At 48.4% G+C, this 70,675-nt stretch overlaps 1 protein-coding gene across 6 annotated transcripts; it reads left to right on the top strand.

Annotated features, from left to right (window-relative positions):
• The first annotated feature begins 13,992 nt into the window (after positions 1-13,992).
• ZNF496 (zinc finger protein 496) lies at positions 13,993-49,083 on the top strand. 6 transcript variants are annotated; one of them, XM_060636535.3, is made up of 10 exons: positions 13,993-14,101; positions 15,919-16,023; positions 16,378-16,804; positions 17,079-17,262; positions 21,054-21,130; positions 22,016-22,078; positions 40,635-40,767; positions 41,395-41,502; positions 42,490-42,603; positions 48,136-49,083. In XM_060636535.3, the coding sequence occupies exons 3-10, from the start codon at positions 16,415-16,417 to the stop codon at positions 48,870-48,872; spliced, it is 1,806 nt and encodes a 601-aa protein (XP_060492518.1). In that variant the 5' UTR covers positions 13,993-14,101; positions 15,919-16,023; positions 16,378-16,414; the 3' UTR covers positions 48,873-49,083. The 6 variants fall into 6 exon arrangements, with proteins under 6 accessions (XP_060492518.1, XP_078308658.1, XP_060492516.1 ...); XM_078452532.2 differs by lacking the exon at positions 13,993-14,101 and adding an exon at positions 14,620-14,733 and having other exon boundaries at positions 40,656-40,767; XM_060636533.3 differs by lacking the exon at positions 13,993-14,101 and adding an exon at positions 14,620-14,733.
• Positions 49,084-70,675: the final 21,592 nt, after the last annotated feature.

Genomic DNA, 70,675 nt, shown 5'->3' with positions numbered 1-70,675 from the left:
GCTCTTACATTAAAGCTCACTCCATTACTGTGGGTACCAGCGTGTACATCTGCCTTCCCTTCTTCCCCAGCGAGGGGGTACAGCATCCCGCAACTCCTAAATCCCAGGAGGAGGTTCTGCCAGAGAATGATGCTTCAGGCTTCATAGTCCCTCCCAGCCTGGGGAACTTGCCTTTTGTTCCATATTAAAATACAATGGGGGGGGGGGGTGAAATGGGGGAATGTGGCCTAAAGCTACAAAACTCCAGCTACAAAATAAGTAAGTCCTTGGGGATATATGCACACTGCATTTTAAGAAATACTGATGGTATGGTGCTAAAATGTAGGTGGGAAGGCCCTCTCCCAGTACTTCCTATTGGGAAGGTTTGAGGAGGCATCAGGAATCAGCATTTTCATTTTCATTATACAGGATACCAGTGTCTCAAAAACAAAAACAAAAAAAACTCAGGGTCTCATATGGTTACTGTCTTTCACACTTTTTTAAAAACATTCTGGTGTGGATTTTTTTTTAAGTTTATTTATTTATTTTGAGAGAGTACACAAGTAGGGGAGGGGCAGAGAGAAAGAGAGAATCCCAAGCAGACCCCTACTGTCACCACAGAGCCCAGTGTGGGGGCTCAAACTCATGAACCCCTGAGATCATGACAAAGTCAGACACGTAACAACTGAGACACCCAGGAGCCCCCCTTTCATGCTTTCTTAAATGGAAAGCCAAAGAAACACATTTAACATTGCATTTGTATGTATGTGTAAAACAAGAACAAATTTCAGAGAATACCCTGACACAGAGTTCTATCATCAGCACTGTGCTTGTCCTAAAAGTTGAAACACACAAGAAAATTCCTTACATTTTCTTCCCTCCACAGTCCTGCTTCTTTTTGCTGGTTCTGAATAAAACCCAGACTCCTCTAACTCCTCTTTCAAATGTATATTTGCCTGGCTTTTTAAATGCGTATTCCACCTTAACTGTGGTTGCTTGAGATTGGGTTTCAAAATGGGTACCTCAATAGCTTTTACAAAGTACTTTGTGTGTATTCTTTTGAGGACTTCCCCAGATAGGCAGGCGATCCCCAAACTATTTCTGGTGGGGAAGTGTCTCCTTTTCTTCTCTGAAACAATCCATGAAATTGCGGAGATAAGAACAGTGGTGAAGTAACCAGTGATTTCTGGCTGCTGGACGCTCCCCTCATTCTTCCTTCTTGCAGAGTTTGAGAAAACAAAAACCCTATCTCAGAAATACCATAGTCTTATTTCCAAAACTAGGGCAATGACATCTAATCTCCACTAGTTTTTTCAGTTAAAAAAAAAAAAAAAAAAAAAAAAAAAAATATATATATATATATATATATATATATATATATATATATATATATATACAGTAACACTGGCGTTGACCCGCTACTGTAAGCCACGCACAACTCATAAAGGAAACACCAGTCTAAGACCAGTTGGGAGGATTTTTTGCGAGGCTCCAGGTGTAGAAAAAGGCTCTTCGACATTCAGCGGGCCGGCAGTACCCGCCCCTCCCCCCCGTCAAACTCATGGATCCTTCCAAAAGTCCCCCAGTAAGAAGGAAGATTCCAAAAAGTCTTAGTACAGGGTTTGGGGACGTTTCTGGAAGAGGAAGGAAAGGGAAAGCCGCATTGCTCCAAATCAAATAGAACCCGGTGAGGAGTTGCAGTAAATGGAGACGTAAGTTCATACCCGGAGGCGATCCCCCTCTGGCGGTGGTTCTGCACTCGTGAGTTTACTAGCTTTTCACTCGCGAGGGTGCTGCATCTGCTGGGCGCGCACCTGCCGCCGCGCACGAGCCCGCGCATGAGGCCTGCTTCCGCTCTGGCTGTTACTACTGTAATTCGTCGTCAACCGTAGGTGGGAACAATCCAGAGGCGGGGGGCAGTCTAGCTTCCTTTTCAAAGGACATGTCCTAGGACAATTATTCGCTGTTAACGTTTGTTTATTTATTTTTTACATTATTTATTTTTGAGAGAGAGAGAGAGAGCGCACAAGTGGTGGAGGGGCAGAGAGAGAAGGAGACACAGAATCTGAATCCAAAGCAGGTTCCAGGCTGAGAGCCTTCAGCACAGAGCCCAGGCGGGGCTCGAACTCACAAACTGTGAGATCATGACCTGAGCCAAAGTCAACGCTTAACCCACTGAGCCACCCAGGCGCCCCGATGTTAACATTTATTTAAACAACCTCCCGCCCTAGAAATGGCAGGACTGAAATGGTTCCTTTCGGGTTTCAAACACCCGCCTGACCATCTGGATATAAATACGGATCCCGTAGCCTCTCCCTCTCATCTGTCTGGGGTGGCGGGCAGGAGCTGCTGAGACTCCCAATTCTGCCCGTTGGAGGGCGCGAGAGCCTGAGCGAGCCCTTCTTACCAAAGTTGGTGACTGATGACGACAGATGGTGGCAGGAGGCTGCAGGGTCCAGCCATGTGCCAGAATCACCCGCGCGGGCCCCACAGACTTGGCGGGTGCTCCCACCTCCCGGACCCTTGCCTTCCCAGACAAGGTGCACCGACCCTGCCCTGGGCCAGCCCACCCGGTGTTCCGCAGCAGAGGCCCTGGAAAGTCAGAGAGGCGCGTGGCCTTGCGCCAAAGTGCTGACCACAGGAGACTCCCAGAGCCCCGGAGGGGGCCACCGGCTTTGATGGGGGTGGTGGAGAATACGAGGAACTCCGCGAGGCCAGACGTCCAGTTGGAGAGGGCACAGGAGAAGGTCATAGCAGGTCCAGCTGGAAACCAGGGAAAGGTTCTGGAATTCTAGACAGACCAGGCAGCGGTCCCATAAAATAGCCCGGAAATTGAAATTTTCGTCCCCAGAAATTCCTCGAATGCCCTTGGGGAGAGAGGGGGAGATCCTTAACTTTTCTAGGCCTCAGTTTCAACAATTCAGACGTTTGATACTTGGATAATGTATAAGCATTTATCATAGTATTAACTCAGTAAAAGTAACAAATTAAAAAAAAAAATAACTTTTTAAAAGAAATATTAAACAGTCGGAGTAAATAATAACTGGTTATGAGACATGCAGGTCTGTGTGTGTGAAAGAGAGATGCTAAGGATACGAGTAATTTGGGGTTTTTTTTAAATGTTTTTATTTATTTCTGAGAGACACAGACAGAGCATGAGCAGGGGAGGGGCAGAGAGAGGAGACAAATCGAAAGCAGACTCCAGGCTCTGAGCTGTCACCACAGAACCCGACCTGGGGCTCATCATGACCTGAGCTGAAGTTCAAGTGAAAGTTGAAGCTGGCCACCCAACCCACTGAATCACCTAGGCATCCCAGGATACAAGTAAATTCTAACCTTCCACATGAGAATTTGTAAAGTAAGAAACATTTAAACTACCTACTTCCAGAGCTAGAAACCTGGATCATGGAAGCCATACAGGAAGGCAGCACTTCACATCTAGTTACACGTGGTGCACCTGTCCCATTTGTTAAGACCCACTAGTGTCCCTCCTGCCACGGCTGGGGAGTCCCCGTGAAGGCCAGTGGTGTGATCAGATCTGGGACCTACCTACCTCACAGGTTTAGAATTCTAGCTCCTATTCTGGGTGAGATTTAGGAGACAGACCTTCCCAATTTCCAAAGCTCACAATGCAGGCTTTAGGATGCTCTTTCTCAAGCAAAATATTACTACAAGCTAAAGAGTTTTTGGTTCCCAGACATCCCACAGATCTGGGAGAGAACTTTTACCTGACACTGTCTTTCCACAACCTGTTGGTGGCTGAGGCATACAAGGGCCCTCTTCAGTGAATGCTGGATTCAGTAACCGTTATGGGGCAGAGGTCTTTCCAGCCTTCAATTCCTGTACTGACAATTATCTACTTTCTTGCCATGCCAGAGAGCCAGCAACCCACACTTCTCTTTCCAGGGCTTTGCCAAAATGCTAACTGAAGTCTGATATCTGTCAAGATCCTCTTAGCCTTATGAGAACCCTTCATCAACACCCCGTTATATTAAAAGACCCATTACAGCTTGTGCCAGTGTTTAAAGAAAAAAAAAAAATCATGACGCTTGTTAAAACACCGTAAGGCAATCTATTCAAGGGACTATTGGGATACATGTAGGGAGGCAGTGGGGTCTTGCAGTGGGGCAGAGAAATTGGGCTCCACTCTGAATACAACAAGGAAAAGTGGGAATTTATAGCCAAGGAGCACGGTGGGAGTGAGCGGATAGAAAATTACTAAGAGGAAACATTAGGAGCAAAGGGGGATTCTGGCTAAGCCAACATGACCTAAAGGGACTCCTGCAGAAGGCAAGCCAGGGTGATCTGACAGCACCTGAAGGATATCTGATCAGGCATCTCCAGGGCCACCAGACTCAGCATGATAGTTGTTAAAACTGGACAGTACAGATGAACATGGACCCCCAAAGCCAGGTCTAAGTTGAAAAAATGCTCAGAGAAGCCTGAGAGGAGTTGGGTCGAGGGGAAAATCTTTGCCTACAACAGCTCATCCTTCTTCTAGCAACATGGAATAGATATTATCAGCGTGATTCATGAGGCATGTGCCTTCTCTAGAATGCAGGCAAAAAGAAGCATGAGAAACACTGACCGGCAGTGATACCCACCATGTGTGAGCCTGGTGGTTGCCTGGTGGTTGTGGACGTCTGACCTCACCTCCAGGTTTGTCATGCGGTTCTACCCAAACAGCAAGTGTTTTCAAGACCCCTCACCTTTGTGTTAGCCTCCCAGGTACCCTTCCCTCCTACGTTTCAGCTCAGGTCATGATCTCAAGGTTCGTGGGTTTGGGCCCCATGTCAGGTTCTGTGCTGATAGCTCAGAGCCTGGAGCCTGCTTCAGGTTCTGTGTCTTCCTCTCTCTCTGCCCCTCCCCCCTAACGTTCTCTCATTCTCTCTCTCTCTCTCAAAAGTAAATAAACAAAAAAATTTAGGGGTGCCTGGGTGGCTCAGTCAGTTAAGCATCCGAATTCGGTTCAGGTCATGATCTCATGATTCGTGAGTTCCACCCCTGCACTGGGCTCTGTGTGGGCAGCTCAGAGCCTGGAGCCTGCTTCAGATTCTGTGTCTCCCTCTCTCTCTGCCCCTCCCCTGTTTGCACTCCATCTTTTTCACTTGGAAATAAATAAACTTTAAAAAATAACAATAATAAATTGGGTGCCCTGAAACAGCAAGAGTCCTAGAGGCCAGCCTGAAATCAAGGCACCAGCCAGGCCATGCTCTCTATGAACGGAGGGATAGTTCCTTGTCTTCTCACTTCTGGTGATTACCAACAATCAATGCTGTTCCTCGCCTTGTAGACACATCACTCCAACCTCTGCCCCTGGTGTCACATGGCTTTCTTTCTGTGTGTCTGTCTTCACATGGCCTTACTTACTTTTTTCCTAAGACTTTTTTAACTTTTTTTTTTTTTGACAGAGGGACAAAGAGACAGAGTGTGAGCGGGGGAGGGGCAGAGAGAAATGGAGACACAGAATCAGAAGCAGGCTCCAGGCTCTGAGCTGACAGAACAGAGCCCAATGTAGGGCTCAAACCCACAAACTGTGAGATCATGACCTGAGCTGAAGTCGGACGCTTAACCGAGAGCCACCCAGGCACCCTTTTAAGACTTTAAGTAATTTCTACACCTGACATGGGGCTTGAATGCACAATCTTGAGATCAAGAGTCACGTGCTCTACCGACTGAGCCAGCCAGGCACCCCACATGGCCTACTTACAAGGCATCATGACATTTCGGGCTCACTCTAGTTCAATATAACTGTGTGAACTTGATTACATCTTTGAAGACCCTATTTCCCAATAAGGTCACATTCACAGGAATCAAAGGTTACAACTTAAACATATCTTGCTGGGGGACACATTTCCACCCATTCTGCCCTCGGTTTCACCCCTACCTGCACACTAAGCACATTGAGCATGAGGGAATGGGGTAGAGAGAGGCTGGCAAAGTGGAGGGGCCTCTAGAGTATCAGGAAATACCCGAAATACTTGGAGTACAAAATTCATGTCTGGGGCAAAAATATGTAGATGGATCCAGGTGTTTAACAGCAGAAAAGTAAACTGGTACACACTGAAATGTCAAACTTGAAAACAGTTGAAAGGTTCCCATGCAACTAATGGCAGAGGATGAATTAGAAGGACCTATTCAGGGGCACCTGGACGGCTCAGTTCATGACCTCACGGTTCGTGGTTTCGAGCCCTGCATCAGGCTCTGTGCTGACAGTGTGGAGCCTGCTCGGGTTTCTCTCTCTGTATTTCTCTCTCAAAATAAACTTTTCAGTATCTCTGGCTGTGTGCTGGAGAACTTATATAAAATAATTTGTGTCTGATCCCTGTGAGGCAGGAGTAGAATCACCAGCTCTTGCATGGAGAAACTTATCTATGCCTCCCAGCATTTAAGTAATTATAGGGCAAGGAGGCAGATACTGGACTTCTGTGTGCCTGGGACTGAGAGAAAATACCCAAGGTAAGGACACCAGGGTTTTAGAACTTAAACTATAACCCTGAACCTCAGGGTTCAGGCTGTATAAAGATGGAGGGAACAGGACAGGGTCTGTGCTCTGAGAGGGGATCAGGACACACACGTGGTGGGATGCATCGGAATGTGGGATCCAGCATGCAGTGAGCCCTTCTTTTCTGCTGGACAGACTTCAAACTCTTTATGTGGTGTTTAGGGCTCAGGCTTCCTGGGACTCCAGTGAGCATGGTGATAAACGCAGGTGGTAAGCCTAGCAGATGCCAAATGTAACCTGTGTAATGTCTCTTTTCTTCTTTCTCCTTCTCTTTCTATCTCTCTCTTTCACACACAACGTAATATGGGCTCCTTGACCAGTTTCCTCTCCCTGAGCCTCAGTGGCCATCGGGACTTGAGCATGCAGAAAGGAAGGTCAGAAAGCACAAATACGCATAAATGGAAACATCCAAAGAACTGCAGTGACCAGTGTTTACCTGCTGAAAAAGTCAAAACCTGTCTAGGAGGAAAAGCATGAAGATCAGTGAGGACTAAAAAGCAGACAGGCAGGGACACCTGGGGGGCTTAGTCGGTTAACCATCTGACTTCGTCTCAGGTCATGATCTCGAGGCTTGTGGGTTTGAGCCCCGCATCAGGCTCTGTGCTGACAGCTCTGAGCCTGGAGCCTGCTTTGGATTCTGTCTCCTTCTCTCTGCCCTTCCCCCACTCACACTCTGTCTCTCAAAAATGAATAAACATTAAAAGAAAAAAAAGTTTAAAAAAAAAAAGAAAGAAGGAGATGGGCAGGGAAGACGGATGCACCAGAGAAGCTATGTGTCCCCAGGAAACACGGACTCACAGGTCCCCAGGGTCTTACAGCGGCTGGGAAATGCCACAATGCACCTGTCTCGGTGTGACTTACTTCCTTACCTGAGACATCCCAGATCTACTTGCTATACTTAGCTGTGACTCCACCGTTAAGCAATCCTCTTCTCCTAAGAGCCCAGGACCCTTAGCTACCCCCACTCTCCTGAGCCCACCTCTAAATGGCATCCACACTGCAGTGTCCCTGATACCCTTCTCTTCCTCCTTCCTTCAGCTGGAACCAAACCTTACAAAAGACTTTTCTCCTCCCCCTTTTTTTTTGTCTTTTTTTTTTTTATTATATGAAATTTATTGTCAAATTAGTTTCCATACAACACCCAGTGCTCATCCCAAAAGATGCCCTTTTCAATGCCCATCACCTACTCTCTTCCCCTTTTTTATCAAGCCTCACTCTAGCCTCCTCTGGGCATCATCCCTCAAGACACAAGCCCAGAAATCTGGTTGTTTCAGCTAATCTGAATTTGTCAAACTACAGGCTGGCTCCTGGTGACCTGGCTATGTTGGCATTAACATCCCGAGGCTCACAAACAGCTCCCAAAAGCTAATGTTTGAGGTCTCATTTTTTTTTTTTTTTTTTTTTTACATTTATTCATTTTTGAGAGACAGACAGAGCGTGAGCGGGGGGAGGGCAGAGAGAGATTGAGAGACAAAGAATCCGAAGCAGGTTCCAGGCTCTGAGCTGTCAGCACAGAGCCCAATGCTGGGCTCGAACTCATGAACCATGAGATCATGATCCGAGCCAAAATGGATGGTTAACCGACAGAGCCACCCAGGCACCCCATGAGAGTTCTATTTCTAACAAGCTTCCAGGGAATGTGGATGCGGCTGGTGTAGGACTACATGGGAGGCAGCATACATACCTGTATTTGTTACAGGTCCACAAGCATATTTTGTGCAATCATGACCCGAACCCCAAGGGAAGGCATAATTGTTGCCTTTCTTTTTCTCTCTTTATTTTCAATGTTATTTATTTGGGGGAGGGGGAGAGAGAGAGAGAGAGAGAGAGAGAAAGAGAGGCAGGGGAGAGAGACAGGGACTGTGAGATCATGACCTGAGGCGAATTTAACTGGCTGAGCCCCCCCGGGTGCCCTTAAGTGTTGCCCTTCTGTGTGCAGACCCTGGGTTTTTAGGAGAGCCGTATACATCACACTTCACCGTGCACAGTTCACTTCCTGCGTTTGGCAACATCTGTCAAGTCTTTTGCTATATCCCATTCGCTGTCCCAGTCTGCAACACAAGCATGAAATACCAAGTCCTCCCTGCTCTCAGGCATCCACACCCTCCTTCTCCTCCCCGTCAGCAGTGGGGTGGGGTGGGGAGGGGCAGTTCTCCAAAGGCAGGGACCAATGGCATTTGCATTGGGGTGGGGGGTGGGGAGAATGAAAACAGAGAGACGGATTTAGGATATGTATGGATTTAGGATATGTCGGGTATGTACACAGAGAGACATTTAGGGTATGTATGTATAAAGATATTTAGGAGATATATTAGATAGAGAGCACGCACACACGAATGGGGGAGAAGGGGAGAGGGAAAAGTGAGACAGAATCCCAGGCAGTCTCCACACCCAGCACGGGCCCTCGAGGCAGCTGGATCCCAGGACCCTGGAATCCTGACCTGAGCTGAAATCAAGAGTGGGCAGCCCAAAGGACAGGGACACCCAGGGGCCCCAGGGCAGAGAAAGAGATTTAACATATGTATACATGTAGAGAGCTATTTACGATAAGTGTACAGATTGACAGATTTAGAGATAAGGGATTGGCTCTGGAGCCTCTGGAGGCTGGATGAGGTTCAACCACATTATGGAGGGACACTAACCAGGTTTACTCAAAGCTTCCTGATTTCAAGGTTAATCTCATCTAGAAATACCTTCACAGCAAATGTAAACCAGTGTTTGATCAAAATCTGGGCACCTTGGCCCAGCCAAGTGGACACATAAAATATACCATCACACCCTGCTTCTCATCTTACTGGACAGTGTCCACCATGGACTCCCAGACAGCCACACATTCTCACTCTGTCACCAGAGGCCACCTTCCCTATCCTCCTCCCTTCGCAGCTCCCCTGGGCCCTGGACCCCAGCCCCCTCCCTGCTGCTGGAGATTGCTCCCACACAGCCCCTGGCTCCTGCCCAGCCCCTCTACCCAGTCCTAGGAGGGTGTTAGTTCCTCATGGGGTGTGATCTGCCAGCAGCAATTACCCCATTCCTCAGTCACCTATGGGGGATTCCAAGGCTCAGCACTGCCCAATTTCCCTCCACCTCAGGGCAGCTGCTCCCCCTCCTCCCCCCTCCCTTTCCCTCCTCCAGCCCCTCCCCTCCTCCCCCTCCTCCTCACCTTCTCCCTTTCCCCCTCTCCCTCCCCTTCCTCCTCCCCCACCTTTCCTCTTCTCCCTTCTCCCCTCTCCCTTTCTTCCTCCTCTCCTCCCTTCCTCCTCCCCCCCTCCTCCTCCCCTTTCTCCTCCCCCTCCTCCTCCCCTTCCTCCTCCTTCCTCTCTCCTCCTCCATTCCTTCCACTCCTTCCTTTCCTTCTCCTCCCCCCTCCCTTCCTCCTCCCCCTCCTCCTCCCTTTCCTTCTCTCCCTCCTCTCTCTCCTCTTTCCCCTCCCTTCTTCCTCCCCTTCCTCCTCCCCTTCTCCCTTTCCTTCTCTCCCTCCTCCCTCTCCTTCTTCCCCTCCCTCCTCCTCCCCCTCCTTCTCCCCTCTCTCCTCCTTCCCCTCTCCTCCTCCATCTCCTCCCCTCCTCCCTTTCCTCCTCCCCCTCCTCCTCCCCCTCCTCCTCCCCTTCTCCCTTCTCCCTCTCCTCCTTCCCTTCCCTCCTCCTCCTCCCCTTCCTCCTCCTTCCCTTCTCCTCCTCCATTTCCTCCCCTCCCTCCTCCTTCCCTTCTCCTCCTCCATCTCCTCCCTCCCTCCTCCTTCCCCTCTCCTCATCCATCTCCTCCCCTCCTCCCTTTCCTCCTCCTCCCCCTCCTCCTTCCCCTCCCTTCTTCCTTCTCTCCCTCCTCCCTTTCCTTCTCTCCCTCCTCCCTCTCCTCCTTCCCCTCCCTTCTTCTTCCCCCACCTTCTCCCCTTCTCTCTTTCCTTCTCTCCCTCCTCCCTCTCCTGCTTCCCCTCCCTCCTCCCCCTCCCCTCCCTCCTCCTTCCCCTCTCCTCCTCCATCTCCTCCCCTCCCTCCTCCTTCCCCTCTCCTCCTCCATCTCCTCCCCCTCTCTTTCCTCTTCCCCCTCCTCCTCCCTTTCCTACTCCTCCCTTTCTTCCTCCCTTCCTCCCTTTCCTGCTCCCCTCCACCTCTCCTCCTACTCCTCCCTCTTCCTCTCCTCTTCCCACCCCCTCCCCCTTCCTCCCTCTCCTCCTCCCTCCCCCCTCCTCTTCCCCTCCCTTCCTCTCCCTCCCTCTCCCCCTCCCCCTCTGCATCTCCCCACTCTCTTCCTGATCTGGAAGCTGCCCTGGCCCAGTTCTACCTGCTCTTCCCAGAGGCAGCATCTGCACCCACTCATACTTGTCTATCCCAGGGTCACTGCTGTTGTGATTCCACATTTCCACCTCCAGCCTCCATGTTCTCCCCCAAGGGTCATCACTACTTGTCTCTTGGGCATTTCACACCCAGCAAGTACAAAATTCCACAACTGCCTCCCAAGCCCCTTCCAGAAACCTGCTTCACTGTTTCCTAGACAAACCCTTCAGCTGCCCAATTCAGGTCCAAACCACACCGTTCCTCATTCCTCTAACATCCACAGCACATCAGGGGGATCCCAGCCACAGCTTGCCAGATCAACCATCTACTGCCTGTTTCCCCTGCGGCTTCTAACTCAGCCCCTGCTCTCTGTGTCCTCCAATCTGTTGCATACAGTGATCACAGTAGGAAAGTCCCATCAGGCCATGCCCCTTCCTGAAAACTTCTGAAGGTAAAATCCAGTCACTGTTCCAGCTCCTTGTTCTCTCACCATGCGTGCACAGAGGGAAACAAACTCCTGCTTCACAGCCTTTGCATGCAGTTCTCTCTGCTGCAGTGCTCTTCCCCACACACCTCTGTTCTGCTTGTTCAGAGCACCTGCTGAAACTTCCATACTCTCTCTGTTCAAATGTCACCTCATGGAGGTCCTTCTAGACTGCCCCGGCAGGCTCCTCCTTACCTGGGTTTTATTTTATTTTGTTTCATTTTATTTTATTTTTATTTTCATGGCATCTATCACCAATAGTGTTATATCACAGAGGCATTTATTTATTATCTGATTTCCCTTCAAGATTCCAGAAACCAGGATTTTCCATCCACCACAAGAATGGAAGAACTAGTGGCAGATGGAAAGTATTTCAATCAATCAGCAACAGTAACATAAACAGAATAAACATACACACTGATGCAAGATGGCCAATGGTCCTTGAGCAGAGTCTATGTGCAGGGTTCATACCATGGTGCTTCACGCTGTGGTCCCCGACACAGTCCTGTATGGTGCAGAAAAAAAAAAAAAGACATTTCCATGGCTTCCAGGCCTATGCACCTACCTGCTCACTCTCTAACACCCCACTCCTTTAGCTCACCGTGGTGACGGTGGCCTCCACGGGGGACCCTGTTCTCACCCCTGCTGGAGCTTGATTGACTCTCTCAGATATCACAGTCACGATGGAGCCTCGACACTGCTCCACTTCTGCAACACGGATCCAACATAGCAGCCACGTTACTGATTGCACCAAGTGCTTGCCTGCACCCTACCCCCATGAGCTGGTTGTGTGCATGGATGTGCCTGAGTGCTGGAAGTGCCTAGTAGGTGCTCAGTAAGTTTGCTAAATGCCTGAACGATCCCAAACATGCACCCAATGAGGTAGGCAGCTTCATCTGTTTCCTGGATGAAGAAACTGAGGCATAGAAAGGTTAAGCATGCCTGAGATCACCTGGTCAGGAACTGATGAAGCAGGATTTACCCCAGAGGCTGGCTCTAACCCTGGGGCTGAGTGAAATGTAGAGTGAGGGCATATTCTAAGCTGTGAAGGGCAGACAGGTGACAGGGAGGTGTCAGTTTGGGGGAGGGAAATGGAGTAGGCAGCAGGGAATGATCTGAAGCTGTACACAGTCATCTCTAGGCTCTGCATTTCATCTGCCGCAGGGCCACTGGCCCTAGGCAGAATTGTGAGCACAGATTCCCAGCACTCCACAGCAGCATCTCCGGCCAGTCACAGGGCTAGGAGCTCCAGCAGAGGGTGTGGGCGTGGGCTGCTGGCTAGACCACCTCAACCCAAACTACCTGGGCTAGCCTTGGTCCAGGCCAAGCTGCTGGCTGGTGCTTCTGAAATTGAGTATGCCTGATTCCTGCTAACCGTGAGTCCAGGGAAAACCTGAAGGGGGTGGCTGCACATAAGATACCTGGGTGGCCCTGCATGTATCTGTCATTTGGGGGAACACTCACTGTTCACAAAGAACTTCACTGCTTCACTTTGGTGCATCTCCTGTTAAAGTCGAATCCAGGTATTTGACAAATGGTGGATCCCAGTAACTGCACTAGTCAGGAGTGATGATTTACAGTCTATAGGAAACAGGAGGTGCCCAGGCCCTGAAGTGCGACCAACACAGCTAAGGGATCCAGGTTTCTCCTCAGTCCATCCACTTTCTACCCATTTGTTCTGCCAGGCCACTTTCTTCAGGGGAACTGATTTCATTTCTGCTTGGCCTTCAAACAGGATCTGAGGCAAATGGGTTCTGTGTCGTCAGGCGCCGCTCTGGTAGATGGAACCTTGTCTTTGCCTTCTCTTCTGTGGGAAAGTCCAACTTCGGTATGGAGCAGACGATGCAGAGGGCTGGTGGGAATCGGGTCTGCTCAGGGATCCTGGACATGCCTTCTCCCAGGCTCCAGAGCCTGGAAGATTAGGGATGGGCGCAGGAAGACCCCTTTGAGCCACCAGACTATGTTCAGCATAGGGTTGTGGCAAGTGGCCCTGTCTGGGCGTCCGACGGCCCTAATTCCTGCTCGCCCCTGTTACCTGACTTCAAATACCCTTCGCCTCTCTCCCCAGCACAGTATGCACATCTAGCCGTACCCTTCGCTGAAGCGAGGAATGAGCTTCCCGATCAGCCACTCGTGGCCGGGATTCCCCACAGCCCCTTTGCGCATCCCCCAGGGTTGTCCTAATGCTCAGAAGGGCCTTAGCGGGCAGCCGTATCTCAAACTGTGAATCATCCCTGGAAAGCGCGGGCTGCAGCGGGCTGCGACGGGGAGGAGGGGTCTCCGTCTCTGCAGCCCTGGCGTCCCCTGCGGCCGCGAGCTAGGCGTGAGGGAGGGGTTCCGGTTGCAGGGGGGTTGGGTCGGGAGGGTCCCAGGAGGACTCCGGGAATGCAGTGGCCCAGGGCGCGCGGGAGCGTCCTCCTTCCGCTGCCCCCTCCCAGTACCAACATTCCGGTGCGGCTCCGGGATCGGGATCGGCCCTTCCCGGCGTCCCCGGGCCCCCGGCCAGCCCCCGGTCCGCCCCCAGGCGCGTCCCCAGCGCGACACCTGGGTGGTCCAGGCCGCAGCCGAGCGGTGGGCCCCACAACGCCCCCGGCCGGACGCCCGTGTCCCGGCGGGCGCGCGCGCGCGCGCGCGGAGCGGGGCGGGGCGCGCGGGCCGGGCCCGGCCGGGGGGTGTCGGATGTCACCCCCCGCGCACACCTCGACCACTGAGATGCGGAGACCTCCCCAGTCCTAGAGCGGAGCAGGAAGTGTCCCAGGGGAGGGAGCCGGAGGGCTCCGGCCTTTCCTTTCCTGCGCGTCCGGCGGGCTCCGCGGCGGCCAGGCTAGCGCGGCCCGCCAAAGGGGACGCGCCGCGGCGGTGAGTGCGGCCCGGAGCTCGGCGGGGCCCGCGCGCTCTGCCCGGTGCCTTCCCGAGTGCCCTGGCCTCCCCGCGCCCTGCTCCCGGCCCCGGCCTCCCCGCGCCCCGCTCCCGGCCTCCGCGCGCGCCCCGGCCTCCCCGCTCCCGGCCCCGGGCTCCCCGCGCCCCCGCCTCCTAGCCCGCAGCCCCGTCCTCCGCCTCCGCCCTGACCTCCCGCGCGCTCCCCGCTACCGGCCCCTCAAGCCCGGGCCTCCCCGCCTGCAGTCGCGGTCTCCCCGCGCGCCCGGGTCTCCCCGCTCGCAGCCCAGGTCTCTCCGCGCGCCCCGGCCTCACCACGCGCCCGGGTCTCCCCGCCCGCAGCCCAGGTCTCTCCGCGCCAGGGACTCCGCGGGCGGGGCTGTAAGGCTGCACGAATGCTGTTTTGCAGGCGCCTCCATTTGCTCGCACTAGTTCAGCCGCGTTTTCGTGTATGAGCGGGAGAAGGGGGCTCGACCAACCAAGGAGAGAGCCCCTCGGCCTCAGGAAGGACGCCCGGGAGGCCGGGCTGGAAGGATGAGGAGCTGCTGCCGGAGACTTCCGCAGCAGCAAGAGGGATTGGAGTTAGACTCGGGGAAGGAGGTCCGGGCTGCGAGGTGAGGAGCCTGGAGCGGATTACGCTGGAGGCGCGCCTGGGGTAGGCGGGGAACGAGGACAGCCTGCCTCTCTGTCTGGCCTAGCGTGCCCTCCTCCTTCCTTTCTGCTGATGGGGCTCTGTCCTCCGAGAGCTGCTACAGGCATGCCCCGCCCCCTTCGGGAAGGCCCCCGGGACTTAAGTTAGCTCATTCATCAGGCATCCTTCTGCGCCGCCTGCGTGCCAGGTGCCAGGTCCCGGGGTGACAAAGGCAGACCCGGCTGTCTGCTTAGGATGATCCGCACAGACCCCGAGCGGGATGCCCCGCTGCGAACAGAGTGTAGAAGGTGGGGCCCGAGCCCCCGCCCAAGCGTAGGGGCAGGTCTGAGCAATATAGAAGCCCGGCAGGTGTGCGCTGGCTGAACTCAAGGAACGTGGGGGCAGGTGGAGGAGAGATTGTATTCCAGGTGCTGGAGGCGGGAGGACACCCAGACACACTTGGAATACTTTGGTGTCATTCTGTATTGGTTTCTATGTTGCAGAGCAAGGGGGCCCAGAGACTGGAGTGTTTCTGATTGCCACTCAGTGGCCTTTGTTCTCTCTCCTGGCCTCACTGGTCTTCCTGTGAAATGGGAGTGAGCTGGAGCCTTATGCAGACTGGAGTCCAAGGCCCTCATGTTTCCCTATTCGCCCTTCCCTTGAGTCCCACAGTGCAGAGTCAGGGCTACTGCTCCCTGATGTCGCCCTGTGTGTGTTCACTGGGGAGGTGCAGGTGTGACTGCGCCAGAGCAGTACGCGGTTGCCTTCATCATGGTTTGAAGAGGACAAGGGGGTGGGTTAGAGGCTTGATGGAAGGCCAGTGCATCTTTAAACACATCCTAAAGTTTGCCATCCAGACTTGGGGGCAAATTGGGTGGAGGCTGATCTGAAAGCACTGATGTTTTTACATACGTAGTTACCTTCTGCTCTACACTCAGGATGTACCTGCCTCTTTTGACTCTTCCCATCTTATGCATGGGCATCATCTGGGCTGTGTGCTTTATCCCCCTGGATTCTGCTGGGTGCCATTAATTCTTGCTCTGTGTGAGTCCAGCAGATCCAGCACCGATGGCTGGCCCTGGGCACCAGCATGGCTGATTTCTGGTCCTGGATCCTCTTTGAAGGCTCCTCCCAGGCACCCCAGGCATGTCTGTTTGTGTCTTTCCAGCTCTTTTTGTAAAGGTCTCAAGGGCAAGAACGGGGACTTTGGCTGCGAAGCCTCAAGATAGCGGCCTATTCGCTTGTCCTGTCCAGGAGGACCTGGCCACGGAAGGTACCACAGAGTCTCATTTCAATCTCTGCCCTGCATGTGGCCCTGTCGGGCTCCCTGGATGCCTGAAATGCCCGTGACGTGTTGATATGCTAGTGCTTCTCTCCCAGATCCTCCGCCTCATTTGGCTGCCCCGTTAGGGAAATCCTGTCATGATGCTGTTGTGTTGGGGGGGGGGGGGGGGTCTTCCCTATCTCCCCTTGTGCAAGGGCCAGCCACAGTGACCCTTGTCCCATGTCCGAGGACTTGTCCTATGGGCTGGTCTCTGCGGGTTTTGTCACTTTCCCCATCATTGCCCCCAAAAAACTGCCACAGGAGACCAGAACATTAAAGCCAGTGATTTCTGTTTGGAAATAGGGTCGTCCTCTGCTGCTGACCCCCATCAAATCCCATCATGCCCACAGCCCTGTGCCCCCGAGTCTTGGCTCCGAAAGAAAGCGAGGAGCCCAGGAAAATGAGGAGCCCACCAGGAGAGAACCCTAGCCCCCAGAGCGAGCTTCCCAGCCCCGAGTCCTCCCGCCGCCTCTTCCGCCGTTTTCGCTACCAGGAGGCGGCGGGCCCCCGGGAGGCCCTGCGCCGCCTCTGGGACCTGTGCCAGGGCTGGCTGAGGCCCGACAGACACACCAAGGAACAGATCCTGGAGCGACTGGTGCTGGAGCAGTTCCTGGCCATCCTGCCCCGTGAGATCCAGGGCTGGGTGCGGGCCCAGGAGCCCGAGAGTGGTGATCAGGCTGTGGCGGCCGTGGAGGCGCTGGAGCGGGAGCCTGGGCGGCCCTGGCAGTGGGTGAGCAGGGGAACACAGCGGGGCTGGGCAGCACTGGTGGGGAGGGTGCCTCGTGGCCCCTGGCTGCGGAGAAGTTCTGTGTAGAGCCCCACGCTTCAGCAAGGCTCATACTGGAGTTTGGTTTCCCAAGAAAGCAGGTTCCATTCCTTGAAGGTCCTGCTTTGGGGCATGGTTCTGTCCTATGCGGGGCCCTGGCGGAGCCTATGGCGGTCACTGTGCAGATGGTCAGCAGGACCTCTCCACCTCGCCCTGAGCACCCTCTCTGGGATTGCAGCTCAAGCACTGTGAAGACCCCGTGGTGATTGATGATGGCGAAGGCCCTCCAGACCGAGAGCCGGAGCGGCTGCCGGCAGAAGCCCAGAGCGACCTTGCAAAGAGCCAGGACAGCCAGCCCACGGCCGTAGCACAGGGCCCTGGGCTCCCGAGCAGAACCCCGGGCCAGCCCGGTGGGGATCCAGGTACTCAGTGGGGTTACCCCTCCCTGTGCCTCTGGCTCTGGGCTTGGGTTTTTCTTGCTCATCCCCTGAAGAGCCGTGAACTGTTTCCATGGTCTGGGTCCTTCTATAGAGCAATTCAGTCAGGATCTCCTGAGGATGTGTGCCCCCTTCACTGTGGTAAATCCACACAGAGTGACCAGGGCTGTGGGTGGGTGTCTGAGGCCGCACCATCTCCTCTTCTTGAGGGTGCATCTCCAGGCTCGGTCGGTTTGGGGAGACGCCTGTGTGGGTGGCTGAGCACAGCCACATCTTGTGTTTCTGAACCTCCTTCCCCAGCGAAGAAATAGCTGCTCTCCAGATTTGTTAGGAAGCTGCAAGGAAATCTACAAGTGCTTCAGAGGGAACAGGGTGGGTTTTTCAGGCCTGAATGTCGCCTGGACCTATTTGGCTATCTGTACAAAGAGTGCCAGTGGTGGCTTGAGGCAGGTGGCTTTGACTCCTCTAGCTATGACCAAGAGCACTCTCCAAGTCCTGGTTTCCTTGCCCACCCTTTGGGGATAATCATCTTCCATATGGGTCTTTTGAGAATTAAAGGACTTTACCCACAGAATGCTGAGAGGGGAGACCCTGAGCCCCTCTTGACTTTTGGTCACGGTAACCACCATGGGAAGTTGTGGTTGAGAGGAGTGACCCCTGTGGGGTGCAGGTTGGCGTGGGCAGACTCCCCACGTTGTACTATAGTTACATATGCCGTAGGAAGCCGGGAGTGCACTCCTGTGACTCACAGAAGTGATCCTTTATAAGCTTTTCAGTAAAAAAAAAAAAAAAAAATATTAAGTTTCTTTTTGGGTGGAATTAATCTGACTTTAGTACAGATGTCCAGGCACGCTGGCCTTGTGTTAGTTTGCTAGGGATTGCTTGGCAAAGCATTGTACTGGGCAGGCCCAACAATGCAGGTTTACATCCTCAGAGTTCTGCGGGATAGATGTTCTAAACCAAGGTGCAGGCAGGCTCGCTTTCCCGTGAGGCTCCTTCCTTGGCTTGTTGATCACCGTGGTCTCCCTGCATCTCCACACGGTTGTCCTAATCTCTATTTATAAGGACACGAGTCGTTGGAGCAGGGCCCACCCTTGTGACCTCACGTTAACTCATTACCTCTTCAGAGACCTCTCTAAATGCAGTCATATTCTGAGGTACTAGGGTTGGGACACAACTCAGCCCAGAACTCATTCTCCCAGATAAACCTTGTGTGTGTACACAGCCTGGGTCGTGCCCTGGGAGGGTCTTCAGGAGGGCGGATAGGAGATCCAGGCGCTGCACCAGCCCAGGCAGGTGAGCCGGGTGCTGCAAGGGGCTTTGGGTCAGATAGGTCAGCTCCAGTATTTCCCCGGGCAACAGTAAATGGATAGAGTAGGCATGATGCGAGTTAGTTATCAGGAAGACCTTAAAATTCATCATTGACTTGTGGGGATGAGCCTCCAGTAGCAGCTATATAGTTCCTATGTTGTTGTTTTTTTTTGTTTTTTTTTTCTAAGTTTATTTATTTATTTAGAGAGTGAGAATGGGATAGCATGAGCAGGGGAGGGGCAGAGAGAGGGTGAGAGAGAGAATGCCAGATAGCCTCAGCACAGTTAGCACGGAGCTTGACTCAGAGCTTAAACTCCCAACCGTGAGCTCATGACCTGAGCAGAAATCCAGAGTTTGACACATGACCACCTGAGCCACCCAGGCACCCCAGTGTAGTTGCTAATCTTGAAGGTCTTCCTCAAAAGCTAGATTTTGTTTGGAGACAGCTCTGCAGAGGGATGTGCGTAGTGTCCCTGCACTCATTTCTTCTGGGGACATGTAAGGCAGGGCTGTAGTCCCTCCCTCAGAAGGCAGCAGGTAAGAGAGCATATTAAATCACCCCCTACTCGAATCCTGAGCTTCCACAGCTGGGGCAGCCAGACGTCACCACAGGCTAAACTGGCTCCCCTCCCGGTGTCTTGCCTGTGCCATGACGAAAGCTTCGTGTCCCAGGTCCGAAAGGTGAGGGACACTGGCTTCCAATGTTAGCTTTGGCAGTGATTTAACACATGACCTAGGGTCAGCCTCTGGGATTTCCTCTCAACCAGGAGATGGTAGTACAGCTTTCCAAGTCTCACTCTGTAAAAGGAGCATATTGTTTTTTTAAAGTTTACTTATTTTTCGGAGAGAGAGAGAGAATCTCAAACAGGCTCCACACCATCAGTGCGGAGCCCGATGTGAGGCTCAAACTCATAAACTGCGAGATCGTGACCCGAGCCAAAATCGAGAGTTGGAGACTTAATCGACTAAGCCACCCAGACGCCCCAAAAGGAGCGCATTCTAAAACACAGCTCGGGTTCACACAGCAACTCCCTGCCAGGTACATGGCTCCCCCCCTGCTAGCAGAAGCCTGAGGCAGGCGATGAGTCCCAGCCAGAGGAGGGACGTCATAGGAGAATACAGCAGAGGTCCCAGCAGCTCAAGTTGAGGGCAGGTGAGATGACTCTAATCACACACTCTGCACTTTCATGTGACAGTAGCTCTTCCAAGAGTACCTCACAGCTGCTTCCTCATGCAGCTTTGCAATTTATGAACTTAAAAATCTATAGATGATAGCGGAGTCTACAATCATGTTCATTACTAGCAGCTCTTACTGGCACCACAGCCCCGTAGAGCTTTAACCTTTATTTTCCCCCATATCGCGGTTGAAGCTGAGATCCCTGCACCCGTGGAAAGTTGCAGAGCTACCTGATGGCAGCATACAGTTATCCTGATGAGCTGAGTAAATACACAGATTTGCTAAACTACTGTATTGTCCACCTGAAACTAATATAACGCTGTATGTGTACTATACTGGAATTAAAATTTAAAAAAATAAAATAATAGTGGCACCTGGGTAGCTCAGTCAGCTGAGCATCTGACTCTTGATTTCAGTTCAGGTCATGATCGCAGGGTCATGGGTTTGAGCCCCATATTGGACTCTACACTGAGCGTGGAGCCTCCTTGGGATTTTCTCTGTCTCCTCTGCCCCTCCCTGTTCATACTCTTTCTCTTAAAAAAAAATTAAAAAACGGGCACCTGGGTGGCTCAGTCAGTTAGGCGTCTGACTCCGACTCAGGTCATGATCTCATGGTTTGTGACTTCAAGCCCTGCATTGGGCTCTGTGCTGACTGCTCAGAACCTGGAGCCTGGTTTGGATTTTGTGTCTCCCCCTCTCTCTGCCCCTCCCCCGCTCATTCTCTCTCTCTCTCTCTCTCTCTCTCTCTCTCTCTTTCTCTCTCTCTCTCTCTCTCTCTCTCTTTCTCTCTCTCTCTCTCTCTCTCTCTCCCTCCCTCCCTCTCTCCCTCTCCCTCTCCCTCTCTCTGCCAAAAACAAACATTAAAAAATTGTTTAAAAATTGGGGGCACTTGGGTGGCTCAGTTGGTCAGGCGTCCAACTTTGGCTCAGGTCATGATCTCATGGTTTGTGGGTTTGAGCCCCGCATTGGGCTCTGTGCTGACAGCTCAGAGCCTAGAGCCTGCTTCAGATTCTATATCTCCCTCTCTCTGTCCCTCTCCTGCTGACACTGTGCAACTCTCAAAAATAAATAAGCATTAAAAAAATTTTATTAAAAAACATCACATATACACAAAAACCTCCCTAGTGACCTAGTGCACATGACCCAGGCATTCCCCGCTGAAGCCTTCTCATTGGTCACATAAATTCTTGTGGTTCACAAGTGCTTTACCCCTTTGACGTCTTGCAGCCCTCCTCTTGCAGATGAGAAGAGACCTGAGATTTATGAATCCACGTTTCTTCTCTTTCAGTTCTGCAAGAGCCTGCCCTTCTTCAGGAGGCAAGTCTGAGGGACACACAGCAGGTAACTGCCCTGCAGCTGCCCCCGGTGAGTGATGTGTGGACAGCCCTTGAAGAACCCCATCTCTGCCTGCCAGCTGTGATGGTGGGAGACAGATGTCCTCCCCCTGTGTGTTAGGGTTTCCCCCTTGTGAAAAAAGGGAGACCTCTCTTTTCATACTTCACAGGGTACTGTCTTACGCAGTGATAACCACAGTGATTATATTTAGGAAATGGAGGAAAAACAGATTATGTCAGTGCTGTACGCAAGCGGGCATGTTGTTGGGGAGTTTCCTGGGCGTTTTTCCCTGTTGTGATTCTGCACAAGGCCATGCAAGGCTTCCCTTGTTGGGCGTCCCTGTGGAATGGAAAGCTGATCCGATAGGGGGTCTCACGCACTTCCTTCCAGCCTCATTGCCTCTGGCCACGGTTTCTCATCACACCCCCTTTGTTTCTCTCTAATGATGTCTGCTGGCTGGCACGCGACTTGGGTATTACAGCCTGGTCTGGTTGTACGAGAAAGTGCATGACAAGAAGGTGTGGACCTTGTCTGGTTATTGTTCCTTACAGATGGAGGGCCATCTGAAGGCTGGTAGACACACAGTAATCACGTCCCAAGGTTGCTCTCAGCAATCCTAAGCACAATGCATCCCGCATAACCTGAAGCCTGGGTACGTGGTACCGGGCACATGGGGTGGGGCACCTCCTTTCCCCAAGAGCTGCGTTCGTGGGCTCTGTTCACATGTGTCAGCATCTCCCATGTAGTGTGGTGGCTGCTGAGCACAAATGTGAGCCCAAGGAGGGAAAACTCAGGTTTCTTATTAAAGATTGAGACTTTTGGCCAGTATGACACACAGAGATGCTGTGATCTTAGTATCTAATGAGCCTTGGTATTCGTCTTTGAATTTCTCTGCGTTCCTATACCCCAACCAAGGTATTCGTCTTTGAATTTCTCTGCGTTCCTGTAAAGGCCCCAGTAAACAGGAGACAGATTTTGGTAAGTCAGTGCTGTTTCATCACTCTGCTGAAGATCGTTTCTGCTCAGTGGAGTGAAAGTCTTCATCACGAAGGTTTTTGTTTCTCAGTCTTTCTAACATTTTTTTTAAGTTTATTTATTTTGAGAGAGAGAGAGAGTGAAGGAGGGAGTGGCAGAGTGAGAGAAAGAGAATCCCAAGTAGGCTCTGTGCTGTCAGCACAGAGCCCAACATGTGGCTTGAACTCACAATCTGAGATCATGACCTGAGTGGAAATTAAGAATCAGACACTTAACCGACTGAGCCCCCCCCAGGCGCCCCTTAGTTTCAATTGTAGTAAAATACATGTTACATAAAATTTACCATCTTAACTATTTTTATGTACTGTAGTGTTTTTAAGTGTTTAGTAATACACATATTCACACTGTCATGCAGCCCATCTCCAGAACTTTCTCATCTTTCCAAACTGAAACTCCTCACTGGTTCCAGGAATAGCTCGCCGTGTCCCCAGAGAGATGACCGTTCTATTTTATGAACTCAGCTACCCTAACTAGCTTGCATAAGAATTACACCTTTGTGACTGGCTTGTTTCACGTAGTATAGGGACTTCAGGGTCCGTCCATACCGTATCCTGTGACAGGACTTCCTTTCTGAGGCTGGATAATATCCCATAGTGTGTGTATAATGCATGTTGTTTATTCATTTTTGGTGGACCCTTGGTTTGTGTCCAGCTGTCGTGAATAATGCTGCTGTGAACGTGGGTACATGTAATGTTTATCTTTTTTCTTTGAGTAACTACCTTCGCATGCAGTTGTGAGAAATATCAGAGATCCCTTGTACTCTTTACACTAAATGGTAACGTCTTGTGAAAACACAGCCCGAGGCTACAGCCAGCGCACTGGTGTTGATACACACACGATACAGAACATTTGTGTCACCACGACCATCCCTCCTGTTGCTTTTTATAGTGAAATCCATGGCTCCTTCACGCCGTCCTCTCGTTGGCCACACTAACCACAGATGTTGTCAACTTCACGGACATTGTATAGACAGACCCCTGCCTTTGGGGGTTGACTGTTCAGTCGGCACGGTCTGAGGAGCTGTTTATTTCTGAGTGGAATTCCATGGTCCAGATACACCACATTTTTTTGCCCATGCACCTGTTGAACAACCTCTGGGTTGTTTTCTAGTTTGGGCCATTCTGCCTAATGCTGTTGTAAATATTTATAAGGTTTTTATGTGAGCGTCACTTTGTGTCTCTGGGGTAAATGCCCAGGTATATAGTCCCTGGGTTGTGTGCTAAGTGCAAATTTAGTTTTGTCTTCTGGAGGGACTCTACGCCATCCCATTCCCATGAGCAGTGTGTGAGTAATCTACATTCTCACTGCCACCATTTACTGTTTGCACTGTTTTTTTTTTGTTTTTTTTTTTTAAGCTGTTCTGATGGGTGTGCTGTGATGTCTCATTATGGTTTACATTTTCATTCCATGAGGGCTAATAATGTCGGGCATCTTTTCCTGTGCGGATCTGACCTGTGAATATCCTGTCATCTTCTATGGAATATTTCATCACGACTTTTGCTCATGTTCTAGTGGGACCATTTGCATTTTTCTCTTACTTTGAGAGTTCCTTATATGTCCCAGATATTTGACCTTCGTTGGATATGTGTTTTATAAATGTTTCCTCTCATTCTGGAGCTTGACTTTCCTTCCCTTTGACAGGGTCTTCCCACCCCCTCCCCCCTGCCCCCAACCAAGGTTTCATCCATTTTCTTTTACTGTATTTAATTTTTATTTTATTTTTTTTTATTAAAGTATAGTTGAAGCACAAAAGTTTTTAGTGTTCGTTTACTCCAAATTGTGAGTTTTTCCTTTTAAGGATCGTGCTTTTGGTGTAAAGTCTAAGAACTCTTTGCCTGGTCTTCAATCTCAAAAACTTCATCCTATATTTTTGCCTAAAAGTTATATAGTTAAACATTTTCCATTTTAAGTCTATGATTGGTTTAATCCATGATCTGTGATCCAGTTGGATTTGAGTCCATGATCTGTAGCTTATTTATTTATGTATGTATGTATGTATGTATGTAAGTTTCTTTATTTTGAGAGAGAGAGAGAGAGAGAGAGAAAGCAGGGGAGGGGCAGAGAGAGAGAGGAAGAGAGAATCCCAAGCAGTTTCCACACTGTGGAGCCCAATGTGGTGCTCCATCCCACAAACCCACGAGATCATGACCTGAGCTGGACACTCAATCGCCTGAGCCATCCAGGCGCCCCCGTGATCTCTAACTTATAAATGAGGTGTGACACATTAGTTGTGGCTTATTTGTTTGTGCCAGTGGATGTCTGGTTCCAGCCCCATCTGTTGGAAAGGTTTTCGGGGCTCCTGGGTAGCTCAGTGGGTTTAGGGTCTCACTCTTGACTCTGGCTCAGGTCATGATCTCACAATTCGTGAGATTGAGCCCTCCATCAGGTCTGTGCTGTCAGCATGGAGCCTGCTTGGAATTCTGTCTCTCCCTCTCTCTCTCTGCCCTCCTCTGTGCTCTCTCAAAATAAAGAAGTAAACATTTAAAAAAAAAAAAAAAAAGGAAGATTTTCTTCCCTCCATTGAATTGCTTTTGCTCCTTCGTCAAACATCACTCGAGGGGCGCCTGGGTGGCTCAATTGGTTGAGCGTCCGACTTTTGATTGTGGCTCAGGTCATGATCCCAGGGCCTGAGATCTATCCCCACATCCATGCTGGGTGTGGAGCCTGCTTAAGATTCTCTGTCTCTCTTTCCGCCCCAGCCCTTTCGTGCACACACTCACGCTTTCTCTCTCTGTAAAAAAAGCAAAAACTCTGTTGAGCATATTTCTATAGGTCTGTTCCTGGGTTCTTTACTCTGTTTCATCGACCTAGGTCTGTCTCTACTAATACTGCACAGCTTTGATTACTGCGGCTATTTTCTAAGTCTTGGAAGTGGCGGCCTTGATTCCTCCCATTGTATTGTTTTCAGAAATTACTTCAGCTGTTTTAGTCCCTTTGCCTTTCTTTGTAAATTTTAGAATAATCTTGTCCATGTCTACAAAGAGTCTTACAGAGATTTCGATAGGAATTTTGTTTAGCCTGTATATCCGTTTGGGGAGCATTGACATTTTCACCCATCTGAGTCATTCTGTCTGTGAATGTGGGATGCCTCTCCATTTACTTATTTCTTTCTCTCTTTTTTTTTTAAGATTTTTTTATTTTTATTTTTTTTGAGTAATCTCTGTAGCCAGTGTGGGACTAGAACTCACGACCTCGAGATCAAGAGGTGCACACTTCCCCAACTGAGCCAGTGGGCACCCCTCCATTTACTTACTTCTTCTTTGATTTCTTTCATTAGCACTGTGTACTCCTTAGCTTGTAAGTAGCTGTACACGTTTTGTTAAATTCATACCTAAGTACTTCATTTTTTGAGCAATTATAAATGATACTATTTTTTTTTTTTTTTTAATTTTGATTTCTAGTATAAGACATGCAGTGGAAGGGAGCCTGGGTGGCTCAGACAGTTAAGTGTCTTGATTTTGGGTCAGGTCATGATCACAGGGTAATGAGTTTAAGCCCTGTATCAGGCTCGGCACTGACATTGTGGAGCCTGCTTGGGATTCTCTCTCCCTCTCTCTGCCACTCTCCCCTGCTCATGCGCACAGGCTTTCTCTGTCCCAAAATAAATAAATAAACTTAACAACAACAACAAAAAGGAATGCAGTTGGTTTTTTTGTATGTTGATTTTGTATTCTGTGACCTTGCTGGATTGACACATTGTTTAAGGAGGGATTTTTGTTGGTTTGTTTTTAAATAGAGTCCTCTAGATTTTCTATGTAAACCATCATGCTATCTGCAAATAAAAACTGTTTTATTTCTTTCCAATTATATGCCTTTATATCCTTTTCTTGCTTCATTCAGCTGGTGAGGACTCTTATCATGTTGTTGAAAAGCACTGATGAGAGCAGATGTCCTTGTTCCCAATCTTAGAGAGAAAGCATTCAGTCTTTCACCATTTGGTATGTTAGCTGTAGGATTTTTGTAAATTCTCTTTATCCACTTGAGAAACCTCCTCAATTCCTGTTTCTCTGGAGTTTTTATCATGGGTGGTTATTGAATTTTGTCCAATGTTACGTGTTTTTGTTTCCATTGATCACATGAATTTTCTTGCGACTCTTAATATTGTGGGTTATGTTTATTGATTTTTGAATATTGAACCGGCCTTGCCTCCCTGGAATAAACGTCTTCTTGCCATGGAATAAACGCCTTCTTCTGTTGATATATTACTGGATTTTATTTGCACTTACAGTTGAACATTGAACACATGAATTTGAACTGTTTGTCCACTTATACAAAGATTTCCTTTTGACAAATGCAGTACTTTAATGTATTTTCCTTGCGATTTTCTTAATAATGATCTCTTTTGTCACTTTATTGTAAGAATGCAGTGTATAATACATATAACATACAAAATATGGGTTAACTGTTTATATCATCGGTAAGTTTTCCTTATGGTAAAGAGCAGGTGATTAGTAAAGTTTTGGGGAAGTCAAAAGGTATACATGGATTTTCTGTTGTAGTGGGGGAGGGTCGGTGCCCCTAATCCCTGACTTGTTCAAGGGTCACCTGCATTTTAAGAATTTCTGTACCTATACTCATGGGTGAGTATGGTGAATCAGAAAGTGTCCCCTTTTATTTTCTAAAAGAGATTGTTTAGAATTGGTTTTATTTATTTGTTTGTTATTTTTTAAATGTTATTTTAGAGAGAGAGAAAGAGAGTGCACATGAGGTGGTGAGGGACAGAGAGAGAGAATCCCAATCTGGGGGTCCATGCTCAGTGCAGAGCCCGACCTGGTGCTCAATCTCACGACCCTGGGGTTGTGACCTGACCTGAAAACCAAGAGCCAGAAACTCAACCCTGGGCCACCCAGGCACCCCTAGACTTGGTTTTGATTCTTCAACATTTGGTAGAATACGATAGTGGAACCATATGAATGGGAGATTTTGTCGGGGTGGGGGGGAAGTGGTATTTTAATTATAGAGCCAACTTCCTTAATGGTTACAGAGCTGTTCATGTGATCTGATAGTGGTTGAGTTTTGGTAGTACGCGCTTCTCAAGCAGTTGGCTCATTTCATTGAAATTGTCAAATGTATTGCATGTAGACTTTCTTGTGGTGTTCCTTTATCGTTTTGGTATGGGCATGGTCTGTGATATTCCGGTTTCATTTCTGATACTGGAAATTTGTGTTTTCTCTCTCTCTCTTTTTTTTTCTGTTTAAGTCTTGTTAGAGGTTTTCACTTTCACTGACCTTTTCAAAGAACTAGTTCATTGTTTCATTGGTTTTTCTTTGTTATTTTCCTGTTTTCAGTTTCATTGATTTCTGCTCTCATCTTGACTCTTTTCTTCTTCCTACATGCTTTGGGTTTATTTTACTGTTTGCCTTCTAGGTTCCTGAGGTGGGAGCTTCAATTATTGATTTGAGACTTTCCCTCAAATGTAAGCATTTTTTTTTAATTTACATCCAAGTTAGCATACAGTACAATAATGATTTCAGGAGTCAAATCCAATGATTCATCCCCTGTGTATAACACCCAGTGCTCATCCCAGCAAGTGTCTTCCTTAATGCCCCTTGCCCATTTAGCCCATCTCCCCTCCCACAACCCCTCCAGTAACCCTGTTTGTTCTCCATATTTAAGAGTCTCTTATGTTGTGTCCCCCTCCCTGTTTTTATATTATTTTTGCTTCCCTTCCCTTATGTTCATCTGTTTTGTATCTTAAAGTCCTCATATGAGTGAAGTCATATGATATTTGTCTTTCTCTGACTAATTCCACTTAGCATAATACCCTCTAGTTCCATCCATGTCGTTGCAAATGCCAAGATTTCATTCTTTTTAATTGCCAAGTAACACTCCATTGTGTGTGTGTGTGCATGTGTGTATACATACCATGTCTTCTTTATCCATTCATCCATCAATGGACATTTGGGCTCTTTCCATGCTTTGCCTTTGTTAATAAATGTAAGCATTTTTTAATATAAGCATTTTAGTGCTGTAGATATCCCTCTGAGAACCACTTTGGCTGTATCCTACAAGTTACAGTATGATGTGGTTTTACCTTCATTTATTTCAGTGTATTTTTTAATTTCTCTTGAGCCTTCTTTGACCCAAGGATTATTTTAAAATGTGGTATTTCATTTCCAAAGGCTTGAAGGTTTTCCCTTTATTTTCTTTTATAGATTTCTGGTTTAGTTCCATTATGATCCAAGAATATACTCTGTATTTCTTTCAAATTTGTTGGGAGTTTCTCCTCTCCCTCCAGGATTTTGATGACCCAGTGTATGGTCTGTCTTGGTATAGTCCTGTGCACACGTAAAAACAGGATATATATTCTGCTGGTGTTGGGTGAAGTGTTTTATAGAAGTTGATCAGAACCTCTTGTTTGGTGGTGCTATCAAGTTACTTCTTATTTTCTGTCAGTTGAGAGCAGGATATGGAAGTCAATAGTAATTGATTTGTCTGTTTTCCTTTGAGTTCTGTCAGTTTTTGCCTTGTATATTTTTCAGCTTTGTTGTTTGGTACATACACATTTAGGATTGCTATGCCTTCACGGACTACCCTTTTATTATATAACATCTCTAGTAATTTTCTTTGCTGTATCTCATTTGGTATTAATATACCTACTCTTGTTCCTTTTGATTAATGGTTGTGTAATGTATACTTTCCATCTTTTTACTTCCAACCTGCCAAATCATCATGTTTGAGGTGAGTTTCTTTTAGATAGCATATAGTTAGGGGCACCTGGGTGGCTCAGTCGGTTAAGCGTCTGACTCTTGGTTTCAGCTCATGGTCACGATAGCATGGTTTGTGAGACTGAGCCCCACGTGGGGCTCTGCGCTCACTTGAGAGCCTGCTTTGGGTCTTCTGTCTCCCCCTTTCTGGGCCTCTCCCACTTGTGCGCTCGCTCTCTCTCTCTCTCTCTCTCCCTCTCAAAAATAAATAAACATAAAAAAATTTAGATAGCCTATATTTGGGTCAGGTTTTTTGTTTTTTATTAATTTTAAATATATATTTTAAATTTTTTAAAAATTTACTTTATTATTTATTTGGAGAGATAAAGCACTGGTGGGGGAGGGGCAGAGTGGGAAGGAGAGAGCGAATCCCAAGCAGGCTCCATGCTGTCAGCACAGAGCCCAACTCAGGGCTCCATCTCACAAATCATGACCTGAGCCAATACCAATGACTGGCTCAGTTGTTAGAGCATCAGTTCTTGATCTCAGGGTCTTGAGTTCCAACCCCATGTGTGGTATAGAGTTTACTTTAAAAAAAAAAAAAGGTCTTATTTAGACCATTTATATTTTTAAAAATTTTTTTTTTAATTTACATCCAAATTAGCATATGGTACAACAATGATTTCAGGAGTAGATTCCTTAATGCCCCTTACCCATTTAGCCCATCCCCCCTCCCCCAACCCCTCCAGTAACCCTCTATTTGTTCTCCATATTTATGAGTCTCTTATGTTTTGTCCCCCTCCCTGTTTTTATATTATTTTTGCTTCCCTTCCTTTATGTTCATCTGTTTTGTCTCTTAAAGTCCTCATATGAGTGAAGTCATATGATATTTGTCTTTCTCTGACTAATTTCACTTAGCATAATGCTCTCCAGTTCCATCCACGTAGTTACAAATGACAAGATTTCATTCTTTTTGATTTCCGAGTAATACTCCATTGTGTGTGTGTGTGTGTGTGTGTGTGTGTGTGTGTGTGTGTGTGTGTGTATCTTTATCATCTTCTTTATCCATTCATCCATCGATGGACATTTGGGCTCTTTCCATACTTTGGCTATTGTTGATAGTGCTGCTATAAACATGGGGGTGTACATGTCCCTTAGAAACAACACACCTGTATCCCGTGGATAAATGCCTAGTAGTGCAATTGCTGGGTCGTAGGGTAGTTCTATTTTTATTTTTGGGGGGGAACCTCTATACTGTTTTCCAGAGTGGCTGCACCAGTTTGCATTCCCATAGACCATTTATATTTTAATGTAATTATTGACATGCCTTTTTTCCCATTTGTTCTGTTTTTCATTTCTCTTTTTTTTTTTTTTCTTGCCTTGCTCTGGGTTACCTGAACATTCTGTAGCTTTCCATCTTGACTTACCTAGTGTGTTGTCAAGTATATGTCTTTATATTGTTAAAATATTCAGTGACACTTGTTACAGATGATAAGGCAGACTTTATTCAGGACCACATAGGGAACATGACAGGAATCGTGCAGTGGAGGAGAGAGCTGGGGCTCACCTCCAAATACAGCAATGGCAAGTGGGAGTTTACGGCCGGGGAGCATGGGGTAGGGAGGTCTGTGGACAGAACATTACTAGGAGGAAACATCAGGGATAAGATGGGGTTCCAGCTAAACTGACCTAACAGGATTCTCACCAAAGGCAGGCCACAGAGATCAGACTTCACCTAGGGATGATGGACAATAAGGAACCTAATCAGGTATCAAGGGTTGGGGTTCTGGTTAAACTGACTTATCAGCGTTCTTACTAAACATGCGTTTTGTTTTATATTCTACAATTTTAAAAAGCTTTTAAAGGAGTTTTTATTTTTTTTAATATGTATTTATTTTGAGAGAGAGAGCATGCGTGTGCGTGAGCTCAGGAGGGACAGAGAGGGAGGAAGACAGAGACTCCCAAGCAGGATCCATGCCACCAGTGCAGAGCCCAACATGGGGCTCGAACCCACGAACCATGACCTGCGCTGAAATTGAAGAGTCGGACACTCAACCGACTGAACCACCCAGGTGTCCAAAAATGTGTGTTTTATAAGGAGGTGCCTTATAGGAGGGCCACAGATGGCCCCAGGAGAAGATTCGGGAGCCTGACTAAAGTTTGGTCAATCAAAGAATCTGTCATGCAGCTTTTCTAGTGATTGCTGTGGGTATTAAATTATGTATGTATGTATGTATGTATCTATCTATCTATATATATATATGTATATATCTGTGTGCATATAGATGTATACAGATGTATATGTATTGATTTTATTGATTCAAACCAGAAATCAATATATCCATATCCAGATATACCTCTATATTATACATATAGATATATAGAGAGATATTTATCTTATCACAGCCCTTAACATCCCTTCATCCCCCCCCCCCCCTTTTGTATTAAAAGTGATTAGGGGTTGCCTGGGTGGCTCAGTTGATTGGGTGTCTTGAGTCTTGATTTTGGCTCAGGTCATGATCTCAGAGTCATGGGGTTGAGTCCCATGTCGGGCTCTGTGCTGAGTGAGCATAGAGCCTGCTTGAGATTCTCCCCCATTTGTGCTCTCTCTCCAAAATAAAAAAATAAAGTTTCTTTAAAAGGTGATTTAACTAGTTCCTGTAGACACTTTTTTTTTTTGGACAGAAAGAGAAAGAGTGTGCACACGAGCAGGGGAGGAGCAGAGAGAGACACACACACACACAGAATCTGAAGCAGGTTCCAGGCTCTGAGCTATCACTATAGAGCCTGACGTGGGGCTTGAACTCATGAACCGTAAGATCATGACCTGAACCAAAGTCAGGTGCTCAACCGACTGAGCCCCCAAGTGCGCCTCCCAAGATACATTTAGAACTACATCAGACTGTCAGTTATTGAGAAAACTTAAATGGAGAAGGAAAGCCTAGTGCATCTCCTATTTTTGCTTACCATTTTCTTCCTTTTGGTTCCTTCTCTGGCTTCCTTTCCACTTAGATAATTTCCTTCAGCCTTTCCTACAGGGCGAGTCTGCTGGTCAAGATGGACTTGGTTGTGATCCATCTGAGAATGCCTGGATCCCTCCATTCCTGCAGGTGTTTTCTCCCGACATGGGCCCCACACTGCCCCGATTCCTGTCAGTACTTGAAGCATATGGCCCCCCTCTGCCTGCCCTCCGTGGTTTCTCATCAGAGACGGGGATTTTCTTCCCTCATGTGGGGAAGCTGTCATTTTCCTCTAGCCACTTTTCAGATTCTGTTTTTGGAAGTTTAATTAGGATGTGTTTTGGTGTGGATTTCCTTGGATTACCTGTTTGGGGTTGGCTCTGCTTCCTGAATGAGCTGGTCTAACGTCTTTTTCCAGAGAAGGGAATTATTGAGGCCTGGTTTCTTGGAGGCGTTTTTCGGCCCTACGCTGTGTGCCCATCTGGGACATGTTCTTGCAGTCCCACAGGCACCGGAGACTGTTAGAGCATCTCCGCCACAGTTGGCTTTTCCTGTCTTCACAGGTTGACAGACTGTCCTGTGCCCTTCATTCTGCTGTTGAGCTCATCCCTGAGCTCTCAGGTTCTCGGTTCTTGTATTTCCATTTACTTGCTCTTTATATCTTCCGTTTTCACTCACTTTGAGATCGTTCTGGTTCTTGGTGTTGCCAGTGATTTTCTTGCTTTCTTTCTTCCTTTCTTTCTTCTTTTCTTTCTTTTTTAATGTTTATTTAGTTTTGAGACTGAGAGAGAGAGAGAGAGCGAGCACGGGGATGGGGGAAGGGGCAGAGAGAGAGAGAGGCAGACAAAGAATCCGCAGCAGGCTCCAGGCTCTGAGCTGTCAGCTCAGAGCCCGACGTGGGACTCGAACTCAGGAGCCTTGAGATCATGACCTGAGCTAAAGTCAGATGCTTAACCAACTGAGCCACCCAGGTGCCCTTGACTTTCTATGTTATGTTATGACACTCTGGGTCCCCTTGAAACCTGTTCAGGTGGGTTTTCACTCTGACCCCTGCTTAAGCAGAAGACCCTCAGGGTGGGCTGTCCTGTCCTGTTCCTGCCAGGGAGGGAAGGAGTCCAGCCCCCTCCTCAGTCTCCATGGGCACCAGGGAGGGGGGCTCCTGACTGGGGCAGAGCTCCAACTGACCACGTGGTCTCCCTAGATGACCACAGGTGTGGGGGCGGGCGGGGAGGGGTGAACTGTTCCAGCCAGCAGGACAGGAGCCCTGGCTTCTGCTCAGCCCTCTCGGAGGCCACTACACCCAGCAGTGGGGTGTCAGGATGCCTGGCATCAGCCTCATGAGGGTGTTTGTTCTCTGCCACAGGAGCAGGCTGGGGGCTGTGGTGTTTTCTGCGGTGCTGGGTAGAGGAGAACAGTAATGCTGGCTGGCTCAGCTGCTCCTTTCCTGGTCTTGTGGCTGAGACCACAAGCTTTGTTCGGGTTTGTTTTTCTCTGCACCTGGGGTGGGGAGAGGGGGGGTGTCTCTGGCTTGCCAGCTTCTCTGCGTTCACTTCAAGTTGGGATGCATGAGACATAAAGAATGAGAGCTCGTCACCTTGAGATACCTCAGGGTCCACGCCAGCCTTCTTCCTCTCCCCATTCAGACTCCCATGTGTGTTTTATGCATCAGGGGGCTGGGATTTTAGCTATTCTTAGAGGCGGGAATCAGGGAAAAGTAGCTCTGTTTTTAAATTGACATATTTATGTACTCCATCCACTCTCCTTATAAAAATTGGCAGGACTGGACATCTAAGTGGGTCAGTTGGTTAAACGTCCCTCGCAATTTTGGCTCAGGTCATGACCTCATAGTTCATGGGTTCAAGCCCCACATTATACTCCGTGTTGACAGTGCACAGCCTGCTTGAGTTTTTCTCTCCCCTCCCAAAAATAAACACTAAAAAAAAAAAAAAAAAAAAAAAAAAAGGAGAAGAAGAAGAATGAGCAAGATTTAGCACAGGAGTGTGTTACATGTTCCCAGTTCCTGTGAAGATCTTCAAATGTTTTGTTGAACTTGCACCCAGAGTTACCTGTGCCAGTTTTTTCTCCCTTGCAGGGATTATGCTGTACATCCTTGCTTCTCCCTGACATGTGAGCATTTCCCCATATGAGACAGAAGTCCCCGGGGGTCCCAGGGTGGCTGTGTCAGACTGTGTCAGACTCTGTCAGCAAGTAGAGCATCACAGATCCACCACCTGGCCCTGGCACTGGGGTTTGCTTCCATGATGCTAACTTTGTCCACTGTGATTAGTTCCTATTTCCACTTGGGGTCTGTTCCCAGACACCCATCCAAGGCTAAAGTGAGCAGTTTCTACATCTCCTCCACTTTTGTCTTCAGAATCTGCAGAACCAGAACCACACTGCCATCTGAGAGCTCTGATTTCTTTTTTTTTTCTTTCAATTTTTTTTAATGTGTATTTATTTTTGAGAGAGAGAGACAGAGTGTGACTGGGGGAGGGGCAGAGAGAGAGGGAGACACAGAACCGAAGCAGGCTCCAGGCTCTGAGCTGTCAGCACAGAGCCCAATGCGGGGTTCTAACTCATAAACCGTGAGATCATGACCTGAGCCAAAGTCGGATGCTTAACCGACTGAGCCACCCAGGTGCCCCTGAGAGCTCTGATTTCTCAACTGTTTACCAACAGGGGCAGTTACCACCTTCAAGGAGAAAAAAAACCTTTTTCCTCCACTCTGTTAGGCTCAGTGCCCCCTGTACATTGAATTGACACAATGCAGAGTCACAGGATTAAAAAGATTTATTTCCTGTGCCTGTGGGTTGCCTCACAGAAATGAAATGAAAACCCCAAGAAGGCAGATCCACAGGCTGACTGATGCACCATTTTAACCCAAGGCGGTAATTGCAGAGAAGTGACAAGACAGAGGAAAGGGATTGTTAGCTCAGAGCGTTGGTAAATTATGGGAAGGCAAGTATTTGGAGAGTAATGGAAAACAAGGGTTACTTGGTCAAGTGTGTTTTGTTGTCTCTGGTCTGGTAAGAGTCCAGTTCTGTCCTCTCTGGAGATAAAGAGTAATTTTGCCCTTGCGGGTGGGAGACCAGGGTGCTTTTCACAGGGAAGCTTCATGTCCTTCATTTAGGCAGATGGGGGAGAGTAGAGAGCTTTTGTTTTGTAAATGTTTATTTTTTTATTTTTTTTTTTCAACGTTTTTTATTTATTTTTGCGACAGAGAGAGACAGAGCATGAACGGGGGAGGGGCAGAGAGAGAGGGAGACACAGAATCTGAAACAGGCTCCAGGCTCCGAGCCATCAGCCCAGAGCCCGACGCGGGGCTCGAACTCACGGACCGCGAGATCGTGACCTGGCTGAAGTCGGACGCTTAACCGACTGCGCCACCCAGGCGCCCCTGTAAATGTTTATTTTGAGAGACAGAGAAAAGTATTGTGCAAGTGGGGCAGGGGAAGAGAGAGAGACAGAATTTCAAGCAGGCTCTGCACTGACAGAACTCACCCTCCACAGGGCTTGAACCCACGAACCGTGAGATCATGACCTGAACTGAGGTCAAGAGTCACTCAACCAACTGAGCCACCCAGGCGCCCTGAGTAGAGAACTTTCTCTGTGATCCTGTTTCTCAGTTGACTGAAAGTCCTAATGCCAAAGTGGTGTATTTGGGATGGACCTTCTAATCCCCTTTGAAACCAACATCAGATTCTGTCCTGCAAACCCATGGCTTTCTCAGCTCCATCTTCCATCCTGTGGAACTCGTCTTGGGAGGACAGGCTTCCATCATACCGACCTCTTCTGGGAGCAAAGCCACTTACAGCTTGTTCAAATGCCGCCTCTCAGACTCCTCCATAGACCTACTGATGCAGAGTGCATCGTTACTGAGATGCCTAGGTGGTTCGTAGGCATATGTGAGTTTGAGAAGCCTGTTCCAAACTCCTGATTCGACTTCACACATTTTTGAAATACTCTATTAGTTTATTTATTTATTTTTTTAATGTTTTAATGTTTATTTTTGAGGGAGAGACAGAGCATGAGCAGGGGAGGGGCAGAGAGAGAGGGAGACACAGAATCCAAAGCAGGCTCCAGGCTCTGAGCTTACAGCACAGAGCCCGACATGGGGCTTGAACCCACAGACCATGAGATCATGACCTGAGCTGAAGTTGGACACTTAAAAACTGACTGAGTCTCCCACGCACCCCAAGTTTGGATAGTTTTTTTTTTTTTTTTTTTTTAATTTTTTTTTTCAACGTTTTTTATTTATTTTTGGGACAGAGAGAGACAGAGCATGAACGGGGGAGGGGCAGAGAGAGAGGGAGACACAGAATCGGAAGCAGGCTCCAGGCTCCGAGCCATCAGCCCAGAGCCTGACGCGGGGCTTGAACCCACGGACCGCGAGATCGTGACCTGGCTGAAGTCGGACGCTTAACCGACTGCGCCACCCAGGCGCCCCATAAGTTTGGATAGTTTTTGACAAGTGTCTGCACTCACATAACTATGACCCCAGTCAACATAGAAAACATCTCCTTTCCATCAAATCCCAGAAGTTCCCCTGTGCCCGTTGCAAGTCCTGCTCTCACACCCAGGCCAGCCATGATCTCCCTTTTGCCACTGTAGATGATTTTCTCTCATTCTAGAATTTTCTGTAAATGGAATCCTACAGCACGTGGTCTTTTGTGCCAGGCTTCTCTTACTCAGCCCAGTGATTTCAGCATCACTCACGTGTCTATCAGTTGTTCCTTTTTTTATTGCTGAGTAGTATTCCATTGTACACTGACAGCTGGTTTACCCAGTCACTTGTCAACCCATATTTGGGTCCTTTCCACTTTGGCCGTTATGAGTGAGACTTCTAGAACACTTATATGTCTTTTTGTGGATACAGGTTTTTTATTTCTCTTGGGCGATTATCCAGAAGTGGAATTGTAGGGTAAGGATGTGATTGATTATATGAGAAATGGCTGTTTTCTGTGGTGGTTTACCACTCAACACTCCTACCTAAATGAATGAGAGTTCCTTTTGCTACACATCTTCACCATTTACTGGTATTGTCATTTTTTTTTTTTAAGAAAAAGTGTATATTTTGCCCATTAAAATAGGTGTCTTATTATGATTTTAATTTTCAATTCCCTGTTGACTAATGAGGTTTTTCATCTTTCCATGTGCTGTGGATCATTTCTTTTAATCTTTCGTGAAGTGCCTAAATATTTTCCCTGCTTACTGGGTTGCTTACTGCAGTTTTTTGTTTTGTTTTAAGTAAGCTCTACACCTAATGTGGGGCTTAAACTCATGGCCCTGAGATTGCATGCATACCAACTGAACCAACCAGGCGCCCTTCCCCCCCCCCCCATCTTACTGTGTTTCAAGAACTTTGTAAAATAGGAGTGCCTAGGTGGCTCAGTCAGTTGAGCATCTGATTCTTGATTTCGGCTCAGGTCATAATCCCAGGGTCATGGGATTGAGCTCTGTGTCAGGCTCTGTGCTGAGCATAGAACCTGCTTAAGATTCTCTCTCCCTCTGCCCCTCTGTCCCTCTCCCCTGCTCACACTCTCTCTCTCTCTCTCTCAAATAAAAACTAAATTTAGGGCGCCTGGGTGGCCCAGTTGGTTAAGCATCCAACTCTTGATTTCGGTTCAGGTCATGATCTCACGGCTTCATGGGTTTGAGCCTCCCATTAGGCCCTGTGCTGACAGCACAGCGCCTGCTTGGGATTCTTTCGCTCCCTCCCTAGCTGCCCTTCCCCCACTCATACTGTCTCTGTCTCTCAAAATAAATAAATAAACTTAAAAATTTTTTTTTAAATTAAAAAGGACTTGTAAAAAAAATATATATATATGTGTGTGTGTGTGTGTGTGTGTGTGTGTGTGTGTGTGTGTGTATATATGCTGGATAAAAGTCCTTTGATGTATTATTGGAAATATTTTCTATCACTCTTCTACAGTTTGCCTTTTCAGTGTTTTGATGTCTTATGAAGATTGGACATCAGAGGTCCCATGTTTTTCTTTTGTAATATATACTTTTTATGTCCTAACGAATCTGTCTACCCCAGAGTCACACAGAATTTTCTTCTGGAAATTTTATAGTTGTGATTTTTTCCATATGGGTCTTTGATTCATTTCAAGATTTTGTTGTTTTTGTTCTTCTGGTTTTGGTTGGGGGTTTTTTTGTTTTGTGTTTTTGTCATGAGGTGTGAGGTTTTTGTGTTTTGTTCTGTTTTTTCAAACAGTTCATTCTATACCACTAATATTACTGATTTTTTTAATGCAACACATTGGATTTTTTTTTAATTTTAAAATTAAAATAATATTTTTCTTTTATAAGAGACACATATGTCTGCAATTTTAAATAAGCTGGTTAAAAAAATTAGGAAAAGGAACCATGAGAAAATAGAAAAACGTGCAAAGAAAATACACGAGGATTTCAAAGAAGACAGATGCAGATTGGCCCATAAACCCATGAGAAAAATGTTCATCGAGAAAAGGGTAGTTCCACTGCTGATTGCTCCTTGCCCACAGTGTCATTAGAACCCTAGACGTGGCCTTGCCAGGTGTTGGCAAAGGTATGGGTGAACAGTACAGGTGTGTTGCCTGTGGAGTACAGTTGTGGGTACCCCACTGGAAGAACGATGTGGGAATATTTAATATTGGAGAAGAGGTGTGTTCATGTCGACCCTGGAGACACTTGCTCGTGGGCAGGGAGACTGATGAGGGAGTTCATTGGACCATTGCTCTTAGTGGCAAAGAATTGGGGAAAACCCGAACGTTATTGACAGAACCATACTCTGAAATAAGTCCATGTCCTAGAGCTAGCTACATACTACACGCTCAGGGCAGTCTTCAGCCACTAGGGAAAAGTGTGCAGAATGAAAGAATCCTCGCACAATTCTCCCAAACAGCGTGTTCCATGTTGTTTCACACACATTTTTGCATGTATCTCTGAGGATTCCTTAGGAAAATTTCCCAGAAGTAGAATGGGTGTGCTTCTGTTAGCATTCTCCCAAATGTCCAGAAACATGCATTTCTGCTAAGCACGTGTGAGGACCCGTTTTCCTACACCCTCCAGGACCCAGAGGAGCATAACACTTATAATCTTTTTAATCAGATTTAACCTTTGCTTGGGCAAAGAAAAACCAAGAAGTAATTGTAAACCTACGACTGTTAAATTTCACTTATATTCCTGATGATTGACCTTTAAAGAGTTTATGGGGCACCTGCATGGTTCAATCAGTTGAGCATCCGACTCTTGATTTCAGCTCAGGTAATGATCTCATGGTTCATGGGTTCAAGGCCCACATTGGGCTCCATGCTGATGGTGCAGAGCCTGCTTGGGATTCTGTCTCCCTCTCTCTGTGCCCCTTCCCTGCTCATGCTGTCGCTCTCTCAGAAATGTGTGGATAAACGTTAAAAAATTAATAATGAAAGAAATACTATGAATTCTCTTTCATGTTTTTAATGTTTTATTTATTTTTGAGAGAGAGTGAGTATGAGCAGGGGAGAGGCAGAGAGAGAGGGAGACACAGAATCTGAAGCAGGCTCTAGGCTCTGAGCTGCCAGCACAGAGCCTGATGCAGGGCTCAAACTCACAAACGGTGAGATCATGACCTAAGCTGAAACCAAGAGTTGGATGCTTAACCGACTGAACCACCCATGTGCCCCCAAAATGAACAATGTTTACATGACATTTATTGTTACCATCCATTTGTCTTGTAACATTCACAGGAAACTTGAAACCCTCACTTCATGCTTCAGCTGACAGAGATCTTGTAGTTCCATTTTGCAGAGGATATCTTCATTTATTTATTTTTTTAATGTTTATTGTATTTATATTTGAGAGGGAGAGAGAGTGCAAACGGAGGAGGGGCAGAGAGAGAAGGAGACACAGAATCTGAAGCAGGCTCCAGGTTCTGACCTCTCAGCACAGAGCCCAGCATGGTGCTCGAACCCACAAACTGCGAGATCACGACCTGAGCTGCAGTCGGACGCCTAACCGACTAAGCCCCCAGGTGCCCTTCTTTATTGTTATGGTATCCTGGTATTATATGCATATGCTATCACTTTTTAAATTAAAAATTGCCATGGTTCATGACTCAAAGTATAAGAAAAGTCTCCTTGTCAGGACACTTGGCTGGCTCAGTCGGTGGATCATCCAACACTTGATCTCAGCATCCTGAGTTCAAGCCCCACCTTGGGTGTGGAGCCTATGTAATTTAAAAAGACAGTAATAAATTTTTTTTTTAAGAAAGAAAGAAGGCAAAGTCTCCACGTAGCACTAACCATAGGCCCCTCTATAGCAGCAGGCAGCGTTCCAGACTTCTGGACACTTGGCACATGGGGACCATCTAGACCACCTTCCACATGGGTGCTTTTTCCATGGGTGAATCCCTTAGAGGGATTCCTTCTTGGTACAGACAGGCCCTCGTTCCTCCTCACCGGTGTGTGATGTTCCTGCTGGGAAGTAGCTTAGTTCTGTGACACCGGGCACAGATGTCGGATTCTTTCACTGTCACCTGGAATCATTAATGCTGCAGTGAACAAGCTTGTACTTTGCACATATGCAGCGTAAACTCTAAAAATGCAATGTCTGCATTGGTGATTCAGTTGGACACCCCCCCGTGTACCCACCTCGGAGCTGAAGGTGTCAGGCTGCCCCAGCACTGACAAGGAAGCCAGTGAATGATCTGTGGCCATCCTGTCCCCGAGAGGCATCTGCCATTGGGATTATGCTGAACCCGATCCGTGTGAGGTCATCTCAGGCTACAGCTGGGGCAGCCTCTCTGCCTTCCCTTCCTGGGGCTCATGCGGCTGGGGTCTCGAGGGGCTCTGCCCTCCATCCCAGCTTGCTTTCCCCTGGTTCAGAGCTTCCCTGGACTCAGGCTTCCTCGTTGTCCCCCTGTGGTTTCAGAACCGGGTTTCTCCTTTCAAGGATATGATTTTCTGCTTCTCCCAAGAGGACTGGTCCCTTCTAGACCCTGCGCAGACGGGCTTCTATGGAGAGTTCATCATCGGGGAGGACTGTGGGGTCTCGCTGCCTCCAAGTAAGACTTACCCCCTCTCTCCTGAGGCCAGAGACTGGGGGGGCCAGCATCTGATTGCTTTTCACCCCCAGACCTCATGGGCACTTTGCAGATTGACCATCACCCACCCTCTGTCTGCTACATGTATATCAGGCTCGCCTGGCTGTTTCATACAAAACCAAATGCAACATGTTTCCTGTGCGTCTGGTTTTCTGCCATTTTTTTTTTTTTTTTTAGCGTTTATTTTTGAGAGAGCAAGAGAGACTGAGCATGAGTGGGGGAGGGGCAGAGAGAGAGGGAGACACACAAAGCAGGCTCCAGGCTCTGAGCTGTCAGCACAGGGCCCAATGCGGGGTTCGAACTCACAAGCCGTGAGATCATGACCTGAGCCACGCAGGCACCCCTGGTTTTCTGTCATTCTTCTATGGCTGTCTTCATGTCTGATTTCCTGACAGCCCCAAAGGATATGCGCTCATCCCAAAGCTCTTCCTTTCATGTGCTCCTTTTCCTGCTCCCTCCCTGTGTGCCCCATGGCCCCTCATGGCCCCTGCGGGTGCGTCTGCCCTGATGCGGAGTTCCCCCCTCCATCTGGCCTGGGCTCCTGTGCAGACACCTCAGTGACAACTGTGTCCTCCTCTCCACGAACAGGTGACCCGGGCACCCAGCTGCATCTCTCCCAGGGAGAGGAGAACGAGCCCCGGGTTCCAGAGTTGCAGGATCTGCAAGGGAAGGACGTGCCCCAGGTTTCTTACTTGGGTGAGTGATGGTTGCAGAGCTGGGGGGAGTTTGCTGCTGGCCAGGGCAGGCCAGCCTCTCCAGCCTCCCTCTGCAGCTCAGTGTCCCTCCCCCTCCCCCCCATCCCACACTCTGTCTTGCTGGAACATGCCTGGCCTCTTCCCTGACTCTTCCAGAAACACTGTGAGGTTTCAGTTCTGTTGGGTGTGGGGATCACTCTGCCCTCAGCCAGAGTCCAGGGTGTGACAGAAGTCTTTCTTCTCACTGTAAGCAGTGCTGGTTTGTGCCGAACAGGTGCCCCCCTGCCCCCAACTCCCACATGTGAGGTCAGGTACTCTCCAGAACTGAGGCCGGGGAGGAGGAGGAGGCCATAGCTTCTCCTGGCCAGGCACCAGGCATAGCACCGCTGGATGCCTGGCCAGTCTGGTTTATGTGAGGAAACCAAGGCACAGAGAGGTGCTGGGGCTTAGTGGACAGCAGCACAGCTCAGCAGCATTTTCCCACAACCTCCCTGCCCTGGGGCAGTCCATGTCACCAGAACTCCGTGCCCCGATGCCATGAGATGTCCACCCCTTCAGGGAGACACGCTTTGCACAGTATGGGCAGCAGCTCCACACCTCGGCCCCTCTGGGACCTGAAGCTGGCAAACCAGACCAGGCTGTGGCTCACCACCCCCAGCTGGGACGAGGTGCAGACTCTCCGGCACATGGAGGAGGCGGCCCCTGTGCTCCCTCTGCCCCGGCTGGGTCTGTATCCGTGGGTGCAGGGCCCCGTGCTGAAGCCTGCACAAACCCCACCACAGAGTGGCAGTGAGCACAGGGATGCCCTCAGGACCAGACGGCATCCACATCCACACGGATTCTGTCTGGTGTCAGAGCCCATGTTCCTGCTGCTGGCCATTCTGCCTTACCAAGCGGCTGCCCAGGGCTGCTCCCAGATCACAGCAGGGCATATGTGAGGCTGGCAACTGCAGGGCAAATCATTTTCTCCATTTTCTTCTCTGGAAAGACTTCCCAGGTCTCCAGCCATTCCAGGTGGAAGAGAGAAGGAAACGGGATGAGCTGCAGGTGCCCGAGTTCCAGACCTGCCAGCAGACGGCACTCACCCAGAGCACCTGCCCAGGTAAAGGGGGTGGGGAGACTGGGGGGCGGTGTGCAGTGTGTATGCGAGCAACAATGTACATGGTAGGGGGTGTAGCATGGTGTGTGCTGGTGTGTAGTGTGGTGCACGTGAGCACATGTCTACCTGCCTGTGTGCTGTGTGGTGGGGTCCATGTGTGCATGCCTGTGCACTTGGTATCCGATGTGAGGCATGCGAAAGTGCACGTGTGTGTAGTGTCCAGTGTGGTGCATGTGTGCGGCTGGGAGGTAGGGTGGGGTCAGGAACTGGACTCTTCGGGATCCCTACCAGCTGCAGCTGCTTGGGCTGGTTCTGTTCTGCCTGGATCCCTCAGGTTTGGAGAAACTCCCTTCCTTGCCCTCCCTCTGTGGGTTGAAGCAGGGCTATGATGTAGGGTCAGAGTCCCCGATCTGAGTCCAGGAATTAAGACCAGGTCTGGGATGGCCGAGTTGAGGGGCCCTCTGGACAAGGAGGCAGAGCCTCACAGGAGTGGCCAGCATGCACTCTGAGCTGTGATGGTGAAAGTCACCACCTGCAGAAGCAAGGACTAAAATACAGCCAGCCTTATTGGTCTCGGGATTCAGACCTTCTTCCAAACATCAGACCCAAGCTCTGGTTCTCCCTAGAGCCCACTGGGTCATGGAGATTTCCCTCAGTTAGGAAGACGGGCTAACGCATGATCTCTTTGACCCGTAGTGGCATTTGGAGGCAAGACTTGCGTGGGATTGTGGTATTTCCATGCAGCTTCATGCAGGGCCCACAGTCATTTATGTGTGTGTTTGTGTAAATCTGTGTGCTGAGGGTGATCGTTCATGCAGGCTTCAGCAATACCCCCAGAGGCATGTTGGGTCCTTGCTGGCACCTCCCTGCCCACAGTGTGTCTCACCCCCACCGGCGTCATTTCACAAGGGGGACGGATGTTCACCAACATGGAGTGCTCTCACCTCCACTCCCCTTCCTGGGTCCTGACACAGAGTCTCTTCTGAAATGGCACAATCCAAGGTTGCCATCTGAGATTGGGGAGGTGCTGGATTCCCAGGAACAGGCACTGGTTTTGTTTTGGTGGCCCATGCTGTGTGACATCAGGGGAAGGGTCTGTACCTGCACAGCCGTGCCCACGCAAGATGCTATGGGCCCGTCCATTCGTGCCAATCACCAGTGCGTCTCAGTGCTGCACGGAGATGGAACATGTCTTTTTGCTTCCCACGTTTCCTCTGTGTGTCGACTAGTTAATATTCATTCATCCTTGTTTTTGTTGGCTTTTCCCTGTTCACATTTGGTGAGCTCTGTTTAGGGCCCAAGTGCAGCACTACTGTAAGTTCTCAACGAGATTGTGTGCACTGGGTCCTTCTGGCACCTTCCAAGATGCATACTGTCTTAGCACAGGCTGATTCTGCAAGACAGTGTAGATGGGGCACCTTAGACGAAAGGGATTTATTTCTCACAGTCTGGAGGTGGGGGGAGTCTGAGATGGCAGTGCTAGCACATCCTGTAAGTAGTTAGGACTCTTCCTGGCTCGTAGACGCTTGCCTTCTCCCTGTGTGCTCTTGGAAGGAGACAGCATGGATCTGTCCTGTCTCTTCCTCTTCTTGTAAGGGCTCTCATCCCAACGCAAGGGTCCCAATACCATTAGGTCCCACTGTCTAAACCTAGCCACCACCACCCCCCACCCCCCACAAAGGCCGCACTGCCTAACGCGGGCTCGAAAGTATGAGTACTGGGGGAGACAGATATCTAGCCCATAAGAGGTGCTGTGATGTCTCTGTTGTGCATCTGGGGCACGTGGTCCAAAGTCAGGGGCCCAGGAACACCCTGCACTGCAGATATGAAGCCATGTGGTCAGATGCACATCTGGGCTATGCCCTTCACATTACCAAGCTGGTGTTCTCTGAGAGAATTTCATAGAAACTCAACATTAAGGGCCTCTTACATATATGCACACGATTCTTCCCACTTTTTTTAAACTTTCTAGGTCTTTCAGCCTGTGATTCTTGTTCTGCATTTTAAAAATGTAAATTTATTCATCGTCTCCTGTTTGGTTTTTTGTCTTGTAAGTAAGTCTCCCCATTCTAACATTCTACGAATATATTTTTTATAATGCCTTTATTTTTTTTTTATTTACTTTCAGTCCACGCTGCCCCTCAGCCCCTCTGGCTCTTGGGGGTCTGTTCATTTCTAGTGCATAGAGTGCTCTTCAGGACATGTCAGCTGCGAGCCAAGGCATGTGCCTCTGCTCCCGGCTCACACGCCGGTCTGGCCATTTCCTGCCTGCAGCACAGCCTGGCCACAGCTCTCCTGAAACCCAGGGCTGCTTTCTCCCTCTGCTTTAAATTTTTCACCTGCCAAACGGCGTAATCATCATAGTTGCCAGGTGGGGTTACTATGGTTCTTTTTCCTTTTTTTAATGTTTATTTATTTATTTTGAGAGACAGAGAATCCCAAGCAGGCTCCACACTGTCAGCACAGAGCCCAGCATGGGGCTTGAACCCACAAACCATGAGATCATGACCTGAACTGAATTCAAGAGTCTGGACACCTAAAGGACTGAGCCCCACCCCCCCCCCCCCCCGGGTGCCCTCAGATGGACTCGTTGTTGAGGATTAAATAGTTCATGTAAAAGCACGTAGATAGATCAGTAATTCTTGCCTGTTACCCCACCGTTACCCTACTACTCAGTTCAGCGCCCCTGCGTCCGCCCCCACACACCTTGTTACTCATCAGTGCTGAGCCAAGAGCCCCCCTGTTACTCTCTTCCTGCTGCTCTGGGCACACCTCGGAGTCTCATGTTACCTACTAGGGATTCTTCACATTGTTGTATTGATGACACGCAACAGCATTACTGTTGATTTCTTCCTCCCTCTTCAGAAGCTCCACGTCTATTTTTGTTAACTTTCTGATCTGAGTGGATGTCCTCCCATGTGCATTCTATTAGTCTCGGAGGGCTGCGATACCAAGATACCACAGACCGGGAGGCTCAAACAAGGGTGGATTTTCTCAGAATTCTGGAGGCCGCACAGCTAGGATGAAGGTGGCCGCATGGTGGGCTTCTGAGCCCCCCTCCCCCTTCTTGGCTTGTGGATGGCGGTCTCCCTGTGTCTTCTCGCAATCCATCTCTGAGTGTCTGTGCCCCAATCTTCTTACAAGGACACCTGGTGGAGCAGGTCCTGCCCTAATGACCTCATTTTAACTTAATTCCCTCTTGAAATGCCTTATTTCCAAATATGCTCATATTCGGAGGTACTGGGGTTAGGACTTGGATCTATGGGTTTTTAAGGGGCTGCAGTTCAGCTCATTCCACCCTCGTGTCCTGCAAAGTCCATGTTCTCTTCCCATGCAAAGTGTATTCACCCTCTCTGGACATCCCTTAATCTCTTCCAGCACCAGCTCTGCATCCGTAACCTTATCTGAATGTCCTGTAGATCAGGTAGAGGTGAGACCCAAGGCACATCCTCTCTGGCTGTGAATCTGTGAAACCACATGTCCAGTTCTGTACTTCTCAAAGTGCAGTCCTCAGGCTGGCACAGGATAGACCTTTTCATCCCAAAAGGGGAAAATTGGGAAGAAGAAGAAAGGTTCCCAAGCACGTTTGAGGCCCAGTAGGGCAAATTCCATTAGAACTTAAGGCTTGGGGTGCCTGGGTGGCTCAGTTGGTTAAGGGTCCGACTTCGGCTCAAATCATGATCTCGTGGTTCATGAGTTTGAGCCCCATGCCGGGCTCTGTATCGACAGCTCAGAGCCTGGAGCCTGCTTCAGATTCTGTGTCCCCCGCTCTCTGCCCCTCCCCTGCTTGCACTCTGTCTCTCTTTCAAAAATAAACATTAAAAAATTTAAAAAAAAAAAAAAAAGAAAGTTTGGGGCACCTGGGTGGCTCAGTGTGTTAAATGTCTGACTCTTTATATTGGCTCAGGTCGTGATCTCATGGTCATGAGTTTGAGCACCAAGTTGGGTTCTGTGCTGACTCAGCACAGAACCCTCTTGGGATTCTCTCTCTCTCTGCCCCTCCCCTGCTCATGTGCACACTCATTCGTTCTCTCTCTCTCTCAAAAGTAAATAAACTTGAACTTAAGGCTTGGGATCAATCTCTGGCCAGCACTCTGATCGCCCTTGGGCCCCAGGCCACTGTAGCATCCTGTCTACCTGGGGACGGCCATTGGAACCAGCCCTCTTTCATCAAGGCTGACTCCCATGTGTCTCCAGATAGCTCTGCTGGCCTACTCTGTGGAATCCCAGGAGTCTGACGGCCTTCCTAAGGTCTCTTGCTTTTTAGTCTGAGTTGGCAGCATCCCTGCTCACAGTGCAGTTCACAGGCATTCAGGTCACCAGACCAGAGGGTCCTCCACAGCTCTTCCCTGGATTGCCTCCCCTCCGTGGGTTACACCCAGAATCCCTTTACCAAATGGTTATCCGGCCACTTGGGCATTCTCTCCAGAGCATACTTTGTAATTTTTTCAGTGTGGATAAAAGTGGGAATTTTCCAGGTTCTCAAGTCTTTATTCCCCAGTCTCATGTTGTGCTGTGTCCCCTTACCCTAGTCCCCTTAGGAACAAGTGCTTCATGGCCCTGCTGCTGCCTGGTGTCTGCCCCATGCTCTGTGGCTCCTGGGTCCTGCTGCCCTGCTTCTGTCTCTCCAGCTCCACCCACCCTCAGGTTCCCTAACCTCACAGAATGCTCCTTCCTCCAGAGACTAAATCCAGAATCAGCATATTTCTGCTAACATCTCAATTCCTGCTAAGACCTCAAGGGGGTCTCGCAGCACTCCCCGCCGCCCCACCTCAGTCCCACATCTCACACAGTGAGGAAACAGACCAGATGGGGAGCTACGTGGTGGGCCTGGGGCTACGACTTCACCCCACTCCCCACCCATCTTCCAACATCACAGACTCAGGATTCATGGAGTCTGCCCACTGCAGTCTAGAGTATAAAGTACAGAGCAGCTCTACCCATCACCACTGGGGGCGGCTGGCAGGTGTCAGAGGTGACACTGAGGAAAAGCTGACCTGGGTGTAGGGTACTGTTGAACAGCCCTGAGGTCAGCACAACGAGCCTGACTCCCCTTCAACCCTGAGCCCAGAGTGTGTCACCCAAGTTTGCGTGTGTATATAATTTGGCAAATAATACATGAGTGATTTATGTCCAGGAACAAACAGGGCTGTTTATGTCACAAGTGCCACAGAGCCCCTGGAGCTTGTCAGTGCTCAGCACATGGTAGCTGGTACCTTCCTGGCACTGCCTTTCTAGAATATGGTGTCTTTCTCTTTCCTGACAGCTTTAACGTGCCCTATGACATTAGGTAAGTGGTGTTAACTGATGTGTAAATGGCCAAGACTTCATACTGACAAATACAAAGTCCTTAGAGCTTGTAGGGGTCTCTGCCTACAAAAGGAGGAAGGAAAGAATTGTGTGATGGGGCCTTAAGGGATCAGGACAGGGAAGGGGAAGAGAATCTACTCTGAACCTCCCTGGGGAGCCTTTGCAGGGGCAGAGCTGTGGCATGGGCAGCAGCACTGATTGAACTTCCGCGTGGCTTCCCTGTAGCCGGAGGGGATGCGCTGACCCCCGAGAACGGCCTGGACGAGGAGGTGACCATCGAGATCGTCCTGTCCAGCTCTGGAGACGAGGACTCCCAGCTCGGCCCTTACTGCACTGATGAGCCGCGGGGCCCGGCCGAGAAGCCGCGCAGCCTCCCCGCTTCCCACCGCAGCGGCGCAGAGCCCGGGGACGAGGTGCAGACGTCATCCAAAAAGTCCTACATCTGCCCCAACTGCGGGAAGATCTTCCGCTGGAGGGTCAACTTCATCCGGCACCTGCGCAGCCGCAGGGAGCAGAAGCCGCACGAGTGCTCGGTGTGCGGGGAGCTGTTCAGCGACAGCGAGGACCTGGACGGGCACCTGGAGAGCCACGAGGCGCAGAAGCCCTACCGCTGCGGCGCCTGCGGGAAGAGCTTCCGCCTCAACTCGCACCTGCTGTCGCACAGGCGGATACACCTGCCGACGGGTGGACTGGAGCCCGTGGCGAAGACCGAGCCGAACGCGGCGGGGGCCGTGGGCGGGGGCCCGGACGGCCTGCTAGCCTTCCAGTGCTGCGACTGCGGGCGGGCGTTCCAGCGGCCGGAACACCTGGCGCGGCACCGCAGCAGCGCGCACCTGCGGGGCACGGCGCAGCCCTTCCAGTGCCGCTACTGCGTCAAGAGCTTCTCTCAGAACTGCGACCTGCTTCGCCACCAGCGCCTGCACTTGAAGCGCCGCTCCAAGCAGGCCCTCAACTCCTACTGAGGCGGCCCGGCCTGGCCCCGCCCGCGGTGCACCTGCCCGGGACAGAAGCTCCGTCCTCCCACTCTTCGCTCTCAGGTAGAAATGAGATAGTGGCCGACTGAGCATGCGCTCTGTCTCGGCCGTGCCAAAAAGCAGGGAGGGCGCGTCTCCACCAGCTGTGACTCTTCGTCTCTGCAGGTCCTAGAGAACAGTCACTCCAGAGCTTCCTTGGCAGGGGTCTGGCCCTTGCCAGCCAGTGTCAAGTACACTCCCTTCCCCTGTACTGAGGTCTGGGGGTACCTGCACTGCTGTCTGGCAGCAAGAAGCTTGGGGTGTGCTGATGGGCTGAGGGTGGCAATAAGGCAGGGTCTGTGGGCCTGTGACCACAGGGCCAAACACACCAGGCCACATCCTGTCATCAGAAGGCTGAGTCTCCATCACCTCTTGGCCCATAGAAACAACCCACTGCTATCAGGCAGCCCTTTTCAGGCTCAAACCGTGCTGGGGGGCTTTATAGCTCCTGCAAAAGGGAAACTCCTACCCTTTTATTTGTGATGGTGTCTGCTTATTAGGGAACAGGAGCTTATCTAAGGCAAAGCCCCATTTTAAACTGTAGCACACCCGCCCCTAAATGCTGTTTCCTTGTACCCTTGAAGGGTCTCCATAGGTGGTTTTGGGTGGACGTGCAGTCCATCAAGTCCAAGAAGGGGGGGACGCTCAGCCCCCAGTGAGGGTGTCCTGTTGTGTTTGTCTGGGTGAGCTGAGCCGGGAAAACAGAACCTCACGTGAAGTCATGCTCATGCTCTGCGTATGTGACTTAGTGTGCTGGTTGTGGTCGTTTGCAAGGGCTCCTGCAGAAACCAGATGCCTTAAACAACAAAGGCATCATCTCAGTTCTGAAGGCACAAGTCCAAGATCAGGGTGGCCGCTCCCAGGGGAGGGTTTATTTCATGCGTCGCCTGTCGCCTGTCCCCGCACCCCAGGGCTTGCTGGCAATTGTTGGTACTGCATGGCTTCCAGAAGCATCACCCTAGCTCTGCTGTATTCTCACATGGTGCTCTGTGTGTGTGTGTCTGTCCCTTTCTGGAAGGACTGCATCCATATCTAAGGTCTGCCCGTCCTACTCCCGTAGACTCCCATCTTAACTAATTACACCTGCCGTGGCCTCAGTTCCAAAGAAGGTCACACTCCAGTGTGCCAGGGTTAGAGTTGTGGGGGTTGGGGACACAGTTCAGCCCACAATACCACATGGTCATGTAATGGTCTCATCCCCAATCCACACAAGAACCAATACAAACACTGTAGCTAGCTCTTCCTTCAACCGGAAGCACGATTCAGACCCAAGCTGCTGCTTTCAGGGCGGGGTGTCCTCTGCACAAGAGCCTTCAAAGTTTGTAGCCTGGCATTCTGGATGGGGAGTGGAATCTCAGTCATGGATGGCTGTGGTCTTAATGCTTCTGGGAGAACTGACCATGTCCACTAGGCCCAGTGACGAGAAGGCCTGGGGACTGGTGAGCAGCTGTGGCCAGTTGTAAAAGCCAGCAACCGGTCAGGTGTTCTGTATTATTTATACACCTGCCAGTGTCTCCTTGTCATTCACTTCATTGTCCTGTCAAGACACCACTCCCCCAGACCCAATGAGAGAGTCCCAAGGTCCTACAGTTAAATGATGGCTGTGCCTGTGTAAGGGCAGCTTCATACCCAGGAACAGTAAGTGTCATAAAACCATTTGGTCGTACCCTCAGTAATAAATAAACTATTGGGGCTCTTTGTTTCAGAAGAATTTGCCTCTTGTATCAATCTGCCAGGAAACGGGGAAAATAAACCCCCCAGATCTTTTAAGGCTAATAAGAAAGTGGAAAATTCCAAATAGAAGCCAGACGCTGTGCACATTTGTCTCGTCCAGCTGTGCTTTTGCCCAAAGGTCCATTGGTGAGTGTATTAACCCACCCACTTAAGACACGTCTACAAGGAGCATTGCTTCACTTACCTGGTGTATTTTACATGTGAAATCTGATTGTAAGTAAGGAACAAGTGGAATGTAACAGAACTGAAACCTAAAGAGAGGCTGTGTGTTTCTTGAGTATCAATCAGACATCGTGAGGCAGCCTCTGATTCCCTGACCCAAAGCTGACCAAGGCGCCCAGCAAACCAGGAGTTGACATTGCTCCTGGGAACCGTCATGGGTGATGTAGCTCAAATCCCAGGTTCATCTGTGCAGAAGAAGCCAGGGCTGCCTGCATTGTGGAAAGCTGCAGGTAATAGGAGGGCTGGCCCACTTGGTTCCTCCCTCCCTCTGTGGGCACTGGGCAGGCAGGTGAGGGGTCTCTACCTGGCCATGGAGGTTCAGAAGACGAGACTTCTCGTCTGAGAAGCATCTGCCCTCTCTGTTCCTCTGATCCCTTGGCATTGTTCCCACAAACTGAACAGGTGCATAATAAAAACTCACTGAATTAATATTCGTGTTAGACTTTTAATTTTAGTTAAAAAAGTAAAATGCACAGCTGGGAGAGATGGTCAGTCAACAGGCCAGAACAGTAGGGCTTCAGGTATAATGATCTTGAAAATGTTCCTTCTGGACATCAGACATCCACGTGTGAAACCTTTATGTCTCAGATAGTTTCCGTCACCTGATCTGAGCCTTCTCTGGAAGAGAAGGGAAGTCACTCTCTCTACACCAAGGGTAAGTTGCACTCCTGGTTACACCATAGCTATTTCACTGAACTTTGGCCATTTTTTAGTGCATCCTTTGTCTCCTGAACTCTTGCCATTCCTAAGTCACGCTGTAACACTGATGGGAGAGAAGGCGCAAGTCCACACCTGACTTGGACTTGGACGTTGGTCCAAGTTGCTCTTCTTCCCTGAGATGGTTTCCTTCCTCCACCAAAAGCAGAATTTGGACCATGCACAAGCTCTTCTATTTGCAGTGTAATGTAGGGGATTGGATGACCCCCAATCCTCTCAAGCCCAGGCACGTTGTCTTTTGGCAACAAAAGTTGATCCTGTTTTGTCTTAAAAGTGATGGTGCGGCCCACTGGTGCTCCTTGCATCAAGACTACATGTTAAGACATGTGCTCAAGAAGGCAGGCTGGCCAGGAAAGGAGTACTGGGGAATCTTCGTGATGCCACATTGCACAAAGCTCTCTACCAAGTAGCAGAGTCACAGGAAAGGTAGGAGATTCAGGGAGAGTCCGAGATTGTCTAGCACCTCATTCTGAAGCAGATAAGGTACAGAAGCTTTTAGGACATGAAATAAGTTAGGCCAAAGTTCATCTATTTGACTCAGTTTCCTATTCCCAGGCAACAGGTCTTCCAACACATTTTCAAGTCACAGTTTATCCACAAAACCCTTGGAAACGAGACCTTCAGCATATCCCCAAGCACAGGAACACATTATTAAAAGTCTCAAGGGATAGAAATAGTAGGAAGGAGATAAAAAAGGAGTTTGCCTCATGGAGAGCCAGCAAGTAGAGCATTAGAATGTGAGACTCATAAACGCCCTGGTCAGGGTTCTGATAGCAAGACCCCAGTGGCTGATACATAGTGCAGGACCATTTGGGCCAGTGGTCACATCTGAATGCTCTTCCTGGGACTCCCTGTACCTAAAGTAGCCACAAGATTCACCCTCACTAACCAGCGAGGCTCCATAGGTTTCCTTTTTTTTTTTTTTTTAAAGCTTTTATTTAAATTTGTTAGATAACATAGTGTAATATTAGTTTCAGGTATAGAATTTAGTGATTCAATACCTAATATACAACACCTGGTGCTTACTACAAGTGCTCTCCTTAATTCCCATCCCCTATTTAAGCTATCTCCCACCAGCCTCCCATCTGGTAACCATCAAGTTGCTCTCCATTGTTAAGAGTCTGTTTCTTGGTTTGCCTCGCTTATTTCCATGTTTGTTTCTTAAGTTCCACATAAGAGTGAAATCATATGGTACTTTTCTCTGACTGACTTATTTCACTTAGTATAATACTCTAGCTCCATCCACATTGTTGCAAATGGCAAGGTTTTCTTTTATGGATGAGTAATAATCCATGTATATATATACACACATCTTTATCCAGGCATTTGGGTTCTTTCCATACCTTGGCTATTGTCGATAGCACTGCTGTAAACATTGGGCATGTGTCCCTTCGAATCAGCATTTTTGTATCCTTTGGGTAAATATCTAGCAGTGCAATTGCTGGATGTTAGGGTAGCTCTATTTTTAACTTTTTGGGGAAACTCCATACTGTTTTCTAGAGTGGCTGTGCCAGTTTACATTCCCACCAGCAGTGCAAGAGGGTTCCCCTTTCTGTGCATCCTTGCCAACACCTATTTCTTGAGTTGTTAATTTTGAGGCTCCATAGGTTTCACTGTTAGGAGTGAAATCCCAAGTTAGAGTAAGTAGTCTTGGGAGAAAGAACGGTCATTCAGGATTCCTGAGAATCTGGTATAAGCAAGATAACAACAAACTGCATATAAAATGGGGTTAAAACCTGGCCCCAGGTGTTAAATAGGTGATGGGGATCAAGGTTGCACTTGTGATGAGCACCAGGTGTTGTATGAAATGCTGAATGACTATATTGTACATCTGAAACTAATATTACACTGTATGTTAACCAACTGAAATTAAAATAAAAACTTAAAAACAAAACATGGCCCCATGTAAGAGAAAACACTGGGAAACTGTATGGGGATGAAAGGGCTCAGTTTTGTCCCTCAAAAAGATATGTCCATGTCCTAACCCCCAGAACCTGTGAACATGACCTGTTTAGAAAAAGGGTCTTTCCTGATGTAATGAAGTTAAAAATTTTATGGATAGATGATCCTGAATTACGTGTGTGGGCCTGAAATCCAAAAGGTGTTCTTAAGAGACACAGCAGGGGGGACGCATGGGAGAACGCTATATCAGGCACAGGCAGAGATCGAGTGAGAAGCCACAAGCTGAGGAAAGTCTCAAGCCAATAGAAGCTGGAAGATGCAAGAAATGATCAGACCCTAGAGCCTTCAACACCTTGATTTCAGACTTCTGGCCTCCAGAACTGTGAGAGGACACATTCTGGATGTTTTAAGCCACCCAGTTTGTGATAATTTGTTGTGACATCCATGGGTTATACCAGCTTCTGGTGGCTCCAGGTATCCCTTGGCTTGTGACTACATCAGCCCAAATTCTGTCTTGTCAAGGCCTCTTCTTCACATCTTCTGCTCTTATAAACTCTCATTGGAATTAGGACCAACCCAGGTAATCCTTGAGGGTCTCATGTCAAAAACCTTAATTTAATTAGTCTGCAAAGACCCCTTTCTCCAAACAAGGTGACATTCATAAGTTTCAGGGAACAGATCATCAAGGGGTCCCCATTCAACTCATTATGGTGGTTACTGAGAATCTGATTCTTTCAAGTGAGGATTAAAATCGAAACCAGCCAGTTAATTGATAATGTCCTACGTCTCTGGCAAATTAAAACTGCCCTTGACTGTCTGGTTTTCCACAGTAAACAGATGCTCCCCTAGGAAATGATTCTCTTCAGTCAAGAGTCTGGAGTGTTAAACCTGAAGGAAATGTGATGAGTTACCCAAAACCCTCCTCAGCAGGTGGGGGCCGTTTGGTTTTGTCTAAGATCAGAGGCATCTAAGGGAAAGCGCCCAGGATATCTGCTGCTGGGCCAGGATCCCTGGCTTTGCACCGTGAAGTGGGGAGAGGAGAGACAGACTGATAACTCATGTGTTGTTAAAAGGAAATAATGGGCCCCAAGTGGAGTCACTCTTGCTAAGCACCATCAAAACTTAATAACCAACCAAATTAATTTTGATCTCTCCCAGGAATAGAATTTTAAACCACTCAGTCTGGAATTTCCTGATCAACACTAGTAAGGCAAACCCACCCTTTTCCCAGAAGAAGGTGATTAACTGAAATAATAATTTCTTTTGTTTATGACATCCTTGTCCCGGCCCCTTTCTGCCTGTTAAAGCCTTTCATATTGTACAGGTCCTCAGAGATCAGAGATCACTTCTGCTTGCTAGATGGTGAGCTGCCTAAGTCAAGTCATTGAATACAGTCAATTAGATCTTTAAACTTACTCAGCTGAGAGGTTTTTCTTTAAAAAAAAAAAGTTTCTTTACTTGGGGGAGGGGGGGCAGTGGGTGGGCAGAGAGAGAATTCCAAGCAGGCTCCAAGCTGTCTTCCCAGAGCCTGATATGGGACTCGATCCCTCGAGTCCCTCATGAGATCATGACCTGAGCCAAAATCAAGAGTCGGACGCTTAACCTACTGAGCCACCCAAACACTCCTTTTTTTTTTTTTAACACTATCTATCAAGAGGGGCACCTGGCTGGCTCAGTGGAGAGTATGACTTGATCTTGGGGTTGTGAATTCTGGCCCCATGTTGAGTGTAGAGATTGCTTAAGTAAAACATGAAAAATCTTTTTTTTTTTTTTTAATTTTTAATGTTTTTTTTTGTTTTGTTTCTTGAGAGAGAGAGAGACAAAGACAAACAGTGAGCAGGGAAGGAGCACAGAGCAAGGGGGACACAGAATCTGAAGCAGGGTCCAGGCTCTGAGCTGTAAGCACAGAGCCAGATGCAGGGCTCAGTCTTACGAGCCGTAAGATCATGACCTGAGCTGAAGTCAGACATTTAACCAACTAAGCCACCCAAAGTGAAAAATCTTAACTATCAGGATTTTCCACAGAAATGTCACCAATACAGGATGTGTATATGCATATATATATATATATATAGAGAGAGAGAGAGAGAGAGAGAGAAAGGGATTTATTTATTTATTCATTTAAAATTTATTTTTTAAATTTACATCCAAGTTAATTAGCGTATAGTGCAACAATGATTTTAGGAGTATTCTTTAGTGCCCCTTACCCATTTAGCCCATCCCCGCTCCCACGACCCCTCCAGTACCCCTCTGTTTGTTCTCTATATTTAATAGTGTCTTATGTTTTGTCCCCCTCCCAAATTTAAATTCTTTTTTTTTTAATGTTTATTTATTTTTTGAGAGAGAGAGAGAGTGAACAGGGGAGGGACAGAGAGAGAGGGAGACAGAGAACTTGAAGCAAGCTCTGTTCTGTCAGTGCAAAGCCCGACATGGGGCTCAAACCCACGAACCATAAGATCATGAACTGAACTGAAGTCAAGCTCTCAACTGACTGAGCCACTCAGACACCCCAAGAAAGGCATTTATGTTAAGGAAATTGCTCACATAATTTCCAGAGCTGGCAAATCTAAAACCTACAGGGCATGCTGTCCATCTGGACACTCAGGAAGACTTGCAGTTCTAGTGTAAAGGCAGTCTGCTAGCAGAATTCCTTCTTTCTTAGGAAAGGTCAATCTTTTATTAAGGCTTTTGTCTCAGTCAGTTTGGGCTTCAGTAATAAAAGTGCCAGAGACTGGGTGGCAAACACTGATTTCTCACAGTTATGAAGTTTGGGAAGTGCAAGATAGAGGCTCCAGCACATCTGGTGTCTGGTGAGAACCCACTTCCTGGTTCATAAGCAGTCACCTGCTTGCTGTGTCCTCATATGGTAGAAGGCGTGAGGGGGCTCTCCGGATTTGTATATAAGGGCACTAATCCTATCATGAGGCTCATGACCTAATCACCTCCCAAGGCTCCACTTCCTCATACCATTACACTGGGGATTAGGTTCCAACATATAAATTTTAGCGGGTTGAGCCTAGAGTTGGGAAAGAGGTCCCTGATTTGGAGCATAGCAGGCTCTGAATCAAGGAAAAGAGGCCACCAGAATTTCTTCTCAGCCTGCTTCCCTGCTTCTCTAGGAGGTGGGCTTGGATAAGCACCCGTGCAGAGTGGTGCAGAACAGGAGGTATCAGGATGGATGGCAGCTGGTAGTGAGTACAGAAGGGTTGGAGTCCTGGGGGTACAAACAGTCAGTCCATAGCAGCCTTCATCTGATTGGCTGCGGCCAACCCACATTATGGAGAGCAATCTGCTTTATTCAACATCTACTGATTTAGCATTTTTTAAAGTAGGCTCCATGCCCAGTGGGAAGCCCAACACCCTGAGATCAAGACCTGAGCTGAGATCAAGAATAGGGTGCTTAACCCACTGAGCCACTCAGACGCGCCAACATCAACTGATTTAAGTGTTAATCTCATCCAAAAACACCTTCCCAGGAGCATCCAAAATTTTTTTGACAGAATATCTGGCCACCATGGCCCCACCACACTGACACATAAAATCAACCATCACACTTAGATTCCCACTTCCTTAGGGGACCAATTCTGTGCAACAAAAGCAAACTCTCCAGGTATCTGGTGCACAAAGTCTTGAGTGAGTTAGAAACTTTGGTTCCAAATAAGCCCTATGGCCAAGTTAATGGCTGGCCAGGCCTAGAGTTGGCTTTTCATCATGAAAGTAAATTTGGGTCTGCTCAAGACAGAGCTCTGGGGATGCCTGGGTGGCTCAGTTGGTTAAGCGTCTGACTTTGGCTCAGGTCATGATCTCACAGTTCATGGATTTGAGCCCCGTGTTGGGCTCTGCTGACAGCTCAGATCCTGGGGCCTGTTTCAGATTCTGTGTCTCCCTCTCTCTCTGCCCCTCACCCCACCAATTTTTCTGCCCCTCCCCCCTCACAAAAAATAAACATTAAAAAGAAAAAGTGGGGAGCCTGGGTGGCTCAGTTGGTTAAGCATCCGACTTCTGCTCAGGTCATGATCTCTCGATTTCTGAGTTCAAGCCCCTCATTGGACTCTGTGCTGACAGCTCAGAGCCTGGAGCCTGCTTTGGATTCTGTGTCTCCCCATCTCTTGGCCCCTCCCATGCTCATGCTCTGTCCCTCTCTGTCTCTCAATAATAAATAAATGTAAAAAAAAGAAAAAAAAGGAAAAAAAAAAAAAAGAGCTCTGTTCCAAGCCTCTCAACTTGTGCTGAAATTCTCAGAGTCCCTTGAGTGTCCAGGGCATTGCTATGACGGAGTCAGCCAGAGCCAACCCTAGCCACAGCTAGGGGAAGCCATGGGTCAGGGCTACACCAGCTCAGGACACCCCCGTGTGGTCAAGGAAGACTGGCCACCCACCAGTCCCACCGCCTGCCAGGGTCCTGCCATTTCCCTCCTTGCTGACTTTGCTCACCCACCTAGGGAAGGAAGAAGAGGGTGGGAGGAACATCCCTTATTACCTCTGCACTATCTACAGGAGGTTCTTAGGACAGACTTCCAAGAATGACTGAACCTCAATAGGGTAAAGAATTGGGAGCCAGGAATTTGAACTTTAGAGGTGAGATGAACTTTCACTGAGGTTCTGAGATGCTGCATGGGTGCAATCTTCCCTGCTCTGTCTGGCAGAGAGGCCTCGTCTGCTTTGAAGAAAATGTTGAGCCTCCTAGGATGGGCCCTGGGTGTCCCTGGCTCCCTGACTACACCCGTGCCATGATCTGGGCAGTACTCAAGGCAGCATATGGTGGACAGGTTGACATGATGTCCCCATATGAGCACCCAGCCTCTGGGGTCCAGAAGTCTGCGTCCCTGACAAGCTTCCCTGCTCCACACTTGGGTGTCCACACAGAAGCCTAAACAAACACCTGTCCTCTTCTCTCTCAACTTCCATAACTCGTGCCTCAAGTTGACTGATAAGGAATGGAGGCCCCTCTTCCTTCCCTTCCACCCTGCCCGCACCCCGCACCCCAATCCTTCTGTACTACCAGCTGCCCCCCATCTTAATACCTCCTGTTCTGCATCACTCTGTGTGGGAGTTTATCCAAGCCCACCCCCTAGACAGGCAGGGAAGCAGGCTGAGAAGACTATTCTGGTGGCCTCTTTTCCTCGATTCAGAGCCTGCTATGTTCCAAATCAGGGACCTCTCTCCCAACTCTAGGCTCAACCATTGTTTCCACTCTGAGGGGTAAGATTGAAACCCCATGCTGCCCACCCTTTCTTACCTGTCATCCTGAGATTAAACTGCCTTGAGTATGAATGTGCCTTTCACAAGCTGAGCAAAACTCAGCATGGGGAGTGGGGACTCCTCATTTATGGACTGATTTTAAAATCCTTTTATACTGTCTCCTATTTTAGAATGGAATAAGAGGGATACAGGACAAAACATTAGCATGCATGGAGTTCTCCAGAGTGAGTTCACTGTCTCCTCAGAGGGAAATGGTTTGTGATGCTATTTGCATCACGGTGCATCCCTGCCCTTGGAAGTGATGATTATAGAACCACTGGGCATCTTCAGATTGCCTGGCTTGGCCCGTTTATTCCATTGATGAGGAAGCTGAAGCCCAAGCAGGCTTGAACAGCTCATTCACAGGCAGCCAGTTAGTGGTGGGACACAGTGTCTGTCCTTGCACCAGGCTCTCCCAGCCTCAGAGTCTTGCAGGATTTTTTACCTCAATACCCAGGATTCGTTGTCTCACTACTTCGAAAAATGAAGAGGTGGACATAGAATGAGTGGTAGGCAAAAGTTTATTAATTAGAGTATAAGATTCGAATCTAGTCTTAATCAGCTCAGGTCATGATTTTACGGTTCGTGGGTTGCAGCCCCATTATCAGGCTCTGTGCTGACAGCTCAAAACCTGGAGACTGCTTCCAATTCTTGTCTCCCCTCTCTTTCTGCCCCTTCCTTGCTCATGCTTTCTCTCTGTCTCTCAAAAACTGAATAAACGTTAAATTTTTTTTTTTTTTAAATGGACACCTGGGTGGCTCAGTCCGTTGGGCCTCCAACTTTGGTTCAGGTCGTTTGAGCCCTGTGTTGGGCTCTGTGCTGACAGCTCGGAGCCTGGAGACTGCTTCGGATTCTGTCTCCCTCTCTCTCCTTCCCTCCCATGCTCATGCTCTGTCTCTTTCTCTCAAAAATAAATAAACATTAAAAAAAAAAAGAAGAAGAATATGAATGCTGTCTTTATAGAGGGCACATTCGAAAGTGAATGCCTGCGACTATAGAGAAGCGTCCTTGTTTTATAAGGTTCTGGTCCGCACCTTCTTCCTTCCCCCTTATTCCTTCTCAGGTCCTACCCTTACCGGCTGAACAACTCTAGGCACTGAGTTGTCCATTCCTGATTGACTCAACTCCATTGTGTGAAGAGTCAGACTGGTCATACCATACCCCGTATAAGGTATAACATATGTTTTATGGTTTAGCTAGGTATTTTGATTGTCAAATTCCTGAGGGGAACCTGAGGGAGAGTGGTGGTATCTGTTACATTCTTAAGAGGAAGGTTATGCCTGAGGGGATTTGTTGTGGTCAGATGCTCCCAGCATTGTTTCAAAATCTGTGTGTTTCCTTTTCCCAGGGAGCTCAGGTAACCCTTCCCTCTGTGCCTATTTTGTCCCGTCTTTCCCTATTCTAAGAGCACTTCTGTGGTTTATGGTGGGAACACTCCTTCCTGAAGCTGAGTCTTTCTCACCCAGGACTGGGACCTGCCTGCAGGTTCATGGTCATCTGTACCACCCAGTCTATCCAGTCCCACATTTCCTGTTGCACCCCACCTTTCCAAACCCAGTTTCTGTGCATGGTCTCAGCTTGTATTCACTGAGCACTGCTGGGGAGAAAAAACTCTCTACCTTCTATTCATTAATTGTGAACCTCTAAATTAAATTGGCAAAATATCGATAAGTAAGGGAAAAGACAGGTTTTTTTTTTTACCCACTTATATACATAAAGTCATAGAAAAATGTGATTCAAGTTGGTGGTTAGAATTTGGGGCTTCTATACCTTCTTAGTAGGGGCTGGGGAGGGACTGAGGGGCACTTTGCTATGGGAGAAGGAATGACTTCTTAGAAGGGTGGGGAAAGGGTACTTATGGAAACACAAAGGATTTTATTGACTGACAAATGGGCCCTTAGGGCCCTTAGGAGAATAGTTGGGAGGTACAATAGCCTCCCAACAAAGTCTGTCTGGGTGTGGTTCTGACTTCTAGTCCCCTTTCCTGTGATAAAAGCCCATCATCCTTTGTTGACTTTTGGTGAAGCTCCAAGGAGGTGAGGGGGTTGAGGATGTCAGTTCTTTTGGGAGAGGCTGCTTTTAGGCAAATAAGGAATTGTAGGAACTCAAATTCCTTTAGCTCCAAATCTTACTTACCCTATAGTGGCATATTTTAGGGTGGCATGTCCTGACCCCTTCCGTGCTTACCAGGAGCTTGGATCTGTGCTGGATGTCGACCACTCTGCCAATCCTGATGTCCTGCTGTACAGACTGCAAAGTGCCTCATGCTCAAACTACTGTAAGTAGCCATGCTGAGTGGATTGAGGGGCTGGGTGGCAGTGAATGCCTTACTTGTCACTGCTGCCCCCACCACACCCCTGGGCTTCCCCTTGGAGGGGGAATAAAGGTAGTAGATGCAGTTGCTCTCCTGTTAGGATGGACAGTCTGAGAACATGGAACACATGACTTTTGTCACTTTTTTCTTGGTAGAGGTGAGATTTTGGGTTAGGTTTGAAGAGGCAGAGGGAGGAACGTGCCTTTTCTGCATCTTCATGGACACTTGGGAAGAAGGAATCTATGACACAAAGGCTTGTGCAAAGCCAGACAGTGTCCTCCTCCCCCAGTCTGAGCTCAGCCTCCTCCACCTGGGGGAGGCCCTCCTGGGGACAGTGGAGGTTGGGGGCTGCTCTGGCCTGTCTGTTTCCTCCAGGCAAGATCAGGGCTTGGGTCATAGAGTGTGGCCCTGGGTGAGCTTCAGGTTCTGGAGAGTAAGGGTGAAGTCATGATAAATCCAGAGAAGGGAGAATAAAATCATTTCTAATCAGAAGACCTGGTGTGGTTTGAAATCGGGCAAGGGGGAGACTTTCTGGGAAGAAGACCTGATTTCCCTGCAAGCACGTAGGAGCAGCCCTCATTGTCTACCCTTGTCCTTTGCTACCTTGGCTGTCAGCCAGTTGGTGAGGAACGTATGGAAGGCCAGGACACCTGGGCTTAGTTGCCGTGTGCCCGTCGATGGACCCAAACTCCCGGTGCCATGGACCCTGTACTCAGAGGAGCAGCTGTTTGAGGAAAGCAGAGCATGGCTCTTAGGGCTACAGCAGAAGTTGGGTGGTGCCCCCTATTTCTGGGTATCTTGTATTCTAGTGCACCTTCTGTCTTGTTAATTAGATCAAACCTCAAATGGGAGGCAAGGAAGCGCTGACTGCAGACATCTTGAAGGCATTCAGTTCTCCTACCTCTAATCCCCTGCCCCTCTCCAGGCTTTCTCTGTCTTTCCATCTGTTTTCCAGAAAGGCACAAAAGTGTAGTGGAGAGACCTGAGGGGACCTGACTCCCGGTCCCACCACTTTCTGATGGCTCTAAGTTGTTTCCTGGGGCTCATTTAACTGCTCTGTGCCTCATCCTGAGGCTCATTTAACTGCTCTGTGCCTCAGGGGCAGTGACCCTCGTCCTGGACTGGGTAGTCAGAGGTGCAGCTGTGCCTGCAAAGCCCATAACCCAAGCTCGGCACTGGGTGGGGTCATTGGAACTAAGAAGGGAAATGCACATGCACTGTGCAAGACCTAAACCACAACATGCCCCTCCCTATGGTTGATGAACTGAGAAGCAGAAAAAGAAGTTGGAGAATATCCTATGACCTGGAAGAGACTTGGTGTTTACTTTTCCCAGGAATCGCTGGATCTCAGTGAGAAAAGCTTGGACGATCTTTCCCCATGTCAACTCTAATCGTCAGGATCGTCCTGCAAAAGAGGCACAATTATTATTTCACAGATGATGCACAATGGTTCAGAAATAGGCTTAGGGAGACCCAGCTGACCAAAACTCCCATCCAGGTAGCCCGTTAGGTAGTCTGGGCATTCATAGTGTGCTGAGCCAGCAGCTTGTCTAAGGCGTTAGATAATAAATTGCACAAATAACTTTTAAATTACTGCTGGGACAGGGTGACGGATGAGGAACACAGAGAGAATGTGTCGGGGAATGAAAGAGGGCTTCAGCTGCCTCCACTCTGACCTCACACTTTCTAGTAGGGTTCTTCTTTCTGGCTTGTCTTGTGGCTCAGGTGGAAGACCCCGAAGGTAAAGCAGCCCCTGAAATGACCCCCTCAAGCAATGAGGACTGCCCGGAGCCACCAAGACACCACCCAGGACTGACTCCAAGACAATGATTGATTTGACATTCGCTGCCCACCTGTGCAGGTACCCCACCCACCTTGGCCCACATTTTCCTTATATAAACCTGGAAGGGGGCACCTGGCTGGCTCAGTCAGTTAAGCATCTGACTCCACTTGGGCTCAAGTCCTGATCTCACAGTTGATAGTTCGAGTTCCGCGTCAGGCTCTGCACTGTTAGTGTGAAGTCTGCTTCTGATCCTCTGTCTTCCTCTCTCTCTGCCCTTCCCCCAACTCTCTCTCTCAAAATACATAAATAAACTTTAAAGAAAATAAACCTGGAAGTATTTTCGGTACTTGGAGACATCTTTGACACGTTAGCCCGCTGTTTTCCTGGGGCTGGCCACACTGAAATAAAATCCTTTTCTGTATTAACACACTTGTTTCTCTGCTGTGGATTTTGTCGGTGGACAATGGCTGAACCTGGTCTGTGGGGACTCCCAAGCCAGGTGCTCTTGCACGCTGGTGCTCTGGCTGTAGGAAGACTGCTATGAGAAGTAACCATAAAGTGAGATGTGGCAGAAAAATAAAAGTAGAATATAAAGGGACAGAACAAGACCAGGGTGGCACCAAGCTTCAAATTTACCTTCAGAGTCAATTAGGATTGGGATATGGTAAGACCAGGTTTGTGTTTTCAGAGATGGCTTTGCTATGGTGGGGTGAAGGGGGGGACGTGAGGTGAAGGGAGGAGGGAGTGGTGTGAATGGGGGACAGTGTGGTAAAGGGAGGGGGGGTGAAGGGAGGGGTGCAGTGTGGTCAAGGGAGGGGGGAAATGTAGTGAAGGGAGGAGGACAGTGGGGTGAAAGGAGGGAGGCAGTGTGTGAAGGGAGGAAACAGTGTGGTGAAGGGAGGGAGCAGCATGGTAAAGGGAGGCGGGCAGTGGGATGAAGGGAGGGGTGCAGTGTGGTGAAGGGAGGAGGGCAATGTGGTGAAGGGAGGAGGGCACTGTGGTGAAGGGAGGGGAGCAGTGTGGTGAAAGGAGGGGTGCAGTGTGGCGAAGGCAGGAGGGCAGTAGGATGAAGGGAGGAGGGCAGTGTGGTGAAGGGAGAGGGGGCTGTGGGGTGAAGGGAGGGGGAGAGTGTAGTGAAGGCAGGAGGGCAGTGGGGTGAAGGGAGGAGGGCAGTGTGGTGACAGGAGGAGGGCAGTGTGGTCAAGGGAGGGGGGCAGTGGGGTGAAGGCAAGAGGGCAGTTTGGTGAAGGGAGGGGAGCAGTGTGGTGAAGGGAGGAGGGCAGTGTGGTGAAGGGAGGGGGGCAGTGTGGTGATAGGAGGAGGGCAGTGTGGTGAAAGGAGGGGTGCAGTGTGGTGAAGGGAGGAGGGCAGTGTGGTGAAGGGAGGAGGGCAGTGTGGTGAAGGGAGGAGGGCAGTGTGGTGAAGGGAGGGGGACAGTGTAGTGAAGGCAGGAGGGCAGTGGGGTGAAGGGAGGAGGGCAGTGTGGTGACAGGAGGAGGGCAGTGTGGTCAAGGGAGGGGGGCAGTGGGGTGAAGGCAGGAGGGCAGTTTGGTGAAGGGAGGGGAGCAGTGTGGTGAAGGGAGGAGGGCAGTGTAGTAAAGGGAGAGGGAGCTGTGGGGTGACTGGAGGAGGGCAGTGTGGTCAAGGGAGGGGAGCACTGTGGTGAAGGGAGGGGACCACTGTGGTGAAGGGAGGGGAGCAGTGTGGTGAAGGGAGGAGGGCAGTGTGGTAAAGGGAGAGGAGGCAGTGGGGTGAAGGGAGGGGGCAGTGTGGTGAAGGCAGGAGGGCAGTGTGGTAAAGAGAGAGGGGGCAGTGGGGTGAAGGGAGGGGGCAGTGTGGTGAAGGGAGGGAGGCAGTGTGGTAAAGGGAGAGGGGGCTGTGGGGTGAAGGGAGGGGGGCAGTGTGGTTAAGGGAATAATGCAGTGGGGTGAAGGGAGAGAAGCCGTGTGGTGAAGGGAGGGAGGCAGTGTGGTTAAGAGAGGAGGGGAGTGGGGTGAAGGGAGAAGGGCAGTATGCAGAAGAGTGGCAATGTGGTAAAGGGAGAGGGGGCTGTGGGGTGAAGGGAGGGGACAGTTTTTTTAGGGAAGGGGAACAGTGTGGTTAAGGGACGGGGGCAGTGGCGTGAAGGGAATAATGCAGTGTGGTGAAGGGAAGGCAGCAGTGTGTGAAGGGAGAGGAGAGTGGGGCAAAGGGAGGGGCAAAGGGGTGAAGGGAGGGGAAGTGGGTTGAAGGGAAGAGGGCAGTGGCGTGAAGGGAGGGCAGGGGGGTGAAGGGTGGAGCACAGTGGGGTGAAGGGGAGCAAATGGCAGTCAGGGTCATAGGGCAGACTGGAGATTTGGGGAGCAGACTTTCAATGTTGTCTTTCTAGCACATCTGGGATACCCTGCAAGAACCAGCCGACAGCAGTAGACAGGCAGGAGGAAGGAGATGTGAGGAGATGAGGTGTGAAGAGGAAGGAATACATCAGCACGAGTGTAGTGTGGGTCTCACTGAGTTCAGGGCAGCCACAAGGGAGCAGCTGGACAGAACATCTGGAGACTGGAGACAGCTTCAGACTGTAGGGGAGACCCTGGGGTCATGTCCTGTTACTGTAATGGCACCTGTGAGAGCAGAGGAGGTGGCCACGGGAGAAATCATGAAAACACAAGGGAGCCTGGAAGGAGGGAGTCTAGCTAAATGTGTATCTAAAAGACAAAGAGAGGGGTGCTTGTGTGGCTAAAGAGGTTAAGCTTCCAAGTCTTGATCTCAGCTCAGGTCTTGATCTCAGGGTTGTGCGTTTGAGCCCCAGGCATTGGGCTCCACACTGGACATGAAGCCTACTTAGAATAAATGAATGAAAGAATGAATGAATAAATAAAAGACAAAGAGAGACCATACTGATGACTAGATGTCATGTGGGATCCTGGGACAGAAAAAGCACATTAGGAAAAAAGTAAGTCTGAATGATGTATGGACTTTAGCTAATAAGAATGTATTATATTGATATATTAACTGTAACAAGTGTACCACACTTGTGTAATGTTAACCTGAAAATAAGAGCCACAATGATAGACAAAGAGTGTTTATTTCAGAATCAAAAATTGCAATTCAGTGAGCACAGATTCAGGCAGAAACCCAAATAGTGTCCTACTTATAGGATGAAAGCAAGGAGTTTCTTTTTTTTTTTTTCCTTTTTTTTTTAAATATATGAAATTTATTGTCAAATTGGTTTCCATACAACACCCAGTGCTCATCCCAAAAGGTGTCCTCCTCAATACCCATCACCCACCCCCCCCTCCCTCCCACCCCCCATCACCCCTCAGTTTGTTCTCAGTTTTTATGAGTCTCTTATGAAAAGCAAGGAGTTTCTAAGAGGAAAAAGGAAGGGGGAAATTACAAGAGTCGGAGAACAGAAAAAAAAGTTTTCTATGTGTGATGACAAGCATAAGTTACACTGATAGACTACTGATTCTATCTTCATAAAGTCCACAACCATCAGTCTTGTGATCAGGATGTCCATTACCACCCCCACTCTCCAACTTGTCCAGCAATTGCTTAAAACACCTGATATTTTTCCTAATCCAAAGATTATATCCCAGTTCATACAAAGGCAGGTAAGTGAGCTTTTCTGCAGTGACCACTCTGGCTCTATTTTAAAATGTTTCTAGTCATGCCAGTTTGTCACATTTTCCCCTTTTGATCTTGATCTTTCTCTGAAAGCATCCCTGATCAGCCTTCAGAAGGCAGTGCTGCCTGAGACTGGGTTGACCTCCTGGTGGGTGTCAAGCCAAAAGACACAGCCAGGCCAGAATGGAAAAGAAAGGTTTTGCTTGTAACAAGTAAGGAGAACATTTGGGGTATTTCTCAAAGCAATGTTTCCCTGAACAGCAAAATTGGGGAAGTTTTAAACTGAGGGCACATACATATTCATGAAGGGGCTTGCACAATGGGGAATTCAACAAGCAACTGGGGGAAAAGTCATCTTGAGGTGACAGAGTCCACGTCAGAGTCATGGGGCCAGCCAGGGTCAACATTAGTTCCCTGGCTTTCGTTGCTCTGGTATTGGAGTGCTTACAGGGGTTTACATTTGCAAATAGAACTCAACAATGTGTGTCAGGTCAATCCTTACCTTTGAACCAGCACTGGGAGTTTACCACTGATTAGTTGTTGTTGTCCTTTGTGTGATTAGGTTGTCCCCTGGCCTGGTAGTGGCTGCTGTTCTTATATTCCTTTGTTTCCTTGACATTAAGCAGTGATGCTAAGTCATCAAGGATTATTGCTCTTGTTTTCTTCAGGAAGACTCATTCCCAGTGTGGCATGTTTCAAGAGGAGAAAAATGATTTCCTTAGGAGCTTTAGGCCACATTTGAGCCACAAGAGTTCCAGAATGGAAAAAGGCTTTACCGTCAAGTTCCTTTAAGGCCAAATGTCTTCTGGAATTTTTGGATCTTCCTCGTGTGAGTTGTCATAAGCCTTAGAAATCATTTCAAATTGTTGAGTGACCATTATCTGGGTGGTGTCCTTATAACATGCAACTATAGAGAGGAGACAAACTTTTACAGGGACAAGAATTCCAATAATAGTAAAAATACTGAATCCAAATAGGAGGATTGACCCAAACCAGGAAGGAATTACTGGGGGCAGTCAGCTAAAAAGATCAAAGAACCATGGATATCATTGGACACTGCATTTAACTTTCTAGTTTGTGCCTGGATTTTATCAGATTCTGTTTCTACTTTACAAGAGGAGTTAACTCATGTTAAAAACATATATATCAGGGAATCTCAGAAGATAGCAGAGTAGGAGGATCCTAAGCTCACCTTGTCCCATGGATACACCTAGATAACAGCCACATCAATGCAACTAACCCAGACAATGACACAAAGACTGGCACAACTCTCTCCACAGTTAATCCTAGACAGGAGGTCACATCTAGAAGGGTAAGAGGGGTGGAAAAATGGTCAGGAATCAAACTCCCAGTGGGACACCCCAATGTGGACAAGGGAGAGGAGCAGATCCCACACCAGGCACCCCAGACCCTTGTACTGGGAAGACAAGTCCTTGTAATATTTGGCTTTGAAAAACAGGCAGGGCTTAACTGCATGAGTTTTTGAAGTCAGTAGGGCATAACTACAGGTACTTTAAAATTCATCATACTTGGTGCTAGGAGAGCTGGAGGACGATAGGAAACTGAGTCCTCACCCTTACAGAAAGTATAACAAACAACCTAGTGGAGAAACAACATAGAAGCACCAGTTTGAAAAGTGCCTAGGGTATATGAGAAGGAGATGTATTTGCTAATCTCAGAACTTGTGCTGGAGGAGCATGGATTTTTAAGGGATTTCTCTAAGAATGAAAGAACTTGTAGGCACCATTTCCCTCCTCCCACCCAGCCTAGATACCCAGACACCTGTAAGAACCAGCACCACACTTTCCACATAGCTCGCTAACACCACATATCCCATTCCACATTATCCATTAGATTCACCCCATCCAACCTGCCCCACTCAGCAGGAGTCCTTCCAAAGCAGTACCTACTGCATCTCATTTCACAAGCAGCCCTAACAGTGACCAGCATCATTCCATAGTGACTCTTGCCCTGGGGAAAGGGGAAGATAACCACATATACCAGTTTGATCATAACCCCAGAAGTGGGCTGGGGATAGATATTTCACCTGATTGCCAGTCCCACCCACCAACAAAAATCTTACAAAAGACAGCACAAGAAAAGAGCCCTGTAGTTCAAGGTCACAGCAACCCTAGCAGACAGATTAGGGGCAGACATCTGTTCTGACTGTAGGTTCTGCTCATCACTAAAGGCCTCTCATGGGGCAATGCACAGAGAGAACCCTGCATTTTGATATGCCCACATATCCAGCAAAGGGGCTGAGGGAAGGCACCTGGTCTGACTCAACTATAAGCACAAGGTTGCCCCACAAGGTTGTCCTTGACAGCACAAGGACCAAACCCTGCCCACAACAGGCAAAGGGGTCATTGAAGCTAGCTGGACTAAAGGCAAACATGTCTCAACCACAACAGTAGGGCACATGCAGTTAGACATCCTTGAAGCAACTGGTTCTAGTGAACAAGGGACATTGCACTATAGGACACTACAGGACTTCTTCATAAGGCCACTACTTTCCTAATATATAGAAATAGAGAATGAGACAAAATGAGGAGACAGAAGAATATATCCCAAAAGAAAGAAAGGACAAAATAACAGAAAATAAATAAATAAATAAATATGATAAATGAAAGGGAGATAACTATATGTCTGATAGAGAATTCAAAGTAATGAATAAAGATAAAGATAAAACTAAAGGGGGATGTCATAAAGAAATTCACTGGACTTGAGAAAACAAGGGAGGACATCAATGAGACCTTCAACAAAGACATAGAAATTATAAAAACAGAACCAATCAGAAGTGAAGAACTCAATAACTGAAGTCAAAAATACCTAGAAGGAATAAATAATAGACTACAGAAAGCAGAAGAATGGATCAGGGACCTGGAAAACAGTAATGGAAGGCAATCAAGCTGAACAGCAAAAAGAAAGAATAATAAATGACAATAGGTTAAGGGAACTCAGTGACACCATCAAGTATAAAAACATTTCCATTGTAAGGATCCCAGGAGAAGAGAGAGAAAATGGGGGCATAAAATCTATTTGAAGAAATCATACCTGAAATTTCCCTAATCTGGGGAAGGAAACACACATGGAGATCCAGGAGGCACAGAGAGCCCCCAACAAATTCAACCCAATGAGATTTACATCAGGACACAGAATAATTAAAATGTCAAAAAATAATGATAAAGAGACAAGAAAGCAGCAAGAGACGAGAAAGGAATATATATAAGGAAACCTCATAAAGCTATCAGCTGATTTTTCAGCAGAAAGTTTTCAGGCCAGAAGTGAATGGTCTGATATATTCAAAATGCTAAAAGGAAAAAAAAAACAAAAACAAAAAACCCTGCAGCCAAAGATATTCTATCCAGCAAGTTCATCATTCATAATAGAAGGAGAAATAAAGAATTTCCCAGACAAACAAAAGTTAAAGGAGTTTATCACCACTAAACCAGCCTTACAAGAAATGTTAAAGGGAATTCTGTGGAAAGAGAAGGAGTACAAAAACTAATAAAAGAAAAAAGTTCACAGATAAATACAAACATAATAAAAGTAATAGGTTAATATATTTAAAAAACAGTACAGAAGATAAAGCACAAAAGCAGTAAATGGACTGTATCTATAAAAATTAGTCAATGAGGGGCACCTGACTAGCTCAGTTGGAAGACCATGCAACTCTTGATCTCAAGGTTGTGAGTTCAAGCCCCACATTGGGTGTACAGATTCCTTAAGATAAATAAATAAATAAAATGTTTAAAAAATATTAGTCAAGGAAATCACAAAAGGATGTAAAGTATGGCATAATATACGTAGCGTAGGAATGTGTAGGAATGTGTAGGAAGTGTAGGAATAAAAATTTAGCACTTCTAGAATGGGTTCAAACTTAAGTGACCACCTTAATATAGACTGCTATATACATAAAATGTTATACATCAACCTAATAGTAGCCACAAATCAAAAACTTGTAAAAATATACAAAAATGAAAAGAAAAGAAAGAAAAGAAAAGAAAAAAGAAAAGGAGAGAACAGGAGAGGAGAGGAGAGGAAAGGAAAGGAAAGGAAGGAAAGGAAAGGAAAGGAAAGGAAAGAAGGAAAGGAAAGAAAGGAAAGGAAAGGAAAGGAAAGGAAAGGAAAGGAAAGGAAAGGAGGAAAGGAAAGAAAGGAAAGGAAAGGAAAGGAAAGGAAAGGAAAGGAAAAAAAGGAAAGGAAAATATCCAAGCATATCACCGAAGAAAGC

This window comes from Panthera onca, chromosome A1, assembly GCF_046562875.1.
Source record: "Panthera onca isolate mPanOnc1 chromosome A1, mPanOnc1 haplotype 2, whole genome shotgun sequence".
Taxonomy (NCBI): Eukaryota; Metazoa; Chordata; class Mammalia; order Carnivora; family Felidae; genus Panthera; species Panthera onca.
This window is presented reverse-complemented; position numbering and strand designations above follow the sequence as displayed.

Coding starts and splice junctions, on each gene's coding strand:
- ZNF496 (XM_060636535.3), top strand. CDS start 16,415: ATGCCCACAGCCCTGTGCCCCCGAGTCTTGGCTCCGAAAGAAAGCGAG. Junction 21,131..22,015: donor CTGCCCTGCAGCTGCCCCCG/GTGAGTGATGTG, acceptor ACCCCAACCAAG/GTATTCGTCTTTGAATTTCT. Junction 22,079..40,634: donor TAAACAGGAGACAGATTTTG/GTAAGTCAGTGC, acceptor CTGTGGTTTCAG/AACCGGGTTTCTCCTTTCAA.